Raw genomic sequence first — 60,948 nt, 5'->3', positions numbered from 1 at the left:
TGTGATGGACTGGTGAGAATTAGAAAAGTAAAAATGGGTTAAAATGAAGTGGCAAAAATGGCACAATGGACCAAGGTATGTAACAATAGAAGCCCTGAGAGGTTATATGGTGTGGGGGAGGTACAGGGAAAGGCAGTTGAAAACGAAAATTGTAATTATAATTAATTACATTATAAAGTAATTGTAATTGCGAAAAAAGTAAGTCATACTAAAATTCTGATAATCCTTGTTTTTCCTGCTATGGTGGCAAATATGTAAATACTGTATATGATGAAGTATGGCAACCCTTACTGGACAACCTACGTATTATACGAGAATCAGACGCGTCCACTTTTCATTGTTTGGTGGACTGAGACATATTTCATTGCTTCCTAGACCGTCATGCGGCAAAGTCGTCCTCTTGACTTTCTCTTGTAAAGGTAAGAAAGACATTGTATAATAATCTGTTCCCTGATGAATGATGATGACTGGTGATGATAGTCCATTGGATGATGTCATGATGAAATTATGTAATAGTGATTAGTGGTGATGGTGACCAGTGTCATAGTAATAGGCTAATTTGTTGGAAAGTTAATCGCTGTAGGTGTAGGCTTGTGCTGATAGGAAAGTAGTAGTCTAGTAGTACAGTAAAGTGGTAGTAATGATGGTGAAAGTAATAGCAAGATGGTAATGTTAAAAAAAATAATGATCACGACCATATAGCAGTAACAGGGAAATAATTATGAAAAAAATTGATGATGAATTGCTGATCTGGTGATGCTGGTGATAGTAATATTAATAATAATGGTGACAAGTATTATGACTGTGATAGTAGAAGGCATATTTTATTGATAGTAGTGAGTAGTCCTTATGATACTACCATCCTACTATCTTTCTTTGTCTATCTGCCCCTCTCTTTGTCTGTCTGTCTGTCATTCTGTCTCCTACCTACCCCCTCATTTCTTCGACGTTCTCTCTGTCTGTCTGTCTGTCTCTGTGTGTGTCATTATGTCTCTCCCTCTCTTCTCCTTTCTTCCTTCTTTCGACCCACACCCTCTCTTCATCCTTTGCCCTCACCCTATTCCCTCTCTCCATTTCCCTTCCCGCCCTTCCTGTTTATCTGTCTGTATGTATAGCACCACTCCCCCAGTCCCCATCACCTACTGTACCACCCCTTCTCCTTCCCCCTCTTCCTCCTACATCCACCTCTCTCTCTCTCTCTCTCTCTCTCTGATTACTGAGTAATTATAATTGTAATTATAATTGACTGTCTTGTAGATATTGTAATTGTAATTGAACTTCACATGAGTAATTGTAATTATAATTGCAATTTAAAGTTCTAATAATGTAATTGTAATTGTAATTAAGATTTTGAATTGTAATTACTCCAACCCAAATACAGGCGACGCGCTTTCGTAAACACTATCCCCTATTTTCAGGAGTAAAAAAAAGTCCTTGAATTGGATTTTCAAAGCGTTTCCATGACTGTTGAAGGTTTGTAGAAAAGATATATGGCAAAACTTAAGAATAACCTTTCCAAACCATATATCAAGCATATTAATGAATATTTGGAAGTGGTACGTACGTAGGAAGAAAAAAAAATCGTTGATTATTTTAGTATTTTTCACTATTCACTGTACGTGCAATAGTAAAATATACACAACACTCGATTCCTTAACTACCTATTTACACGCAAAAGGTCTAAATAATCTATAATGACGCTAAAATAGGGTTCATTATTCTCTATTCACCTTGGCGGTATTGTCGTGAGAACCAAAAATGTCTAATACCTTATATCCACTAAGTTTACTGCACATATAACATTCCTTCGTGTACATAAAGCAATAAGGCACCTTAAGCATTCTTAATTGAATATAAATAACCTTGCATACCTTCTCCATGATGTTGATTTTGGTCTCCAGATCACACCCCCATCCACTACAAAAAGTATCCTGAGTTAAGGCGGAGCCGTTGCAAAGACAGGTCCGCCGAGCATCACCAGCACCAGACCAAAATAAAAAAAGTAAACAAACAAAGCGTCCAAAGCAAGGCGCGGGAACTGGCGGAGCTACTCGAACACTGTGCTGCTGGGGCTATAGAGGCCGTGGTCCCATGGCCAAACCATCCCCCTAATATACTGAAGAAGGGAGAGTGGCCAGGCACCCTGCAGCCACGCCTGTGACCACCACGCAGCACGCCGCCAGGGTGAGTCGGGTGGGCTCTGCTGGGTATTATTTCGGATTGTTCCCCCGTCTCGCAGCGGTACTTTTCACACTTCTCATCTGTTATATATAATTATTCTATGCATTTTGAACCCCATATAGATGCGTTGCAAACTGCTAGAAACGCCGCTAGTGATTTTTAAATAGTTTGTGGGTTCTACTCCCTCCGCACCAACATCAAGGCATTCCTAACCAAACTCCACGTTCACAGGACAACCTTAGAGGACTTGCTGGGCAGTGACACCCTTAGCCCCAACATGGCCTTCCAAGCTCTCAAGTGTACACAAACCTTCCTGCAGAAGTCGGGGCAACTCGACAGGATCTAATCCCCACTTTGGTGACAGAACGACAAACTTAAAACACCTGATAGCAATTACCACTGACGGGGCCCTGGAAGTCGTGGTCCCACAGCCTAACTAGCCCCATAAAACACTCAAGAAGAAAGTAGTGGGTTTATTACGGGCTGGGAGGAATAGCTCCTCCCATTAGGGTGGTCGAGGCCCCCCCATTAGCAGGTTACATCAAATTAGGTTGGGGTAGTTTAAATGAATTTGACACGCAGTGTGGGGCGACGGAAACATGCAGTGGAGGATGGGACATGGCGGTTGCACGGGCCGGTGTTGTGAGAAATATCTCCGCAGAAATAAGGGTATGATTCCACATCATACCCACATCATACCTGTCCAAAAATTTACCCTCTACTGGACCCTCACAGCCATAGGAGTCTCCTTGGTCACAGCCTGTTACAGGGGAGGGATTTAAAACAAAGGAAGAAGCAGACAAAGTGAAGGACCTAATATATACATATTTTGGCGGAAAAGAAACAAAATTGAAAAAGGAATTATGGATTAGGAGTATAATGCGTAATGAAACAAGAAAAAAAACAGGAAGAAAAGAAACCCAAATATGCACACAGGCATGCTCACCTGGTTTACTCACCAAAATCAGTGAAATTTGAATCTGGTAACAAAATGTTCAGAATCTTTACTAACAAAATGTTCAGGACAAGTACAAGATGAGCTATTCATACTGACCCCTGACTCAACCTGTAACTTTCAACTTTTTTCTTGCAGCATGGACCCTGAACTTGAAAAAGCTCTATATGATGTTGAGGCCGCAGAACAATATGCAGGAAAAAAAATACAGGAGGTTGAAGAAGAATTGAGACTCTTTGATCTCGATGGTAATTATAATTATTATTATTATTATTATTATTATTATTATTATTATTATTATTATTATTATTATTATTATTATTTGTTATTATTATTGTTATAATTATTATTGTTATTAATACCTCCACTGACAAAATCATAAGATTATTTTCTTCCTTTTTTTTTTTCTTTTTTTCTTCTTTTTTTCATTTTAAAGCAATGTAAGCAGCTCATGGGCAACAAAAATAGCAAAAAAGGCTGCTCAGCAATTTCATCAAAATAAAGTCAGCACGACTGGCCCAAGGAAAGATCAATTTCAGATGTGGGAGTTCTTTGATACTCCCCATTAGAGGTTACCAGTGAAGAGAATGAAGGAATGAAGATGTTGGTTAGCTCTTGCACAAAGGATTTGGATAGAATAGGGATGAGTTAGAGTTGAAAGTTGTGTGCAGTGGGGCTGTATGTAGACGGGCTCCTGTAGTTTTCATGATCATGATGAAGTTAATAATGAATGAATATAATGATGAGGATGACTGAATGATGTTGATGATGATTTAGTGAGCCTAGTAGCTAGCCAGGGGTTCCAGCAGAAAATAGTGGTCAAAGAAAAAATGAAAAATAAAATGTTTGAAGGATAGGATGACTGGTGCTGTTAATTTAATTACATTTATGCAGTTACTATGTAGTATTTTTTTATTGTTTATTTATTTATTTATTTATTATTATTATTATTATTATTTTTCTTTTCTTTTCAGATATACACTCAACTCCTCAAGAAGATACAGAATCTGAGCATGGTGATATACCATTTTATCTGGCGCCGGATGGAATTGACATTTTTAAGAATGACATGTACAGTCTGTATACTGAAGGTATTGATTCATGCTGAGGTGTAGTGTTAACTTGATTGATGCATGAGTGGGTGTTTGGTAAAAAACTTGTTGATAACATTGGTGTTGGGAGAAGTCATGCAGTATAACATATGCAAGGAAGTAATGGAATCTAACTCACATCAACCTTAGTTGATGTGCACTGGTAACTCATAAAGCCTTGTGCATGTGTTGTGTCTCTTCATGGTGTTTCTCATTGTTTTCTACTCACTTTTAGCTTTTATTCCTTTATATTTAAGTACAACACCTTTCCCGTCACATTCTCTCCATACCAGTGAAGGAAAATTAATTGCAGAACTATTTCAGTAGATGAAGTGCCTTGCTTTCTGGCTCACACACACAAGAAAGTTTGTATTCTGCATTGTGCATTGTAGATGAAATGACTGTCATGATGCATGTTCTGGTTGTCCCCAGAGACCTCCCTGATGGCATTACTGTTGCATCTAAACCACAATGAAATGTTTTCCTCTACTGAGGCAAAGAAAGAAATACAATCTCTGAACCTTATATTGAAATAAAGTGATCATAAAATTCCCTTTCACATTTACCAGTCCCTTGTCAAAATATATTTGTGACTAAGAGTATCCAGAATTTGTGGGCTTCATCCCATGTAACTGTAACACGACTGTGTGAAGGGTTGTTTTCATGTCATTCATGTTTTGCATCATGGCATATAGCAAGTGCTGTATTTTTTTTTTTTTTTTTTTTTTTTTTTCCCTCCTCTCCAGCACACAGCAACTCAAGGGCAAAAAAAAGATGTAAAAAAAGCCCGCTAATTCTTGCTCTCATATAGTGATAAGCATAGAGTGGCCAAAAGAGAGGTCAATTTCAGATGGAGAGGTGTCTTGATACACTCTTCTTGAAAGAGGTCAAGTCATAGGCAGGAGGAAATACAGACAAAGGAAGACTGTTCCAGAGTTTACCAGTGAAGGGGATGAAATAATGGAGATGCTGGTTAACTCTCGCATAAGGGGTTTGGACAGTATAGGGATGAGCATGAGTAGAAAGTCATGTGCTGCGATGTCGCAGGAGGGGGGGGAGGCATGCAGTTAGCAAGTTCAGAAGAGCAGTCAGCATGAAAATATCGATAGAAGATAGAAAGAGATGCAACATGGCGGCAGAATTTAAGAGGTAGAAGGCTGTCAGTAAGAGGAGGAGAGCTGATGAGACGAAGAGCCTTAGACTCCACTCTGTCTAGAAGAGCTGTGTGAGTGGAGCCCCCCCACACGTGAGATGCATAGATACTCCATACGAGGGCGGACAAGGCCCCTATATATGGAAAGCATCTGTGCGGGGAGAAGAACTGGTGGAGACGATACAGAACGCCCAGCCTCAAGGAAGCTGATTTAGTAAGAGAGGAGATGTGAAGTTTTTAGTTGAGATTTTGAGCTAAGGATAGACTGAGGATATTTAGTGTTGAAGAAGGTGACAGCTGAGTGTTGTTATACAACACTCAGCAATATATTTATTCATTTGGTTTTCAATTCATTCAATTTAATTAATTAATTCATTTACTTTTAATTACATTTTCTGTTTATTTTACTTGTTTTTCCTTATGATATTTACAATGGAAAGTGTCTGTAATTGGAGCCTACCATAGTGTCTGTGAAGATAATGGGAAGATTCCATCCCGTCCTGATGTATAGATTAAGAGATCTTCTACTGTCACTGTGTGTTACTATTTCAGATGACCTTGTCTGGCCCTTCGAAGATGATACTGATACTTTCTTGTCCGTGATTGATGAAAGGGCCGTGAAAGAATTCATTAAGAGAGGCTACCTGATGGTAAGATTTTACATAAGTGTCAGCCTTTGGTTTAGCTTCTCCACACTATGAAAGTAACTCATTTACCACTTCAAAGCTCCTGGCACTTCATAATTGTATGCTTGAATCAAAGAAATTATGGCTCATTTGCATCATATTTTAATTATTGTTTTCCTTTTCGTGTTGAACTTTTGGTACCATTTTAATTAACAATCTATCTATTTTTTATCTATGTATCTATATACAACTATCTTCATATGCCAAGCTGTGTATGTTTGTCTTTGTTTATTCATCTTTCTAATAACCACTCAGTAATGTATGATCTTAAATTATATCTCTGGTGTGCTCAGCAGAATTATCTATACTGTATTTAAGTTTCACATGAATTATTATCTTTGTAGGTTGGAAATAGTGATTAAAAAAACAACAACATTAGTCTTGAATATAAAGTAAAAAATAAATATAAATAGAGCAAAAAACTTTAACGTGCAAAAGAAACATTATTAATAGCTCCATTGAAGCAATTATAATAGTCCCTTAAGTCCAAGTGACATACATAACATTGAGTAACACTTGAACTCTACTTGCCTTGCATGATGCAACTCACACCAACACTCAGATGTTCACTCAGCTCTCCGGTCACATGCACAGAGGCAATCACATCTTGGAAAACCACCTGATCCCTCCTACTTCATATAGACAAACAGTAAACAGATTCCTATCCTGCTTGAAGTTTAACTAAGATTTTCAATGCAAAAATTAATATCCACATTCTGTCCCTATCCTGAAATCCCCTTGTTTATTACCTACAATTTCATTAGTTATTTACATCATCCTCACATTTAGAACACCTCCATGTACCTTTCCTTGCACACCTGAGTAAGCTTATTCTCCTATAACTATTCCAGTCACCCCTACTTCCTTTCCTTTGGTACATCAGATTGCCTTTCTCCAGTCTTGTGGTATCTCACCTTGATCCCATGCTAGATTACCTACTGTCCACAGCATCCACATCTCCACATTTATCATTTTAACTGTCATGCCTCCAGTGCCAGGGACCTTTCTTATTTTTAACACTTCTTTATTGCTGCCTCTGTCTCATCCCTCTCTGCCTCCCTCCTTTAACCCGGTAGCAGACGGGATCATGTTTCTTAATGGTCCCTTTAAGCGAGAAAAACGAGAAAAAATCATCACTCACACAAACCATTTCAAAATATATATCAAAGCATTTGTGATCAGTTCATGCATCATCTATTTTTTTGGGTTTAAATCATGGCACAAATTTGGCCCGTCGCTGGTATCGGGTTAAATACGGCTACCATATATTAATCTCTACTCCTAAACTGGTCATTTCTGCTGTCCCTCTCCCTCTCATTCATCATGAGTTCAAATTTCTTCTTTCCAACCTCTCATCTTTCTTTATCACAAGCACCCTATTGCTCCCTTTTATCTTGCAAGTGTCACTCACTCTTTCTCTCATTTCTCTTTTAACTTCTTTCCTCTAGAACGGCTTTTTGTTCTCTAGATATTTTGCTACTCCAACAAAATATTCACAGCTATATACTATATCAAACTCCTCTCATTTCCTCTTGCCCAAGTAAACCTGTGACTTAACTTGTGCAGAATGGTGTTTGAAAGGATCAAATCCCTCTCAGCACAAACATACACTAGGCATTGTCCATTCTCATTCATTCCATTAGCTCCTCATTTTCCAACCACAACCCCAGTCTCCACACTTCTAACTTTTGCATTCATATCCCCTAACATCCTCATTCATTCCCAAAATTTTGCAAACACTGATATAAATCTTCCCATAATTTCTTCATTATAATCCTGCCTTACCTTCTCTTATCGTTCACTGGGTCATACACCCACACCCACACATACTACTTCACAATTCTTATTTTGCCTGTCATCCATACTATTCCAGAACCAAACAATCCATGTCCATCCACTCCTTATACTCATGGGAAGACTCCTTTGACTCCTCCTTTGCTCTTTCCTTTTCTGTCCCTGCCCAAACCACTTTCCAACATCACCTCCATGCTTGCCTATTCCACATTCTTTCAGTTGTGTTTCACCAACACCTAGCATGTTTATCTTTCCTCTCACAAATGTTTTTTATCACTTCTCATCTGTTCTTCAATCAGTCCGTTTATATTGATTGATACATACATGCAATCCTATTGAGCTGCTCCCTCCTTTCATCCCCAGGGAAAGGTGTAAACTCACCTCTACTGAGAGCCATTTTTTGTTCCCCCACCACCACCAGGCACTGCCATAGCTTATGAAATAATAAAAATGGATTACAAAAAAAATAAAACAGGCACCACTGTCACACTCCATACAAAATAAAAAAAAGTGTTTTAAGCAAAAAAAATAACAATATAAAAACAGTGCTATAGTCGGTTCCACCAGACCTGGTGGGCCTAAGCCTTCAAGAAGGGATCCACGGACGTGGCATCATTGCTTGGGTGACGGTACTGCACGCTCATTGGCCAATTCTAAACTTGTTCTAACTTGTTAAAAAAACTGACTTTGTATTCCCACCAAAACCCTTATTGAGCAGTAAGGTAACAGATTATACCGATAAAAACTAGTGCAATAATATCTTTATTGATAAATATGTGCCTTTTGAACAATTAAAAATAAATCTGAACATTCGTAACAAAACTAAGTCAGAACTGCACATAAACAGGCAATGTCCAGCAATTGAAGCAACTGTTAAGGCTAGACTTTTTCTTTACTACTTTTTACTGCTACAAAGTGATACGCTACAGTCTACACAATGTCATTCATTAATTAACTCATTTATTGTAAGATTTCTTGGTATATTTTTAGTCCTGACTTAGTCATAATGTGTAGTGATGCTATGTAGCCATAACATAATCACTGACCTTAGGCAAGAACCTTCTCATATCTTTCATCATCTGTCCAATCATTGATCCTGAAATATGTTTCTATTATTTGTGGGTAATAAACTATTAGATAGCCATATGGAAGAGCAATTATAAGAATAACTACATTTATAAACCAATAGTGTTGAATTTAAGAGGTAGCAGAGAACGAGACATAGTATAGGCTATGTCATGGCAAACAAAATCGCCGCAGCTTTGATCTAATAAACAACAGCCAATGAGCGGCACAGAAACCATCACTCAAGCAATGATGCCAGGTCCGCAAGTCCACCCATGAGGGAAAATCTCTCATGAAACCGACTATAGTAGTATCTGCCCTCCACTTTAGTTTCACATAGGATAAAATAAAACAAGGCAAGGCATAATAAGGATTATTAGAATAAATAGTGGTGTATTAATGTGGCCACCTCATGGAAGCTCTCCAAGTGCAGCCAACCTCCCATAAATCCAGTGCCTTACCCTAGCACATTGTAACAAGCCTCAGCAAACATTTGACCTCATTGGTTATGTTACTTCCCTGATAAATATATTTCTCTGCAGTATATATATTTATCAGAGTGATTTTTACACTCCTTTGTGCTGGTGCATAACTATACCTTATGCTTCCATTGTATATAGATAGATAGATTGTGCAGGTAAGTTCCCTTTCTATAATGAAATTTCCTTGTGCTTTTCAGAGGGAGTGTGGGTGGGTAGTTCCTACATTCATTTGTCCAGATAAGTTTCTTCTCTGTAATAATAGTTCTCTGTGCTTTTCAGAGGGAGTGTTCTTCCACGAATCTGCTTGTTGAGTATGTGTTCCACACGATGTGCTGCACCTCAGATGAAAAGCTGCGTTACTCCTCCTACAACACACTCATGTACCTGTTAAACACCTGCACGTCATTCTCCAGCATCAAGGCACAGCTGCATATGGCTTTAGTAAACTTAGGTATAATTGTTTTAATGAGCCACAGTTTGTACATGTAGTACAGTGAAACTTCTTTAACTCAGCATTCATGTCAGCTTGGTGGAAAAAATAAATGAGCAACTGCTGGATAAAAGTCAGAAAGGCTACTCTTAAGCCAGTAATGTTCCCTCTATGATAGATAAAAACTTGGTATTGTGGGATTCCATTATGGTTCACAAGAAAAAGGCAGAAAAGGTAGTCTTCAGTTGGTAATGTCTTTTCTATTGGAAACCCAAAGGCACCTTCCTATCGCATCATTTTATGACCATTCGCCAGGGACGGCACGTCATGCATCCCAGGGAGTGCTCTGCTCTGTTGTGAACATGACTTTTGCTTAACGACCTGAAGCCGTCTCCTGCCCTCAGTTGACTTTGGGTGGTGTATACAAAGTATGTTTACAATCATGTATCACTTGACATTCATGTCACATTCTGGGAAGTAATACACTGCTTGACCCAGATGCTTCATCTTTTGATTATGAGGTTCCAGAGTGATGAAGGAGAAAGTTTAGTGAATTGGAAAGGAAACTGGGAGGTGAGGCCCATACATCAGTAATTTGGATAAGCCAGTAAAGCCTCTGCCCCAGTTAGCTTGACTTTTAAGAAATTTTACTGTAATATTTTTTTTTAATAAAGAAATGTCCTTTGGTTTATATGTATGAATTGATGCAAAAATCAGTTTGGTATTTACTTGAGTAAGTCATACTATTTGATATAGTTTATCCATGAATTGAGACAGAGTAATATTCAAACCAAAGTGTGGTTAATGCTTTCTTGTAAGTATCTGAGGAAATATAGTTTTGTTAATCACTACTGATCTGACAGGCGCTGATCTCGACAACCTGAAGATGGATACATCAGAGTATGACTCGCCTGTGTTCCCTGACTCTTGTGATGCACCCCAAGGCAATGTGATGACCAGGACAGAGCTTCGGAAAGTGCTGGTGTTGGTGAGGTGATTTGTTATTGTGGCCGAGGAAATGCTCCTTCCTTTCCAACTAACGAAAGACTTGGGCATGTGCAAGGAAGGACTGATTGAACATAATATGAACATACTTTCTTTATGTACTCAGGCATGATGTGCCATAATTCACTCACTAATAAGCTCACTCTTCTGCCACAAGGTCCTCCAGTTCTTGAGTGTGTGCCTTGCCAGTCGTGAGAAACACACAGACCAAGATCCAGATGACTTCATCCTCCACCTCATTGCTCTTGGTCTAGATTCTAAAATCATAGACCTGGCTCTGGATGCACACATAGGCGTCTGCATCTCACACTGCCTCTGCTGGTATCCCTCTAATGAACATTTTAAACAGGTATGAGGAAATGGCTGGTTTTAGTATTTATATACCTATCTATAGCAAATGATTTTCCTTCCTGCTGTTAGTTTATTTATATCTATCTATATCAGTCTGTCTGTATCTGTTCATCTATCTACTACCAGTAAACATTCTCTCTCTCTCTCTCTCTCTCTCTTTTTTTTTTTCCGTCACTTTTTTTATTGTGCTCATTCTCGTAATGATAAATTTCTGCATCCTTCCACAGAAACTGAAATACTTGGTGGGGAGGATCCTGGAATACTGTGAGGGTGACATCCTGTCGGTGGTGCACTTGTGCCGGGCCTATGTAGTCCCCACGTACCGAGGTAACATTCTCAAGAGGGCACTCACCTTCCACCAACTGCAAACCCACCTCAGGTTACCAGATGAAGATTTTGTCTCTGATATTCAGGTGGGTAATTGTTTTCTCCATGTATACACACACACCTACGCCTAAGGCAACCGATCCCACTGATAATGTTCCAAGAGATTTTGTAGCTCAGTAGGGAAGGAAGAGGACCCCCTCCTTATGGTACAGTAAATGAGTTAGTTGAGTAGTAATGCTGTCCAGGATAAAGGAAATAATTGAAAATAGTTGGTCAAAGTGTGTAAATATTGTGCTGCTGGTGAATCTGTGTTATGATCACTGGGAAACATGTCTGTTGGAGGCAAGGGCCTGGTGTTAACATACATGGCATGGAGTGATTTTAAAGGGTTCAATGAGGAAGACCAACATGTATGATTGAGGCTATCACAAGTTCACAACCTACTGGCGCTCATCACATGGCTGAGAAAAACTCCCACGAACTGAGTCAGGTTCAGGCCTTAGTTAGGGAGTCAGAGAAGGAGATGAAAGATTTGAGAATTTATATGAGGTCCCCAACTGCAGAAAACACTGAACTCAAGAAGGCAATGGTGCTGAAAATGAACATGTCAAGAAGAAATATAAAAGGCTAGAAGAGCAGCAGAATGGTATGAAAAGACAGTTAGTGGAGTGGCATTAAATAAAAAATACAGGAGGAAAACCTGAACAAATTTGAGGTGGAGCTCCAGGGTTAAAAAAAACAAAATTGAGTCAACAGAAACTGTAAACCTAAGTGATATTCTAGAACAACAGAGGAAGGAGGATCAGGAAAAAGTGGCAAAGGAAGTTAGGAAGATATATGTTTGATAACAAGGGAATCACAAGTAAAAGACAGCTGATAAGAAGTGTGTTATAACTACAGGGCTGGTAGAAGAATGTATGGGACTAAGAACAGGAAGGGAGAGAGAAGAACTGCAACTGTTAACATTGGGAGAAAAAAGAGAGAAAGGTGGCCTTATTACAGTATATTAAACTTTTGAATGACTTGGAGGACTCGGATATAACAAAGACCTACTGTTGAGAAAGTTAAGTGAAGACAAAGATTAAGAATTCACAAGAAAGAATTGAGGAAGGGAGTGTGTCTTTATTACACAAAGCAGCACAGTTTTCCCCATAGAAATACAAATACTTGAAATGAATTAAAAGAAGTGATGGAGGCAAAGAGCAGGTTGAGATTTAAGGAAAACTGGATATGGAGACAGGACCAAACAAATGCAGCTCAGGCCCTGTATACTATAACTAGGTAAATAGTTCAAAAATGCGCACACACACTCATAAATCATGAATTTTTTAAAACTGAAACAGCTGTGTACAGATAGCCAAAGAAGCCCCTTTATGTTTCATGTTAATGGTCAACAGTGATTATGTTTTCCAGGCCAGACATGTGGTTCACCTGCTCTCAAAGTTCTATGAAAGACCCAAGAGGGACAAAACCAGCTGCCACTCCTACTACATCCTCACCCTGCTGGACCTCTGCATCAATGAGGAATTCTCGCTCCAGCCAGAAAACAGGGTAATGAAAGATAGAAAACTATATACATGTAAAACGCATAACTTAATTTTTGTCTCACTGGGCTTTTATATGTCCAAATTTTAATCCCCAAGTTTTGAGGCAGTTCTATTAATATTGTAAATCAAATTTTTCCTTTTCAGATTCCTTTTTTTTTTTAATAACCACTTTACTTAATTAATTACATTTTTGTCATTCATTCCTTCTTTTCTTCATCCCTTTCCCATTGTATTCCTTCCTTCTTTCCTTTCATCTTTAATTGTTTAGTTTTACCTTTTTTTTTGTTTTTTTTTTTTTTTTCCCAGTGACATCAAAAGTTTGAATTGATAAAGTAAGGAATGGGTCATATCCACTTCACTCCGTTGTTCCTTCCTTCTTTTCTTGTTTCCTTTTCCACTGTATTTCTACCTTTTTTCCTTTCATTCTTGATTGTTTAGTTTCATTACCTTTTTCCTTTCAGAGTGACATATAATGACATATGTATCGTCTCCGGTTCTATTCCCCCTCACAGATGCTCTCCATATATACAAGGGCATTTTCTGCCCTCGTATAGAGTATGCATCTCATGATTGGAAGGGCTTCACACACACACAGCCCTTTTCGACAGAGTAGAGTCAAAGGCTCTTTGTCTCATCAACTCCCCTTCTCTTACTGACAGTCTTTTATCTCTTAAATTCCAATGCCGTGTTGCCTCTATTTCTATCTTCTATCAATATTTCTGCGGTGACTGCTTTTCTGAACTTGCTAACTGCATGCCTCCTCCCCTTCCTTGGCCCTCCTGCACTGTACTTTCTACTCTAGCTCATTCCTATACTGTCCAAATCCCTTATGCAAGAGTGAACCAGAATATTAATTTTTTCATTCCTTTCACTGGTTAACTCTGAAACAGCTTTCCTTTGTAACAGGGTGCATTGAAAGGTGAGAGAAGACTTGATTGAGGTTTATAAATGGATGAAAGGCTTTGATAAGGGGGATATTAATAAGGTTCTGATGGTAAGAGAGCTGGCTAGGACACATAGTAATGGGTTAAATTTTGATTAATTCAAATTCAACAAGGATATTGGCAAGAATTGGTTTACGAACATAGCAGTGAATGAATGTAACAGGCTTGGCAGTCATGTTGTGAGTGCCAATATGATGGACACATTAAAAAAAAAAAAAAAAAAAAAGATAAATTCATGTAAGGTAGGGTAAGGTTCACAGGAGCTGCCTTGCATAGGCCTACTGGCCTCTTGCACACTCCTGATGTCCTTATGTTTCCTCCTGCCTACAATTTGACCTCTTTCAAGAGAGGAGCATCAAGACACCTCTCCACCTGAAATGCACTGCTCTTTTGGCCACTCTTCTATACTTCCTTTTATAGGAGCTGTGCTCAGCAGCCTTTTTTCTTCTCTTTTATTTTTTAGCTGCTTCCTTTACTTAAAAAAAAAGGTTGTGACCTGATAAAGCAAGGAATGGGTCGTGTGCAATTCACTGCTTTGTTCCTTCCTACCTTTCTTCTTTCCTTTCATTCTTGATTGTTTAGTTTCATTACTTTTTCCTTTCAGAGTGACATATTAAAAGTTTGTGACCTGGTAAAGCAAGAAATGGGTCATGTGCAATTCACTGCCGAGGACGTGTACTCAGCCATCATCACGTGGTATCTGTGTCATGTGACATTAAAGTGGAAGCGGCCTGCAAGCATAAGCATACAGAAGAGCGAGACAATTATGAAACCAAGTTGGGATGACACAGAACAAACTCAGGAGAGTGTTGAACCCCAAGTGAGTGACACAGAACAAACTCAGGAGAGTGTTGAACCCCAAGTGAGTGACACAGAACAAACTCAGGAGAGTGTTGAACCCCAAGTGAATGACATAGTACAAAATCAGGCGAGTGTTGAACCCCCAACGAATGACGCTGAACAAAGTCAGGAAAGTGTTGAACCCCACAAGAACGACACAGACCAGAAAGAAATAGAGCATATGAAGAGGAAACACAGTGACAACATGATCGACAATACCACTGAGGTATGTAGAGACACTAAGAGGTCTTGTGGGGACAGCACAGAAGAAGAGGTTAGAGAGACTTGAGAGATAATTAAGGAGCCATTAATTGAGTAGACAGGAGGGCATCACAACAGGAGCATGAGGGGCTATGTAAACAGGGGTATTTGTTGCCAGCTGCTCTCTGTATTCTGTTTTTGTACATTAGATGTTTTAAACATTCCCGTCATCTACTTGTCATTAACTTTTCACCAGTGACCATTCCTCCATTAGGAGTATTTCTTACTACCCATACTCAAACCATTTTATATCATCTCTTCTTTCCTTCCTTTGACACATTTTTAATTACCCATTTTCTTATACAGTTTCCTTCCAAAATTCCCTATTATCATTTTGGGTGGGGCACTAATATTTTGTCCCAATACCTACTTTCCACAAATTCCCTTATTTTGTATTTTAACTTATAGCATGAAAGACTGGAGGGAGAGGGAGGGGGAGAGAGCACTGAAAGACAGACAGCTATATAATTTGTGGTTTGGGGAGAGTTATGAAAGGGAGAAGTGTGAAATGTGGAATGTAGCACAGCAGTCACAATTATGTGGAGTGGAAATACACTATTATGTAAGAGGTGCTTGTGGTGTGTAAGGATGTGACAGAAATCTGAGAACTTTGGTATGGGTGTAACAGCATAGGGAGTGGATTGTGGAGTGACTGAATTGGAGAAGCCTGGTGCTCTGAGATGGCTTGGACATGTGATGGGAATGAATGAAAATGACAAGAGCAGAGTTGAGGGAGGAAGTGTCATTTTTTTCACAGTGAGTGAGGCAGCTCGAGGGGGGGAAAAAAAAGAGCCCGTTGAGCACTGTTCCAGCAAAAGATAAAGAACAAGAAAACAAAAGAGAAGTCAATTTCAGAGGGAAAGGTGTCATGATACTCTTCCCTTGAAAGAGTTCAAGTCGTATGCAGGAGAAAATACAGATGGAGGAAGGCTGTTCCAGAATTTTACCATTAGAAGGGATGAAAGAAAATGAAGATTATGGTTAACTCTTGCATATGGGATTTGGATAAAGTAGATATGACCAAGATTAGAAAGTCATGTGCAGTGGGACTGTGGGAGGGGGGGAGGCATGCAGTTAGTTTCAGAGTTTCAGAGACATGAAATATCAAAGAAGAAAGAGACAGAAAAAATGCAAAAACGCAAAATGCAAAAGTGGGAGACTGGTATGGTTGATGGGAGGAGATGATGGGACTTCCAGCAGGGCTATACTCTGTATATAGCATGGCCCATGAGATGCATACTCCATATGAGGGCAGACAAGGTCCTTGAATATGGATAGCATGTGGGAGGGGGAGAAAACTGGTGAAGACAGTGCAAAATGCCTAACCTCGAAGAAGCTGATTTAGTAAGGGATGAGATAAGTTTCCAGTGAATATTTTAAGATAAGGATGGACCAAGAATGTTTATTGTAAAATATGGGGACAGATGATTGTTACCAAAGAATAGGGGAAAAGTGTTTGGAAGATTGTGTCGAGTTGACAGGTGGAGAAATTGAGTTTTTGAGGCATTGAAGGACACCAAGTTCCTTCTGCCCCATTCGGAAATTATATCAAAGTCAGAATTCAAGCATTCTGTAGCATCAAGCCTTGAGTCCTGTACTTCTACTGAGAGGATCTTCTGTTAAAAATGTTGAGTAATGCAGAATTGTCATCAGTATAGGAGTGGATATAACAGATTGTTTTGAAAAGAAGATCGTTCATGAAAAATAGACAGTGGGAGATGTTACAGAGCCCTGGGAGACACCACTGTTGATAGGTTTAAAAGAACTGACTGTCTACCATAGCAGAGATATATCAACCACAAGGTAAACTGGAGTCAAAAGTACAGAGAAAGGGATAGAATCTGTAGTTTAGAATGCAAAGATTTTTGCCAGACTCTGTCAAAAGCTTTCATGATGTCTAAGGCAAACAAAAGTTTCACCAAAATGGTAAGAGAGGATGACCAAGAGTCAGTTTGAAAGGCAAGTGTTTTATAGTGACGTTAGCGACGAGCGGAAGAGGGGGGTGAATTCAGCCATAACTCTGTCATTTTTGCTTATTTCTTCATAATATTTTGCCACAAGCTAGCCGAGGCATGTACGAAGACACGCCACACAACATTTTTGTTGTTGCTCATGACTGAAGGATTTTGAAGCATTATTTTACATTTTTTATATTCTTTTAGTATTTTATAAAATGGACCACCACATGTCAATATCAAGCAGCTCTTGAGTGGTGAATGAGGCGCGGCAGTGACACACTCAGTGTCTTCTCAGACGCTTTAAGAGGAGGGAACGTTGACGCTTTGTTCAAATGCTGAACACCTTTTTCTTTTGTTTTACTTTTTTCCTGTTCCTGAGAAGAGTCTTTGGTTGTCAACTGAAGTTAAAGAAGGCAGAGAGAAAGAATGGAGATGATAAACAAGAGTACAAAGAGACCCACCACCCACTTGAACAACCAATAGATGCTGCTTCCTCAACACCCCATAAGAGGGGACCAGGTGCTAAATATGCCTGAATATTATTTATAATACACACTGGTTTACCTTCATTTGTTATTCTTACCTGAAAATGTGTAAAATATTACACTGCTTAAGCCTGAAAACATCATGATAGACATTCTTCAACATAAAACTGCTTATATCTCAAAAACAAAGTTATTGACTTTTGGTGTGCAATATCTCTGTTGTTTTTGAAGTGTCTGTAGATATAAAGGTATCATTGGAAAGATGAAAAAGAGGGAAAACTTTTCATCATGAGACATTTTTAACCCTTAGATTACGGCGATTGTATATATAAGTGCGCTACCACACGCCCCACCCGTACGGGGATCATATATATAATCATCACACTCTACGCTCCCTACGTTTCAAATGTACCGCCAGTTCTTGACTCAGAAGAATGGTGGAGGCATCTGGCATCCGTACACACTCTCATTCATCTCAGCGCGTGCCCTACCGAAGGCCACAGATCATTTTCCACTTTTGTTCGGAATACATCTGTCATGTCTCGTGACACGTCAAGCAGTTCCTCTGCTCCAGGCAGAAGTAGATCGCGGGTGAATCAAAGTGACAGTGACTCTGATGACTGCTATGGTAGTGACATTGACAGAGGAGGGAGGAGCAAGTAGAGAGAGAGAGAGAGAGAGAGAGAGAGAGAGAGAGAGAGAGAGAGGTGCTTCCACGCGACACGTCACGGCCACGACAAAATGCGCTATAATTTTGGCTGTCATAACTTCTTTATTATTAGTAGTAGAGGAGTTTTATTACATCACCATATATACTAGATAAATATACAATTATTGCAAAGAAGAAAGACACCATTTCCACCTCTTTTAAATGTCTAAATTTTCCCCGTGCACACCATCCAGAGAAATATATCGCCACCCGTACTCTAAGGGTTAAAAAGATAAAACCAGATCCCAGCAGATCTTTTTTCTAACAAAAAATGAAAGAAAAAATTGTCACCAAACTTTCTTATCTTATTTTTCGCATATGAAATGCAATAACTAAAGAAAGTCTGCCACAATGAAAAAAAAGCTATATGTATCTGTCAACTTAATTTTAAAAGAGTCAGTTGAAAAATAGTTCAGATTTTGTAAAGAATATAATGTCATTTCTTGGCATTTTCGGCGTGTATTATATTTTTATTCTCACTAAATACTAATCGTATCTCAATGAAGCTTGGGGATCTTAACCTTAAGTTACAAAGATGTTTACATATCAAAATTCATGATTAACTGAAAAGAATGAATGTCACCTCCTAAGTAACTTGCGTTGCCTCCCCTTAATTAAGGACAGATGTCACAGCAGTGTTTTCATCAGGACAAAAGAAATGTGGGAAGGATGAAGTAAAATTGTGGGAGATATTTTTGGCTAGATGCCAGAAGGCTCTGGAAGAATTAAAGAAAGCAAGGTTTGGGCATTTTCTGTTGATGAAAGAGTTTTTGGTGATTTGAAGAACAGATCTGGCACGATTCTGGGCAGAAACATAAAGACCATGATTAGCAGTTAGAAGGCTCAAGTGCCTCATGTGAGCTGCCTCCCTATCTTTAATGTCACATGAACAGTCATGATTGAACCAGGGCTTTTTAGCATGAGTGTGGAATGTGTGGCTCCATTCTGGAGACAATCACCTCTGTAATGCATTAGGCACACAGAGGGGTGGTGAACATTGAAATCTCCCAAGATGAAGATTTCAGTGAAGGGAGAGTGAGACAACATGTGCTCCACTTTAGAATGTAAATAGTCAAAGAATTTTACATAGTTTAGGTGAGACATATCTATGGTTTGTTACCAAAACTGGATTTTAATTTGAGGACATTTCTGGTCTCCCCCCAAATGGGAACTCTGAGGCAATGCTTAATCCCCATAAAGGATTTAAATAAATTCTGAGGAAATGGTGTGTTGCGTGTAGACAGTTTGGTGTGGAAAGTAAGTGAGTTTGTCTTTAGAGAGCATGCTGAAGTACTCTCTGGTGTTAATGAGACAATAGGGAAATGGAAAGTGAGGACATGGGAAGATCATCTGAATGACATTATTTTTCTTGCTTACGTCAACACCACAGTTTGGTTCATATAAATGGGCTACTAGTTTGCACACTCAGATAACTGTCATCCGGGGGTGAGCCGGGCCACAGCTCCAAGGCTTCAGGACATTCCTGGGCAAGAAGAGCAGAGGGGGAAAAGTTTCCTTCTTCAGCATTTTCTTACACATTATGAGCATAATTAGTTTGATTACTTGATCGCCACAGATGAACAGATTTGAAACTTTCATAATGGACCTGTAAACTCTGGTAATTCACAGTCATGTAGAGTAAGGTTTGCAATATTTTGTTAAAATACATTTTTGTCAGTGTGATTTTGGGTGCTTGGTTTAAATATTCATGGAGCTTGATTTTAAATCCTTTTTATATAATAGTAACAACAACAGTAAAAGTGAATATACTACTACTACCATTCTTACTCCTTCTCGTCCTCCTCTTACTACTACCACTACTGCTACCACTACTACTACTACTACTACTGTTACCACATAATGACAAGTTAGAAGGGAAAGAAAACACAGGTGTGAGGGGTAGAGTTTGCTCCTGTAGTTTCAGTGTTGTACTTCTCCCATCCCTTGAAGAGGCACAACACTGAACTAAGTGAGGATAACCGTGCCACCTCACCTGTGTCTCCTTGCACCTACCTTCAAACCATAATAATGATAACAATAATATTATTTTATTATTTTTGTGTTTGGTACTACATGTATTATTATTATTATTATTATTATTATTATTATTATTATTATTATTATTATTATTATTATTATTAACATCAGTAGTAGTGGTAGTAGTAGTAATCATAATATTAATAGTAATACATATGTAATAATAACTAATAGTGTATATTAATAAGCTCTGTCCATGCATTCTAGCAGGACTACAGTTTGAAAGTAAAGAAATATTGAGGATGTAAAGTATTCATGGGTAAATTAGCATAAGGGAAGCCACACTCTGAGTGTTCTAACACCCAAGAGCACTTTGGTCAGACAGAACCTTGTCAGTACAGCACGTCATAGTTAGACCGAGACTTGCCCCGGGGGACCTCATCAGGCATCTGGCTGTAATGGGTAGGGGCTGACGGGTAGCCTCTCTGGTCTTCATGCGGGTACTGAGGCACGTCATACTCGTACCCAAAGTCTCCGGGACCATTATTGTATACATATTCAGAGTTGTATGGAGGGTTGTCGTGATGAGGACCCGCGCCATAGAGATAAGGATCCGATGCAGCCTCATAGCCTTGCTCCTGGTAATAGTAGTCATCCTGATTTGCATCCTGGAATCTGGAGTTGTATGCATCGTAATCTTCATCAGAATAATCTGGGCTTGGTTCCTCATATACGGGTTGCCTCTCCTTATGGCTGCTTGTGGACTGCTGAGGTCTTGTGTGAGAGGCTCCGGCTGTGTATCCTTGCATCCTCTTGGGAGTGAGCACATCTGGTTGAGTGTGGTAGCTGTCATGTGTGGAGGGTCTGCTTTGGTGACTACTGTTGTGTGTCTCCAATTTGTGGCCTTTATCCAACCCAAAGTGAGGTGGCCTTTGATGCTTTTGGTGAGGTTTATCCTGTTCTCTGTAATGTGAGGGGTGTTTGGAGGGTTTCTTGGGGTAGTAGTCAGTGTTCAGAGCCCAGTCAACCATAGACCGAGTCACGTCATCTACCGTTAGAGGCATTGACACATCTCTGATTTTTGGGGGCGATTCGTGCCTCCTCACATTCTCATTCTTCTTGTGCATTGGTGGCTTCTTCTCCTTCACAGCTTTTTTATTTGAAGTGTCAGTGTCAGAATCAGAATCCAATGGAGGCCTGATCTTTATTTTCTGTGCTTCCTGCCGGGCCTCCTCCTCCCTCTGTGTACGGATGACATCGGCCACAGGAACCCATTCTGGCTCTGAGGGGAGCTCATCAAACCTCCTGGGGATGTCATCAGTCTTCTTCCAGGCCTTGTCATCACTCATTGGCACTGAAGAAAAAAAAATGCACTAAAATTAATAATAATTATAAAATAAAACTTACAAAATAATGTTAATGAGCCAGGACATGTGTGCACTATATTTTTTTAAAATTTTGATCTGAAACAGATGTTGGACAAGAACTATGCTTGTGAAAATTAGTACCATGGCAGTCTTGAGAATGTAGATATATATGTGGCTGATGGCCCAAGGGCTTGCAACAGGTGGTACTTGATGATAGCCAAATGCTCCGCCAAGTCGATGTTTGTGGGCGGGTCAGTTTGTAAACCAAGCGGACAAAGTAGGAATTAGTGTGGCAAGTGTCTGCCTCTGCTTACCCTCTTAGAATGTTTTGTTCAATTATGATGCTAGTTCTAGTAAAGGGTGGCCAATAAGGGCTGCTGAGGGAATATTGTGAGGGAGGTGTTATGTTGGATGCAATCAACTGATCTACTGTTCCCTTTGGTTCATCCCTCCATCCACGGATTAACTGAATGCAGGTGTGTGATGTTGCTCCTGTTGCCCCGCTCAGCCCGGTTTACCCTGAGGACTTTACTGGGTTTAATGATCGTGAACCGCCGCAAAACAAGAAGAGCAAGTTGCTGCGGGAGGCTGCTACCCATCTGGCTGCGCAGGAGGGTTGTCATTAGCGTTCTCACTTTCTTAGATGAAATTTCCAATATTTAGTGATTTTATTTCCCAAAGATTTCAAGGAAAATCCCATGAAAATTCCCACAAGATTAAAAAGGGAAAATTTTATTTTTAATACTGTTTTATTACTTCTGACAAAAGAAAAAAATGTGATTGTAAATGTTACAATTAGGAAAATTAGTGGAATTTCATATTTATTTTACATAAAAAAATATAGTTACATCATTCAGTCTCCAGAACAATAATGTTATTTTTCTCCTTGAGAGAGAGTTTTACTACTTCTCATAAAAGAAAAAAATAAATGTTACAAATTAGGAAAATTAATGGAATTTCATATTCATTATACATAAAAAACTACTGTTAAACCATGGTCTCCAGAGTAATAATGTTAATTTCTTCTTCATCTTCTTCAAAGCCTTTGGCATTGAAATTTCTGAGCATATCATCAGAAGGCTCAAAGTCTACACGAGTGAAAATAATGAGACAGTCCATATCTGGTTTGTAATAATGCCTCAGCTGATCTAACAGTGAGATGATTTCTCGGTTTTCAAGGTACAACGTTAATCTGAGAAAAGATTCTTTCTACTGAGGCATTAGACAACAGAAGTGATAGCAATGCCAGTGTGAGTGAGATCCTCTGTGATTTTTGTGACATCTGCATGCTGTGACTGGAAAATCCTATTGACTTTAATAATTTCTTTTAGAGTTTTTCCAACAAACAAAAAATACAGCTTATTTTGGTCATCTTTGTAGGTGTCACACAGAGTCCTAGATGTGTGACAGCATTCTTTGGAAGCACCCAATTTAAAGTGAAGTTTAAGAGCATCCCAGTGATCAATAATAATGTTACTGCTTCCAACTTTGCCACCCAGCGTGTAGGGGCCAATCCAGGCACCTTCTTTGGCTCACTATTTTCTAACACTGTATATAGCTTGATACTCATTCCTTCTCTTAGGGCTGTTAGAGGACCAAGAGTGATTTTCTTTAACCATATTATCCACATGTGTGAGAAGGCAATCAGAGGCTTTACAGGTAACAAGATGAAGGGAGCAACTGACACATCTAAACAGGGTTAACCCTATCCATCCGTGACGCAGACGTCGGTGTCACAGTATGGAAAGGGCCAAGAGGAAATGGAAGAGGATTAATCCTCTTCATGGACAACAACTACAGTCCTCCCAAGAGTTGGAGTAATTCCACAATGACGTGATTAGAGACTTTTCTCCCTCACACCTGTCCTCAGATAAGTCCATGAGAGCATTGCCATGGCACTGTAGCAGGAAAGGTTTTAGAGGGTCTTAAACTCATTATCGACCTATGGCAGTATGGAAATGTAAAAGGAGCTCGACTAGACATTGCATGATTGATTTATTAGACAATACTGAAAGACAGCATACACCCTAACAATCATTAAGGTCGATTTTGGAATGGCCTTTAACGTTATAAACCACACGTTAATAATCCATGAGCTCTTCCTCTTAGGTTGTCATCCATCACTGTCATAATGAGATTCCAACGACTACTACTACTAATGATAATAATAATAATAACAGCAAGTCCACTATTCTCAAAAAATATGCATCGGAGCTTGAAAAAAGTAGATAAACCTGAAAGACATCACTCATAATAATACATTCTATACGTGCCACCTTGCTCTTCTGTACGTGTTTTACCCCACGAATGAGCTGCTATTTTGTACTTCATTTATCAACATCCAGTAATCTTCGTGACTGGCGTGGGAGGCGGCGGCGCAGCTAGAGGGGGTTTCGCTGTTAAAGCTCAGGTGTAGCGTGGCGAGAAGACCGTTGGGATCGTGGACGTCATTGAGGCATTGCAGGAAGGTCGGAAGCAATACGAGAGAGGTATAATCTTACTCGCCGTTAGTGACTTCCATTGCTCTTCCAGTCGAGTCACTCAGAAACCAGTCCCACGAAGAAAATTTTGGGAATCCATGTAGAACCTTTCGATAAAGACAAAGGAAGGTATTTACATCATTAACGGTGATTAAAATGCCTGCTGCAAAGTTTGTTTACACTCGTGTGCATTCGCGAGGAGGCGGAGCAACAGCTGAAATAGGTCAAGACTCCGACAACGCCCACTCCAGCAGGACGGAATGGAAAATGAAAAAGAGACAAGGTGAAGGAGAAGGGAGGGGAAGAGCAGAAGAAGGAAGAGGGATTACGAAAAGGAGCATAAAGTTAGAGAGGCTGCAAATGGAGGAGAATGAAGGGGAAGAGCAGAAGCGAGAGGAGTGACGAGAAGGAGGAAGAAGAAACTGAAAAGAAGCTGAAGGTGCAGGAGAAGGAAGGTGAAGAGCAGAAGAAGGAAGAGGAATTACGAAAAGGAGGAATGAGAAACTAAAAAGAGGCTGAAGGTGGAGAAGGAAGGGGAAGAGCAGAAGATGGAAGAGGAATTACGAAAAGGAGGAAGAAGAAACTGAAAAGAGGCTGAAGGTGGAGGAGAAGGATGGGGAAGAGCAGGAGATGGAAGAGGAATTACGAAAAGGAGGAAGAAGAAACTGAAAAGAGGCTGAAGGTGGAGGAGAAGGAAGGGGAAGAACATCGGAGGATTGGAGCTCACGGTATGGAGGAAGTGAATTAAAAAACACAGTGGATGAGAAAAATAATAGAAAAGCAACGGAAATCTTCGAAGAAAAATCGAGTCGTGAGTTCCCAAAACTGAGCTAGTTTTATGCGTTTTGGTTATCTATCTTTGGTGGTGTCGCCATACCCGATAACTATAAGGAAAACAAGCCACACAAAAAAATCAAACTACGCACCCCAGAGGATTCTTATCGCCCGCCATAATATAGTGGCCAGCTATTATCGGCTTCTATCGACAAGGAACCGAACCGTCTCCCAAGTCCACTCTGGTTACCCACTATGCAGGTGCCGCGTGAAGTAAGCCTGTATTTTCACCGACAGGCTTTTTCACTTTGTAACCTATAGTTCACCTCACTGTTTTTAATGCTGGCATTAGGAAGGCGACTGTTCATAGAAAAAAAACTAGTAATTGATATAAACAGCAAAATATACATACAAGCCTTAGAAGAAATGGAGTTGTTACATCCACTTGATTCGTATGGCTTGAGCCACTGGTATAAACTTTCCAACCTTGAACTCGCAGAACATGCCAGCCCCTACCATCACCCCCGCAGAGCACCAGTCTGTGACGCCATGACAATACAGACTGAATGGGCAGCCAGATACACGTGTTGCAACATGACACAGGCAGCAAGTGTTGGGACGACAGACATGTTCCTACCACGCCAGAATTTTTTTAAGCGCCGCATTAGTCATCAACAAAAATGTGACTGATTTATCTTTTTTGACTTTTTTTTTTCAAGGCGTGGGTAGTTTGTATTGTTGAATTTTATTATGTAACTTTATACGACTGAGTTTACGGCTAATATGTCGACTTAATTTTGAAAATCCAACACATCTAACTAACTCCGTTACAAAAATGGAATCAGAAAGCCTAACTGGCCCCATAACTTTTAATAAATACTAATTCAACGTATAAGAAATCTGGCTTTAATTCGAACAACAATAAATTCCGCTGTAAGACTCCTCACCGTCGTGGTCTGAGGTCTGAGGGCAGCGAAGAGGTGGTCGTCTCGGCGCCGTGTGTTTGCGACTGGCGTGTGAGTGTTGCTCTGATAACTTAGATAGGACAGTCGATAAAGATATGATGCCACTTAATGGGGCTTGACGGCTTTGGTTGCATGCTGGATTCACAGGATTATAAAACACTAACTGACTGGCTTAGCGATTGCAGTAACCTTCAGTTCACATGCTTCGTTACCTGTCTCGTGTGAGTGAAGAAGACACTATATATAATTTTCGCTTTCCTCACGCCAGAAGTGCCAGTCATTTCGTGGGAACAGATAATTGTATAACGTGTGGTTTTGGGTAGATAAGGGTATTGGAAATTGAATTAGAACAAAAAAATGGCTATACTCCTATATGGCAAAATAATGCGGAAAGGGTAACTAACGAAGATGAGAAGGACGAGGAAAATAGTTGTGTAAGATGAGTCATTTGAGTTTAGTATTGGGGTGGAGAAGGGTGTGGGAAAAGTGGAAAAAAGATATATGTGGTAAAGTAATGTGATCAGGGTACTTGATGAAGGTAGATGAACCCATTAGAAGGATGACTCAAACAGATAGCTGAGTAGGGTGAGTCGTTTGGCCTCAGCAGGGGTAGATAAGAGTGAGGGAAAGTTAAAAAATAAGTTAAATGTAATAAAGTAATGTAAGTAGGGTAATTAATGAAGGTACAGCCGACTAAGAGGATGAGGAATAAAAATAGTTATGTAGAATAAATGGTTGAGCTTCAGAAGAGGTAGATAAGAGTGTGGGAAAGGTGAAATAGTTGCACGTAGGCTACTTGGCAGTCTGAGGTAGAAATTGAGACAAACAGGAAGTCGAGATAAGTGAAGAAGGCCGATAAAGACGTAAATGACAGCGAAGTAAGAGGAGTGTTAGGGAGGCAACAGCTGTCTGGGCTACGTGTCCAAGCATACCCTTCCATGGGCAGCCCTATACCATGGCCAACATCCTCTGGTTTATGTGGAAAAGGAAACCATGGCAGACACGCAGCAGATACTAGGTAGGGAGCTTGTGAGTGGCGGGTCTCTCGATGAATTTTTCGTCATCTCTGCTAGCAACGCCCCTTTTTTACTGTGATATGACACTTGAGAGATAGCGTCCACCTGCCTCAAGGCGGTAAATAGTGCATGTAAATACCTCTGGCGCACCACTAACCTACTAACTTGTGAATATTCTTTTCTTTTTTTTTTCTTTCTTTCTTTTTTTTTCTTTCTCTCTCTTTATTTTCTTACATTTAGTCAAGGTGGCAGTTCGAAGACAACAACACAACAGCAACAACAACAACAACAACAACAACAACAAAAAGATCCCTGCACTCACGAGTTGAAAAGAAAGATGGTTAATATTAGTTAGAGGTGCCTATAGACCCCCCCCCCCCCACCATTGAAGGCGTTCAAGTCGAAGGTAGGAGGAAATACATATGTAGAAAGGGTGTTGCAGAGTTTACAAGTGAAAAGGATGAAATGATGAAGACACTGATTCACTTTTTCAATGGGATGTTAGGATGAATAGAGATGAGTTCGAGCAGAAAGAAAAAACCTGTGCAGTGAGGCCCCTAGAGGTGTGAAGGCTACAGTTACCAAGTTCAAAAGAGCGATAAAAGATAGCAAGGGAAGCAACAAGGATACACAAGGATAAAGGAGACTACAAGAGGTCAAACGATCGACCTACATGACAGCTCCTGATATTGGATTATTCACCAACTTTCCTTCCCTTCTATAAATATGTCTTACCTCCATATAAACTTTTCAATCGTGTTTGTATCAACTACTTATCTATATCATTCATTCTACTCATCCACGGGCCTATTAGCAAATATATATTTTTTTCACTTTCCCTCCTGGACCTGAATTTATCGAAGTTTTCCCCGTTGTTACGTGATTATAGGTGTGATTGTCGACTATTACAGCTGTATTCACTATAAGCACGTTATCTTATATATACTATCAATCAATCAATCACCCTTCTTTTTCCCTGTAAAATATTTAAAACCTTCAGTCACCTCGCATTCTTATATTAAGTTAACATAAACCGGAAAGGGAAATATATACCTGTTAAAGCTTTTGTTGCAATAGTTATTACTAAGATTACTAAGATGCAGGAAGTTCATATATTAGTATATCTATTTTTTGACAAGAGTACTTTATTACCATTGTGTCCCTTAAGAAATCGTTTTCTTACATTATTTGGATGTTTGAACAGGGTAACAAAACGCTAATGTCAACCTCAAAAATAAGAAAATAGTAATAAATGATTCTTTATGTAGACATATGAGATAAAAAATATATTGGCAACTTATGATCAATTCCGTGTTTTGTTGCAAATGTACAGAATAAAGTAAAAACTGGCACCAGCACGGATTAGAGAAGCTCATGATTTCTGCATAACTAGCAGTGCAGGGTAAAAACAGACACCTGCATATATATCTAGTGCGTAGTTTTCGATGGGAGACAGCCTTAGAGTGGCTGTTTGATCCGTTATGAATAAAAATCAGCCGAAGCAGTTGGGAGCTACTTTGTTTACGAGGTTGCGCGGGGCAGCGCGGGGTGCTGCGCGGCTCCAGGTGAGGGACAACGTGAATTGGTGTACGATAACTATTGTACAAACACGATAAATTGATGCCTTGTGCGACAAACGATAACGTCATTACGATTAAATGCTTGTCCCCTTTCTCCTCACAGCTGTTCATCTTTCCCTCTCTCTTTAGATAATGCTGCATCACCAAATTTTACCCTCTCTTTTACCTTCGTCCTCTATCAATTTTCTTTAAATCAGCGGCATTTCAGCAACATCGTCGTCTTTAATGCATTTAACCATAATTTCTTGACAGCATTATAACATGTCAATAAGAGTTAAGACTGGTTATATCAACACGCCCATATCTCATATCCTACCTCGGAACTACTCCTGTGCTGTCATATGTCTCCTACTAACCTTCAAACCTCTCGTAAAACCGTATGAAAAAGTGTAAAGATAAACGTTAGTGTGAAAATGGCTGTGACATATGCTCCTACCACAAAGGGCAGCGTTTTTTTTTGTTTGTATTTGCTTATGACCGAGGTGCCTCGATCACTTGCTGTAGAAAAAAATTAAATACCCTATTGTTGCCTTATATGCATTCTAATAACCTTTAAAACTCTCGTTAAACCATTTGAAAGAGCGTAAAGATAAAAAATAGCTATGAATTAATCAACAATGCTGACCCAAAGTACGACAATTTCATCCCTTAAGCCTCTCCAAGAAACAAAGACAAGGGTACATAAATAAACCTAATGATGAAAACAGCTAAGATTCAACCATACCAATATGTCCATAACGCCAAAATACACTTTATAAAACTCAAATGCACCCAAAGTACGACAATTTGATGTAATGCGTACGATATTAGTCACTGGCATCAGGTGCGGGAGGTCGATGGTGCTGCTGCTCTCGAATATTGACTTATAATTGTGTCCAGGGCCGCCGAGCATCATTTCTTCCAACACTGATAACATAGGTGAGTACAGGAACCCTCCACGCGGCTCCTGGTCAGTGGTGGAGGCTTGTGTGTGTGGTAGTTAAGGAAGATTTGCGGGGTGACTTGTAGGGATTCCATGTCAGGCGAATTATTTTTATGGTTTGTTTTACCTGTTTCCCTGTTTTATTTTGGTGAGCGTTTCCTGTTTTCTGGTTTATCTGTTTCCCTGTGCTCTCTTTATCTGTCTCCCTGTTTGTTTTGTTTTCCTGTTTCTCTGTACCCTGTTTATGTTTCCCTGCATTCCGTTTCCCTGTTTTCTTGTCTCCCGTTTCCTTGTTTATCTGTGGGCGTATCCTGTTTTCTTGTTTATCTGTGTCTCTGCACCTTGTTTGTTTATTTCTCTGTACCTTGTTTATGTTTCTCTGTACCTTATTCATCCGTTTCCCTGCACCCCATTTCCCTGTTTCCCTGTACCCTGTTTTTGTTTCCCTGTATCCCATTTCCCTGTTTATGTTTCCTGTACCCCGTTTCCCTTTATTCATGTGGGCGTAACCTGTTGCAAGATTATTCATTTGACCTCCCTTGTGGGCATATGCTGTTCCTTTGACCGATGACCTCAGCTTAGGGGGAACATGAACCCCACAGATGGATGGGGGGTGGCAGTGTAGAAACAAACAAGTCCTTAAATCATGAGCAAATAATAAGATCAAAACATAGTAGCCGTAACTTGTCTGAAAATCGTAGAAATAACGTGATAAGTCAGATCATATTCCTATGATGTAAGTATTTGGTGGTGCTAACTAAAATCTGAATGTGGAAGCAATGACAGCAGAGTGTTGTGTGTGTACGATCATTGTTGGTGTCCTTAGTGTTCTGTTAAATGTAGGGGGGTGAGGCATAAGGGTGTAATGTTGTGACCAGTGTTTTGTTGATTGAGTTGTCAAGGAGGGAAGAGGGTTTCCCCACTTATAAACATCCCTCTGACTCATCCCCTTGGCCGTCCTCGAGGGGCTTAATGAATGGAGACATGGTTGGAGGGAAGTGGGGAGGCGAATAGATCTACAAATACATATGTTGTTTAGATAAGTAACTATGCTGTGCTAAATATGGAATGCATTAGGCTGGGTGCATTCTCAGGGAAGTCTTGCTTAGAATATAGAGTATCGTCAAAAACACATTTCAGTGAATCTGCAGTAGGTGGTATTACACCTTATATTTCACTGATGCAAGGGTTATGAAGTACCATGATGCTGAGTTACCTGCATTGTATGTGTGGGGTATCTTTACAACTTTAGCTATTAAATATGATAAATTTTCAGTAAAACATATTTCAAAACCATGCTTGGCAGAATTTTGCAAAAGCTTGCAAGGAATTATTAATGTAAAAACTAAAAAAAAAAAAAAGAAAAGCAGTAAAATGGATACCGTAACTAATAAAAATGATAATAGTTAAAAGCAAGGACATGCCTCTAGTTTTCAATACTTTACAGACTAAATGGTGTTGAGATATTCTGTATAAACAAGGTAGCTATGGCCACATAGCTCTGCTTGGGTTACAAGAGAATGTCATCGTCACTGCTGAGTATCATAAAAGTTGGACAACATTATTCGTAAATTTGGTGTTATAAAAAATGTTTGGACCACCTGTGAAGACATAGTTCCAAAACTGTAACAAAAGCTCCTTAACATTCCTTAGCTTCATAACCCAACACATGAATGTTCCAGTATATTAAAACTGTTGAGACTTTGAGAAAGAGTATGTCTCGCGACACTTTAATGTTGGTTTCAGACAGCTTTTATAAATCTTTGTGAATGTATGGTATGTCCTGTTTTTGATCAAAAGAAAATAATGTCAAATGAATTTGGATGTGGTGATCCGGAGATCTGCTCTCTAGTCCAGCACCAATCCTGGTCCCCTGCGCATTATCGAGCTGACTCAGAAAAACTGACAATTATGTCATTGCTAAGTGGCTGAAGACAACCCACCTGTTGTGCTGATGGATCTGGATTTCAATGAAAATCTCAAGATGATCAAGAGGAATTCTGGTAGCAGCAGGAGCCAAGCAAAAATGGGTCTACTATGATATACTTGCCTGTGCCTTAATAGGCTGGGAGCCGACCGCCAGGCCTGCTTCAAGAAAGTACCAGCAACATGGGCCCCACACAAAAAAAATGTTTTACGTAAAAATTTTGATATCTGTGGTGTTGCTCCACACTAGTAGTGAAGGTTTTGAAGTCCATTATTTCCACTACTCCTGCCTGCCATGAGACCAGCCATGTGCATTGAGCCACACTTGTGCAAGGACATCCACAACAAAAAAATTTTTCTTGCTGGATTTTGTTATAGGCATTAGACATGATTTTAAGAAATGCAGTTTCATCTTTTCACCAGTTACTCATTACTAGTGCGTATTGTTCACTTACCTCACGTCATTAAAATAAGGATTAGTTTTCTCCCACTTGTCATTCAGCGTTCATCAGAGACTGCAGTGAATGTTGCTTCTCAGCCTGTCGTCCTGTGAGGGCGGTGTGCAGTCATATTACAGTTTGTTAGCAAAAGTGCAAATTTAAATGGCAAACATTATTCTCATGTGAATGTTCAGCACTTAGATGGATTTTGCAATGCAGGAATAGTAATGGGTGGTTATACACAGCTAAGAGAGGGAAGTTCATTCACCTCATGATTTATCATCTAAATTCTTGCTCTTTATTTTGATACCTCGTACGTTTTCAGGGTTATTCATTTAGGTAATCACACACAATTCTTTGCTGAATGCCAGTTAATTTCATACATGATTTCCATTAAATTCATAATGTGTCCAGGAAAACTAGGCCACATTTTTTTTGAGTTTTGCTTTGTTGAAGCAATGACATTGTTGTCATTATTATTATTATTGTTGTTATTTCAGACGACTATTAGCTATTGAAATAGGCCTTCATCATTTTTTTGCTTGAACATATTCTAATACTAACACAGAGTTTAGACATGCTCTTCATATTGATTTAATTTTCTCAATTTGTTTCTCTGATTTGCTGGGCATATCTCTACAAATTACTTTATGTATTTGTATGAATTGCATATTTGCAAATTTGCGAATGTAAATGTACCTTCATGGTGCAGACGAGACGGAGCAGTTTGGCAGTGTGTTGACGAGCCTTTCAACATAAAACTGTTTAGCGGATACACAACTTATATGACTGTCAATAAGGAATAATGAGGTATGTCCTTGTCAGTGACTGGCATAATAATATTGTCACCCCTCTATACCTCTGGCTGGCAGGCTGTAGAAGATAAGAGTCTTCACTACTTCCTCCGTAACTGGTTGTCAGGGAGTGGGATGTGCGTGTTTGTCATGACTTTGTTAATGGCTGTAATTGATGGCTGGTGGAGGGTGTGACTTTCTGATGTTGTTAGGTTTTAATTTGGAGTTTGTGGTGTGATTCAAGTTATATTTAGAACTACTTTTGGCTTGCAGCAAATAGAGGCACTCAGTAATCCTTGTGAAAATTACTGTTCAAAAATGTTTCTGAGAATTTTTGATATTAATGTGCAAAGAGAGGCAGTGAAGCAGTACATAATTATAAGCCCTGAAATATGTATGGTAGAAGAGCCACTGTACGGAAACAGACACGTGACACTGGCCTATACTAGTGGAATGTTTCTAAGCCTTAACAGGTAACCTGATACAAAAGCAGTACAGTGGAATGCTGCTGATGCTTGTGAAAACAGGGTTTATGAAACACACTGCAGTGACCCTCAGGAAGACAAATGGAATGCTACAGTGACTGACACAGCAACACAGTGGAATGCTACAGTGACTGACACAGCAACACAGTGGAATGCTACAGTGACTGACACAGCAACACAGTGGAATGCTACAGTGATTGCTCCAAAGAATGTAGTGGAATGGTACAGTGAGTGACCAGCTCACAGACACACACCACCAGTGGAATGCCTCAGTGAATCAGAGAACCTTCATTGTAATGCTTCAGTGACTTGAGTGCTTGAGTGAACCACAGAGAGTAGATAACAGACGGAATGTTACTTGGGGTAAGCCACAGAAACTTAGTAACTAACAGAATTTCATTGGAATGTTACATACAGTGAACCTCAGTAATTCGAGTGGAAGGATCCTGAAGTTTACCACAGAATTTTAATAATACCTGTGGAATGCTGGGTGCAGTGAGCCAAAGATATACGTTAGTGGAATGCTGCAACCAGCCATCAGAAAAACGTAAATACTGATGGAATATTCTAGATTAATTAAAAGGAAACACAGATGGAATGATATTTATAAGCCTCAATGCGAAAGAAACGCTAAAAAGTAGTGGAATGTTACCCGGTGGCATGTTACCGTAAACCACAAAGAGGACGCGGGGAATGCTGCAGCCCACCTAGATACGGGGAGTCAGTGAATAACCATGTAGACAGAGGCACATGTGTAGCTGCAGGTGTGGAGTGAAGGTCGCGGGAGGGAGGGAGGACGAGGGGCACAAATTAAACACGCACTCGCATAGCACGCCGAGGGGTGGGGTGGGGGGCAGGGGGAGACACAAAAAAGGAAAACGATAAACGCATTGCACATCTGAAGAATCAACGAAGCTACACCATACAGGGATACACTTCTAACGTCTTTCATTTTCGCGCCTTTGTACACCTTCCCTACTAACCCACTTCCTCTTCCTGCCATACCTTTGATTTAGAAGAAAAGGCTGAAGGGGTTGATTAGTGGAAAGGTGAGATGGTAACTCCTTTTTCTCTTCCTCCCCCTCCTCTCCATGATAAAAAGGAAACGGGTGCGGGGTTGAGATGAGAGATACTAACCCATTTTCTCTTCTTCCCATACCCTCGATTAAAAATAAGCAAGGAGTTTGAGGTTAGGAGAGGTAATAATATACTTAACCCACTTCCTATTCTTGTGCCCTTGATAAAAGAAAACAATGTGAGGGGTTGAGATAAAGCGAGAAGAGACACTAACCCACTTGGCCACTAACTCTTCTTCCTATCCCCTTGATAAAAAAATAAATGAGGGGTTACGGAGGTGAGGTGATATACGAACCTCTGTCCTCTTCTAACTCTACCCTTGATAAAAAAAAAAAGGGATGAGGGGGTTGAAGTGAGGAGAAGTGAAATACTAACTCATTTCCCCTTTGTACTATACGCTTAAAAAAAAAATAAGGGAGTTGAAGAGAGAAGAGGTGATACAATATACTAACCCACCTCTTTTTTGCTATACCCCTAATTAAAAGTAAGTGAGGGGGATGAGGTGAGGAAAGGTGAGCCACTGGTGTTCTGTGCAGGTGTTTTGACACATGTCTCGCTTCCCTCGGGTGCCACATGCCGCCAACAGTGCCACACATCACATACTAGATCACCACACAATAAAACACACCACCAAGCACATATACATAATTACATACATACATGCCATCACCAAGCACCCCAGGTCATGTGTGTCGTCTGGAGTTGAGATGAAAATGAAAGGTCTCCAGTGTATGGTAAATGAGTGAGAGGAAGTGATGGTGGAGATAGTAGCGAGGGAGGCAGCGGTGGCACTCTGGGTAGACGGGAGGGCCACCAGTGTCAGCTGTAGAGTGGTGGCACGCGTTAGCCGGCCCGTGTGTGTATGTGTGTGTTGGTGTTTAGAGGAGTTGTTGGAGGGAGGTTGTTGTACTGTACCTCTTTCATGGACGGGTGTGATAGTGTGACCTGCCTCCTCCTTCTCCTCCTCCTCGAACTCGGTGTCACGTTGGGATTCAAGTTGTAGAGAAAGAAAACACAATGAAGACGCTCAAGAGACAGCTGAGTGGTGGGTTGTGTGTGTGTGTGTGTGTGTGTGTGTGTGTGTGTGTGTCGGTCATTATCCACTTGGAAAAATTGAGTGCTTGTAGCGAATGGAGAAAAAAAGGTTCTGATTTATTGTGTTGGTGAAGATTTGTATTTGTGTTAATGGAAGGTTTGGTTTAACTGGTGAACAAATGGACCTGTATTTAATTGACTGTTGGAGGAATGGAGTATTTGAAGCGAATGAAAGAAAAAAAATGTTCGTCGTTATTGATAGTGTTGGTGTAGACGTATTATACTTGTGCTGATGTAAGGTTTTGTTTAATGGGTGAAGAAGTGAACCCGTAGTACTGTTTGTGTTGATTGTGTTGACTTCGGTTCCTCACTTATATAACTACTTGAATCAGTGAAAAGATAAAAGGAATGTGAAAGAGTCAGACAGGAAATGAATTAGAAGAGGAAAATGCTAGAAAGGGATGATGATAAACACACACACACAGAGAGAGAGAGAGAGAGAGAGAGAGAGAGAGAGAGAGAGAGAGAGAGAGAGAGAGAGAGAGAGAGAGAGAGAGGGTAGTGAGCGATGCAGGTGTCAGTGGTGATACGCAAGATGAGATTAGGAGAGGTTACGTACTCTTAGAAGGGATATAGTGCACCCGAGAGAGAGAGAGAGAGAGAGAGAGAGAGAGAGAGAGAGAGAGAGAGAGAGAGAGAGAGAGAAAACAACAACAAAAAAAAGGGAAAACATGAGATATATAGAGGGAGGGAGAATATAGAGAGGGAGAAAGAGAGATTAGCACTAATACTTAACCACCTCTGTACATTAGAGAGAGACAAGACTGCACCAAGAAAAAAAAAGTTTCGTAAATTTTATCAACATTTTTTGAGGAGACGAAAATATTTTAGCGAAGGGCGAAGATGAGCATGCTACTATTCATACCTCGGAGACAGGTGGCAGCGATAGCAGAGATAGTACAGAGATAACAGGAGGGATAAGGAGAGCGAACTGAACGAATGAGGTGGATAGGAGAAGCGACGGGAGATTACAAGATGAGTAGGCAAGAGCAGGCATTTTTATTTTTTCATTTTCCCCCTTGAGCTGCTAACTTTACTGTAAAAAAGACATATTCAGGTGGGTGGCTGGTCATATTCCTCCCTGGACATTTACAGCTCCCGACATTTTTCCCCCTGACAAATTCCCCCTTGGACATTTTCCCCTCCAGACATCCCTTCCCCTCTCCTCCACTTATCTCTATGTGTGCGAATACGACTGAAGGGCAAATAAGACGAAGCTAGTGATGGGGAATGGATCAAAGAAGAGGTGTAGTCGTGTATGGGCAGGTGTGGAAGGATTTAAAGTGTGTAGGTAAGAGCAAACAGGTAAACAGGTGTGTGAATAGGACTGGATGGAAAAGAAAACGAAGAAAGGGTTAGGTAAAGCATTGAAGAAGAGGTATAATACTGAACGTAGATTAGGTATAGGGCATGCGTAGGTGAGGGGGGGTCAGGCTAATGATGAACAGGTAAAAAAACACAGGTATACAAATATGTGAACAGGACTGGATGGAAGAGAAGACGAGAAAAGAAAGGGATAGTAAAGCATTGAAAAGAGGTGTAATACTGAACGTAGATTAGGCATAGGGCATTATTAGGTGTGTGTGTGTGGGGGGGGGCAGATTAATAATAAACAGGTAAAAGAACACAGGTATACAAATATGTGAACAGGACTGGATGGTAAATAATACAGAGAAAGGGGTAGGTAAAGCATTGAAGAAGAGGTGTGATACTGAACGTTGATTAGGTATAGGACATGAGTAGGTGCATGAGTGTCAGACTAATGATGAACAGGTAATATAACACAGGTATACAAGGGTGAGAACAGGACTGGATGCCAAAGAAAACAAATCAAGGAATAGGTAAATGATTGAAGAGATATTGTATAGCGCATAGATTGGATACAGGTTATAGACAGGTGTGGGAGACAGCTCTAACTGACTAGGTAAAATCAGACAGGTATGCGGGTGTATGAACAGGATTAGAGGAAAATGAATACAAAGAAAGAGAAAGGATTTAAGAAGACGTATATTAATGAGCATGGATTAGGTACAGCTCTTAAAAAAAGGTGTGTGGAAGACATATTAAAGCGACTAGGTAAAATCGGATAGGTATACAGGTGAAGGAAAAGGAATAGAGGGAAAAGAAGACAAAGCAAATGATAGGTAAAGAGTTAAATAAAAAGGAGAAGTAGTAGTGAGCTTTGATTACATAATAAGTAAGGACTGGTTGGGGGTAAAGGGAGGAGGTAGAGGTAGAGAAAGGTAAAGGTCGATAAAAGGTTAAAGGAAAGGAATAGTAGTAGTAGTAGTAGAAGGCACGGGTTACGCTTAAGGTACAGCCATATCTCATAGGTAGAAAGATAGACAGACAGACAGACACAGCCGTTACGTAAGAAAAATATAGTGGCAAGAGTTTCAACATGGCAGGAAAACTATAGTGATAAAAAGTGTTTCAGGTGTCTGCCGAGAGAGAGAGAGAGAGAGCATTATTTTACTTGATTTGATTATTTTATTAGTCAGACTCCGCTTGAAGTTAGGATAAAGAAAAGAAAATAGTATTGAAACGCTATTCTGTAATGTTTTATGCTTATATTCATATTTTTTCTCGTACACTAATAACAAATGGAGCAACAGTAAGTCACTACTACTACTACTGCTACTGCTACTGCTACTACTACTACTACTACTACTACTACTACTACTACTACTACTACTACTACTACTACTACTTTTTTTTTCTACTACATAAATGATACCTCCACCCATTACTACTACTACTACTACTACTACTACTACTACTACTACTATATCCCCCCCCCCGATGTTATCACCACTACCATCCAGTACAGCAACATGACACACACACACACACACACACACACACACACACACACACACACACATTACCATACATCACAGTCACGTTTCCGCTGCCATATAATAATTACATAATCTTTCGAAGCACACACACACACACACACACACACACACACACACACACACACACACACACACACACACACACACACACACACACACGGGGGGGGGTGAAGGGAGAGGGTGCGATAAGAGACGTTATCGCCACCACCACCACCACCGCTGTCTCAACATCAGCGTACTTAGTCTTGCCGTTGAAGAGACACTAAGACGGCGGTGGTGGAAGTGGTGGTGATGGTGGTGATGTATTGCTTTAGTCAGTGGTGTATAGGAGTGGTGATGAAGTGGTCGTGATGAAGTGGTGATGAGGAAAATTTCATACCATTCACTACCATAGACTTTTATACTGTGCCCTACCCCACCCCCCACTACCACTTCTACTACTACTACTACTACTACTACTACTACTGCTGTTACTGTGTTTCCCTCACCCGAGTGACTAACCGGACGTGTCATCGGAGGAGTTAACTAACCTCGCTGGTGGTGGTGGTGGTGGTGGTGGTGGTGTTTGTTGTACATCCTCCTGCTCCTCCTCCTGCTCCTCCTCCCGCCCACTTCAGTCTGGCTAGTGAAGTGGTGGAGTGGGCTGGCCTGCTGGGGCTTGTCCGTGAGTGCTCCGTCCCTGCTGGTGATGGTGGTGAAGGAGGTGGTGATGTGAGAGGGTGCGATTGTGAGGGCCGGTGACAGTGGAGTGGGTTGTGAGGGTGGTAGAGGATGAAAATGGTGGTGAAGTGGTGGTGATGATGGTAGTGGTGGTGTATGTGTGTTGTTATAGTGGTGGTGGTGATGGTGGGTGTGATGTTAGTGATGGTGGAGGTGATGGAATGAGTGTGAGTGGGGTGTTGTGAGGGTGGTGGATGAAAGTGGTGGTGACGTGAGTGAGTGGAGATTGGGATGGTTTTGTAGTGAGAGTGGAAGGAAGTGGATTAACTGAAAGTGGTGATGTGGTGTTATGGTGATGAAGTGAGTGGATGGCTTTGAAGTGAGAGAGTGGAAGGGAGTGGAGTAATCATGATAGTGGTGATGAGTGTAGTGGTGATGAATATAGTGGAGGTGGTGGTAGTAGTGGTGTGTAGTCATGGTGGAGCGACTTAGCCTTAGTAGGTTGGGTGGTGCTGATAGTGGTGATAACATGTGGAAGATGATGGTGGTGCTTGTGGTGGCGCAATGAAGTGATGGTGCTGATTGTGGTGTTGGTGGTGGAGGAATATTTCACGCGGTGGTAGTGATAGTGATGATAGTGTGGTGATGTGGATGGTGAGGAATAGAATAAGAGAGTGTGGAAGTGGTGATGTATTTGGTGGAAGAGAAAAAAAGTGATGATATTGGTGATGATGGTGATGGTGAATGAATGTCAACAAGTCTCTCACACCTTTTGTCACTATTAATTATGTTGAAGCGCCAGTGTTGGTATTCAGGCGGAAGGAAAAAAAAATGATAGTGATGACGATGATGAAAATAATGGTGGTGATAATAATAATAATAATAATAATAATAATAATAATAATAATAATAATAATAATAATGATAAGATTGATAATGGTAATAGTGATCCGTTGTTTATATCAATTCACACGTAAGAGAGAGAGAGAGAGAGAGAGAGAGAGAGAGAGAGAGAGAGAGAGAGAGAGAGAGAGAGAGAGAGAGAGAGAGAGAGAGAGAGAGAGAGTACTCTGGTTTTGGGTCATATATTTTGATTTACAACTTTATGTATGAGTCGAGGAAAAAATTGTTCTGAATGAATAAAATTGTCAGAGAGAGAGAGAGAGAGAGAGAGAGAGAGAGAGAGAGAGAGAGAGAGAGAGAGAGAGAGAGAGAGAGAGAGAGAGAGAGAGAGAGAGAGAGAGAGAGAGAGAGAGAATGGATCAGGATCATACAACACAAGTCAAAGATATGATAGTCACAAATTGTTTACACTGGATCTCACAACAACAATTAAAAGGTCTCATTTGTATGTATTAAGTTGCCTGCAGTCGATCACATGCACTTAAGGGGTGGGTGGGAGGGGGGAATATCCATCCTCCATATCATGAACTTGTCCCAAACGTTTCAAGCCTTACTGCACCCACATATGATAAGGCTTTCGTTGAGGTTGTTGAGGGCCATGGGTGGTTTTATGATCGTAGGGATAATATGACAAGGCTTCTGCACCATGAACGTAAAATACACTCTTGAGAACCCGACTAAACTCCTTTGTAGCCCTTGTGAAAATATTTGTTGTCTGAGAATACGAGTCTTAGCATATGTTTTTCCTGTCGTGTCCCTTTTTATGAGCTTTTAATGATGGCTCAGTTTTCTATTTTAACGGAACAAACCATATGGAGAAGGAGAGTGGATGGTGAGGAAGGGATCGAGGGGAGTGTTCGATCGGAGAGACAAGAGGCTCTATACTCTATAGTCACAGTAAGTTCAGACTAAGGTGGATCGATACATTTGTTCACAACTATACATTGGAAGCAAAAAAATGAGACTGCGTGCGTGCGTGCGTATGATTTGTTAATAGTCGCCCATTCTATATCCGCGGATACCTCAATAATTCATGAACACGGGCTAAAGAAAAGGCTACCGGTGAATTATAAATGTTCGAGTCTAATCATTTGTGGACGTTAAGCAAAGGAAACCATCAGTAAATGTTCTTGTCTTAACGTTTTGCGAGTCCAGGGATGGAGTATTCGTATTCGAATACATTCGAATACCGTATTTTGGTACATTCGTATTCGTATTCGCATTGAGTGTTGCATATCTCAAGTTGTATGTTTTTGTTTTTTCGAAAGCTATTCAGTCCATGCGTCGGTACGTTTTGGAGCTAGTGTACATTAAAGTAAAAAGTACTATCGGCTCCATTGATGAACACCAGATACCGTCGCCCATATGTGAATGTTCACACCGGAGAGGAGAGAGGGAAGGGGGGGGGAGAGCTATGTGAGAGAGAGAGCTATGTGCGCAAACCATTTCATGATTTGCAGAAAAAAACGAAACTCACACTTAACTCACTTATACAAGGAAGAACGCTTACACTTTCTACCTAGGCATAAAATAAACAGTTACAAAATGCTTACATAACCTATAAATAACGTAGAGACTGATAGGTATTTTTAGAGCGGAGTGAAGAAAGCTGATAGCGGGAAACCAAGACAAACCAGACACCGACTTAGAATATATACTGAGGGACTTGGACCGTTTAAATAAACCATAAACATAAGCTGCGTATTGGTCATGCGGTGATGAGAGTGGTGTATAGAATGGTGGTGATGGGTAGTGGTGATGGTGATGGCACGTGGTAGTGATGAGGTTCATGCATATAGTGGTAATGATAGTGATGGTGGTGGTGGTGGGTAGGTATGGAGGTGATGGTGGTCTTGTGTGGTGATGGTGGGTGTTGTTGATGGTGGTTAGTAGTAGTGATACTTATTCTAGTTCTCAGTGATGGTAGTGATTATGGTCAGTAGCAATGGTGATGGTGGTGGTGATGGTAGATTAGACAGGCGTGGTGACGATGCTGAAGTTGATGGTGAAGATGATTTTAGGAATGGTGATGGATGGTGATGATTGGTAGTAGTAGTTATATTAGGTGGTGGTGATGGTATAAGGAAGTGGTGGAGGTGGTGGTGGTAGATTAGACGGGTGTGGTGACGATGGTGAAGTTGATGGTGAAGATGATTTTAGGAATGGTGATGAATGATGATTGGTGGTAGTGATTATATAAGGTGGTGGTGATGGTATAAGGAAGTGGTGGTTGACGATGGTGAAGTTGATAGTGAAGATGATGTTGGAAATGGTGATGAATGATGATGATTGGTAGTAGTGATTATATAAGGTGGTGTTGGTGGAGGTGGTGTATCATTATCGAAGTTTTATAATTGGACCGTTTTTATCCATCATTAAACTGGCGATAATTGTTCCTCGTTCAAGGCTCACGGAAACTGTCATTATCTTATTATTGTTATTAATTTTTTTCCTTATTTATTTATCCTCATTCCTTTGTGCAAGTTGAATATATTACTTTGTGCTTACGTAAGAAAATTATGTTTTGGTGAAGAGTAAAAAGGAGGAGGAAAGTGAAAAAGAGGAGGAGGAGGGGAATGAAAAGAATGGGAATGATTGTGATGAGGTCGATGATGATGGTGATGATGATGATGATGATGAAGAGGAGAAGGATGGTAGCAAAAGGGGTAAAGGAAGAATAGGAAAAAAAGAAGTATGATAGAGGGGGAATACGGAGATAAAAGGATGGAATTATGAAGGAGGAGGAGGAGGAGGAGGAGGAGGAGGAGGAGGAGTTAAAAGTATACACGGATGGAAGGAGGAACTAGAAGATAAAGAGGAGGATGGGAGGAATGAGGGTGGAGGAATTCTTGGTTAGTGGTTAGAAGGAGAGGATAAATGGAGGAGGAGGAGGAGGAGGAGGAGGAAGACCAGCAGCAACAACTGACGGAGGGATTTGCATGCGGCAGAAGGAAGAAGGAAAGTTGAACATATAGGAGGAGGAGGAAGAGGAGGAGGAGGAATAGGCGAGATTTTCATGCGGTAGGAAGGAGGAAGAGAGAAAGAGATGGACATTTAGAAGGAAGGAGAAGTCGAAGGAGAAAGATGAGGAGGAGGAGGAAGAAGAGGAGGAAGACGAAGAGAGAGAAGGAGAGAGGGGAGAAGGGAGTTAAATCCATGCGGTAAAAGGAAGAAGGAAGAAGAGAAGAAGCAGCTCGGTGAAGGAGGAGGAGGAGGAGGAGATAGAGGAGTAGGTAGTTGGTGGTTTTAGCGGTGGTGGGCGGAGAAGACGGAGGAGGAGGCGGCGGCAGTGCAGTGTGTGGGGGTGATGGGAGCAACGGAGGAGGAGGAGGAGGAGGAGGGCAGCAGCAGGAAGTGGATAGCAGTGTTCCCGCACGCACCTGTCGTCGTCAGTAGGAGGAAGTCGTTCTTGGGCTGACGACGTGACTTGAAGCGTGAGCCGACGGGAGAGAGAGAGAGAGAGAGAGAGAGAGAGAGAGAGAGAGAGAGAGAGAGAGAGAGAGAGAGAGAGAGAGAGAGAGAGAGAGAGAGAGAGAGTAACAGTCAACCTCATAGCAACCATATCATCTCATAACCAGAAAACAACAAACGAAGGAAAAAAAAACATTAACTCTCACCAATTAGAAAAAAACGGAAAAAATCAAACAGGAACGTAAACAAGAAAAACAAAACAAAAAGAAAAAAAACAACCGATTAACAGAACCAAAGTAAGAGAAAAAAAGTGCAACTCGATATCAAAGTGGATGAGAAAATAGAAGTGTGTGTACGTGTGTGTTAACGGAACGACGTAAACAAACAAACAAACAAACAACAGCGCCACTACCTGTATTTACCTGTGTGCACCGGTCGTAGCCCTCGCCCATACCTTTACCTGTCTATGAAGTGACTGACAGACTCGTTCGTTAACCAAAGACTCGGAATATAGCAAACACCGCGCGCTGCTTAGGCTATAGCTGTTGTTGTCGTTATTGTTTGTTGTTATCTTGTTCGTATACAGAGATTGTCATAAGAGAGTGTAAAACGTCATACTGAAGCTGAATAGAAAAAAAAAGAAGGTAGCTAAGTGTCTCTTCGTGTTCTTTTTCTTGTTGTTTGTTGTTGCTGTGTTCGTATTAAAAAAGATTACCACAACGAGAAAAGATTAAGAAAAGGTATATCGTTGTTATATTGAAGGAAAACAAACAAACAAAAATAAGGTAGCTATCGTTTATATTTCCTGTCATTAGTGTTGCTGTCGTTGTTTGTTGTTACCTCATTTGTACGGAGATAATAAAATGGAAAAGTGAAAAAAAATATAAAACGTCACATTGAAGGGAAATAGAAAAAGGTAACTCTCGCTTCTACCTGTTGTTGTTATTGTTGTCATTGTTGTTACCGTACCTTATCCGAACAGAGACTATCACAGCAACGATCAAATAAGTATAAATGCGTGTAACCGTTGTCATATGGAAGCTAAATTAAACTTAAGGCAACTATCGCACGTATCTATTGTTATTTACACCGTTTTCCGTTACCTTGTTCGTACAGAGACTATCACAGCAACGATCAAATAAGTATAAATGCGTGTAACCGTTGTCATATGGAAGCTAAATTAAACTTAAGGCAACTATCGCACGTATCTATTGTTATTTACACCGTTTTCCGTTACCTTGTTCGTACAGAGACTATCACAACAACACCGAAAAAAAAAAAAAAGTGTTATCCGGTGACGTACTGAAGCAGCTAGAAAGAAATAAGTTGTTACATTGGTGCTAAATAGAAATAAGTTAACTAAAGTGTTGGTGGCGCGGAAAGAAAGTGAAGGTGGACTCGTGCATAGCCTAGTGAAAAAGGGAGTTGTTGTTAGCGACGGCAGCGGAAAAGAAAGTGATGGTGGTGGCGGCGGTGATGGTGGTGATGGAAGGAAGTGTTTAGCCCTGCAGGGAAGAACATAAAGGCTGAAAGTTGAGGGTAGTGGAGACGTGATGGAAGTGATGTGAGTATTGTGTGGGGAAATCAGACAAAAAGGAAAGCGAAGAGACTAGAGTACGAGAAAGAAAGTTGAGGGTAATTGAGACGTGATGAAAGTGATGTGAGTATTGTACGGGGAAACGGAACAGAAAATAAAGCGAATAAAGAAGCTCGAATACCAGAAAGAAATAGGAAAAAGAGAGAAACAAAGACTGAGTTAAAGAAAGACGTAGATATATGAAGGAAGTGTCGAGAGGCTTGATAAAAAGGGAGGAAAACATTAAACATCACGGAAGAAAGAATGGGTTAGGATAATATTGGTAAAGGATACAAGTGGCTATTTGCTCAGTCATAAAAAAACTGATAAAAAATGCGTTAAAGAGGTAAACGGAGAAAAGGCAAAGGAAAACGAAAACTAAAGCAAAAAACTAAATAGATAAATAAAAGGAATTAGACACGTTGAACCCAAAATAGATTATGTTGGAACGAAAGAACAAGAAAATTAAAACACCAACAAAAAATGGCTTTCAGTAATCATTAGTTTAGTGGATAAAGAATAGAAAAAAAAGTAAACGAGGGAACAGTCGTCATCGGTGCATATATATAGTGGTGACGATGATGACAGCGATGATGACGATGATGATGCCTGAGCGTGCCAAAAAGATGCCACTAGCCCTGTTCGGGAGGGAGAATGCCACCACCACCACCACCACCACGACAACAACAACAACAACAACAAACACTACCAACAACAACAACAACAACACAAACAACAACAAGAACGCGAGGAAGTGGAATTTCTGGCCCCCGTTCACCAGGAAGAAAAAGAGGCGTGCCCAGCATAAATGTGGTGAGTGAATGAGAGAATGGGAAGAAGGTGAAATATTATGAATGAAAATAAAAAATAACATTACCACCACCACCACCACCACTAGGTATACCACCATCCACTTTCTCCTCATTCCACCTCATCTCTCTAAACTACCACCACCAGTACATCACATTATTATTATTATTATTATTATTATTATTATTATTATTATTATTATTGTTATTATTAGTCATGGGCCTTTGCTTTTTCCTGTTTTATTATTGTTTGTTTGTGAGTGTGTACGTGTTTGTTATTGGATAGCTTCGTGGGGTCCTTGCTTTTTCCCACGTTTTTTTATTTATTATATTGATTCTCTGGAGGATTGTTCAAGAATAGGTATTGTAAAAGTGCGTTACTCACCTGTCTATTCTTTCATCTATTGTTTATCTATTTGTTTATCTTTTGGGTGTGCAGCGAGTTTTTTTTATAATTTTAACTCCCTTGTCCACTTCAGTAATTTCTTTGTCTGTTATGAGGCAGGTGTAGTGTGTGTGTGTGTGTGTGTGTGTGTGTGTGTGTGTGTGTGTGTGTGTGTGTGTGTGTGTGTGTGTGTGTCATTCGCTGTGCTTCATAAATTCATACTTGTACAAATCGTTTTTTTGTTTTTTTTTCGTTTAATAATGTCCTTGCTGATATTTGTCATTGTTGTAATCGTTATAGTTTTCACCCTCATCGTCGTTGTCTTCGTTCAGGTCCCATACATACTAAAGTTAATGATGATGATGATGATAGGGATGGTAGAGATGGTGAAAGAAGTATAAGTAGTAGTAGTTCATATCAGGGCGGTAGAGGGCGTTAGGTAAGGGGGGTTGGGGTAAATGCATCAGTCCGAACACTTATTAAAAACTATTAATAAAATTGCCTATTGGTTCCTATTTCAGAGCTCACTTTTTAATATGATGATGCTGTATAGTACGTAGTTCATATCAGGGCGGTAGAGGGCGTTAGGGGGGGGGGGGGGTTGGGGTAAATGCATCAGTCCAAACACTTATTAATAGCTACACCAAGAAAAATGTCCGTTGGCCGTTGGTTCCAATTTCACCGTGCTCACTTTTAATACGTTCCCGCCGGGCCGCATATTTCCCAAGTCTGTACGGGTATGTGGTGCCTGGCTTCCCACAGCCAATCGTCGTTGTTCCAGCTCGTGACGTCTCATGTGGGCGGAACTTAGGAGACAGCTGGAGAATAAGATATTTTGTCTTCTAAAACAAGACTGTCGTAATATGTATGCATATATTAGGGAAGCACAAATAATACTATTAAATTTGGCCCTGATTACACCTACTTACCAGTATTATTACGCAAAAAATAATCTCAATGTAACTATTATTAATAAATAATATTAAATTCGGCCCTGATTACACCTAGTTACCAGTATTATTACGCAAAAATTAATCTTAATTAACTTCTTTCTCCTTCTCCTCCTCCTCCTCCACTTCCTGTTCTGACTTATCGTGGAAGGAAGCGAGATAGTTCCCAGATGTGTGTTATCTGACTTTAGCCTTTGAGGACAGAGGTTCTTATGACGCTACGCAGGAGAGATGAATTTCCTAAGTCATTTTATTAATGGAAATTCACATTCGTCGGGAATCTGCACATATGAGCTGAATTTAATATTATTATTTGTGCTTCCCTAATATATGCATATATATTACGACAGTCTTGTTTTGGAATACAATATATTTTATTCTCCAGTGGTCTCCTAAGCTCCGCCCACATGAGACGTCACGAGCTGGAACAGCGATGATTGGCTGTGGGAAGCCAGGCGCCACATACCCGTACAGTCTTGTGAAATATGCCGCCGGGCCGCCTGCCGAAAGCGTTTCTCATCTAACGATCAGCGCGGCCGGCACGTGGTATGCAATAAAGGTCCCGGTGTGGCGCGTATCCCGGCTTTACGATCGCCCGTACCGCCAGCAAAGGTCAGCGGGTAAGGGGGGAATTAAACATTTTTACGATAGCCTACTGCCCGGATATTGCTGTTGAAATGATGAAGTAGGAGTAGGAGGAGGATGAAGAATAGGAAGAAGAAATAGATGATGATGATTAGGATGATAATGTTGATGATGATGATGATGATGATGAGAAGGAGGAGGAGGAGGAGGAGGAAATAAGAGCATAAAATGAAATTGAACATTTTTACTATAGCCTAATGCCCTGATATTGCTGTTGAAACGATGTAGTGGAGGAAGGAGGAGGAGGAGGAGGAGGGATAGGAGGAGAAGAAGAAGAAAAAGAAGAAAAGTAATAGCGGAAAAAAAACGAAAACATGTCCTAAAGTGGAATTAGTTATTTTAAGCTGGCCTACTGCCCTAGTATTGCTGATTTTGAACGGAGTAATAGAGGAAGGAGAAATCACCGCATGAAGGGGAATTAAACACTTTATGGCGGCCTGATATTGCTGTTTAAACGAAGAAGTGGTAGTAAAGGAGGATCAGGAAGAAGAACGAAGAGAAAATATAATGATGTTTTTTAAATGCTTCATCGTTTCTTACTTTTTTTTTTTTGCAGTAACAGAAGCTCAAGGAAAAAAAAGAAAAAGAAAAAAAAAACGCTCTAGCTCTACTCCTACAAGGATAATGGCTGAAGTCTTTTGATTTTGTTATTTTACATTGTTTTATATAATTGAGCGACTTTCATCTAGTCCGTAAGAAAAAAAAAGATGAGTGCGTTTTAAACCTGTTTTTATTCAATTTCATCATGGTCCGTGATTTTGCGTGTTATTGAATTACCCAAAGAGCAGATGTGGGATATCTAGTAGTAGTAGTAGTAGTAGTAGTAGTAGTAGTATGAGTATTATTATTATTATTATTATTATTATTATTATTATTATTATTATTATTATTATTATTATTAAGAGTAATATCTAACCTAATCAAAGTAAAAAGAAATAATAATCGGCTCTTTCTTATGTGTATCCAACTTTTATTACATCGTTACTTAAATTTCATTCTTTGCGTTATCAGCCTAAATAAAAATCCATATCGTCAGCCTTCCCATAAATTACCGTAGTCCCTCATTCGGCGTGTGTATATTGAGCGTCACTATCTTAATCCCTACCCATACAACCCTTGACTTTCTCTTATCTAAGCCTTACGAACGCTATAATCTTACGAAACACTACAACATGCTAGGCCTAAGCGTCACATTACGGAAGAATACAGCATATAACATCAACTAAAACATAGCAACATCAGCATAACACATCCTGCATTTTTTTCTTTTTCTTCTTCTTCTTCTTCTTCTTCTTATTCTTCTTATTATTATTATTATCATCATCATTACTGAGATTCGTGAAAGGGCGTCAAGTAAAAAGAACATTAATATAGATCAAAACAACGTCCCCTCGAAGAGCAAACACGTATATGAAATTAAAAATGGCAGTGAAGTAAAAATAATAATAAAAGGGATGAAGGGACAACAACAAGGTCTGGTGAGTTAACAGGTGGGTGTTGACTTTTGGTTTGCACGTCATACTGTTACGATATCGCTCCACAAGACTAGGAACCCATATGCATGCACTTGAACAGAACTTTAGTGGTGTTTATTTTTAGGGGCGGGTGAATGGAGAGTGCCATGGGCCAGTTAAACAGTTCATTTTTTTTGTGGGGGAGGGTGAATGGGGGGTGTCATGAGCCAGTTATACAGTTCAAGAGAGCGCCGTTGGAAGAGCCCAAACCATATCAACTGTGTGTGCTTCAGTTGGACATTCTCAGACGCTTTCGGCTATCACAACAAATATTCCAAAGGTCACAAAGGAGATGAGTCAGTTTCTCATGAGTGTTTCTTCACGTTCACGGTGCAGAAGCCTTGTCAGACTATCACTAGGCACATAAAACTACTCATGGAAATACCCACAATAACCTCTACGAAAACCTCATCAAATGTATGTGTGTAAGCTCCGAAGTGTTTGAGAATATGGCTCTTTGTCTCCATAATGGTTAGGTTTTCTACTCGATATTCGAAACTAAGAGATTTCCTGTATAGTTTCTTCAAATTTCTTCTACAGGGTATATTTTATCACTTTCTTTACACTGTGCCCTTTATTTTATCGTCCAAACCAAGGTATACTTTCCATAATGGTCAAGAATTTTAGTCGATACCCGATACTTTTAAGAGGTTCTGATACAGTTCCCTCATATTTCTAACCCTCTACATAAACACCAAACACTATACAAGAACCGTTTGTAATTTTTCATATTTGGTTGAACTTACAAACAACTCTCTGGACTGTTCAACTCTGGCTATTTTAGTCTTCGTAACTGCGTAGCTCCCGCCTGCATTGAGAGATTCTGTGCATGAGTGAGTGAGAGTGGGTGAGTGAGTGAGTGAGTCATCGTTGCGTGGCCAGGGCAGCGATGACTGACAGAAGCGACAGTGAAATCAGCATGAAGTTCAAGGGTCCTCGATTCACTTACTTTTGTTTTTCCTCCTGCCATCTGTTGCTGATCATTTATGTTGATGTTCGGCTGTTACCACGTTACTACTACTACTACTACTACTACTACTACTACTACTACTACTACTACAACTACTACTATTTAATTTTTCCTTCTTTCCAGCCTTCCTTCTATTTTTCCTTCCTTTCTTATTTTTCTCCTTATGGTATTTTCCTTTCTTTTTTCTTTTGGTATTTTCTACTACTACTACTACTACTACTACTACTACTACTACTACTGCCACAACATCCCCACTTCATGTTATTATACACGACTTTCCCCGCTTGTCTTCCATCTGTCGATTCAGTAACATCACATTAAAGGAATTGAAAGTTATTTACAAGGTATGATTAGAGTCGCGTTTTCTCTCTGTAGTTGCTGTTTGGCTGAATAACTGAATCTTTTACTTTACTTTTTACATTAATGAAACAACTTAAGGGCATAACAAACATAAAACTAAAATCCAGACGGAGTGAAGAATGAGAGATCAGTTTGAGTTGGAGAAGTGTCTTACGGCTCACTTGAGTTATATTTGTTGGTCTTATCTGTTTAAAAATTGATTCAGACACTTATTGAACCATTGCATGACCAGCTCTCCTTGCTCAGGTAATCTTGGTAAGTGTGTCATGAGAAAAGAAAGTTATGTATTAATCAAGTAATTTTGTTGTCATTCAAATTACTCCAGATGTCAGTGCTCAAGTTATAGTCTTGTTTGTTTAGATTCAAGGCTGAAGAATTTGCTATACTACATTTACACTATTTATCTACTATCTACTGTTTATCTACTACAGGAGCAGCGAGTAGTGGGCTTTTTTTATTGTTTCCTTTTTTTTGTTCCCTTGTGCTGTCTCCTTTGCTGTAAAAAAACAACAACATTCATACTGTTTATCACAAAGACTGAAAGAGATGCCCATTTTCTGTAACGTAGTAGCTGTGTTGAAGAAAATGGGAGTGTATTGGAAATTAGTGTCGATGCTGTTGCTAAGTTGATATGTTCTTTGTGGGAATGATCCATGACTGAAGAGTTTACTATATTACAAGTATCACGAGAAATTCAAAACCCTTCGCCATCCGATATTGAGCCTCTCTTTTTTGTCCTCCTATTTTGTGTTCTTTATAGGAGCAGTACTTAGCGGGCTTTTTTGTTCTTTTTTTTCAGCAAAGGAAACAGCTTAAGGGCAAAAAAAAAGGAGGAAACGGTAATGAAAAAAAGCCCGCTACTCACTGCTCCTATAAAAAAAAAAGTTCAGAGGAGTGACCGAAAGACAGGTCAATTTTGGGAGGAGAGGTGTTTTGATGCTCTCCTATGTTTTTGTTATTGCCCTTGAGCCGCTTCCTTCACCGTACAAAAAGTCACAAAGGCTTAAAAAAATGACCATACTATCAAAGCTAATGTACGTACCAGGTGTGTTGAAAACTAGGGGAATGAACTCCAAATTCTGTTAATATATTCTTCGGAGGAATGACCCAAGACTGAAGGATTTGACTATATTAAATGTATTAGAAAGGCTTAAAAAGATGACCACACTAACTAATGTAGAGGTTGTGTTGAAGAAGAGGGGAATGAACTCCAAATTCAGTTAATATATTCTTCTTAGGAATGACCCAAGACTGAAAAATTTTACTATATTAAGTGTATTACAAAGGCTTAAAAAGATGACCACACTAACTAATGTAGAGGTTGTGTTGAAGAAGAGGGGAATGAACTCCAAATTCAGTTGATATATTCTTCTTAGGAATGACCCAAGACGGAAGAATTTTACTATATTAAGTGTATTTCAAAGGCTTAAAAAGATGACCACACTAACTAATGTAGAGGTTGTGTTGAAGAAGAGGGGAATGAACTCCAAATTCAGTTAATATATTCTTCTTAGGAATGACCCAAGACTGAAGAATTTTACTATATCTAGTGTATTACAAAGGCTTAAAAAGATGACCACACTAACTAATGTAGAGGTTGTTTTGAAGTTAATATATTCTTCGGAGGAATGACCCCAAACTGAAGAATTTTACTATATTAAGTGTATTACAAAGGCTTAAAAAGATGACCACACTAACTGATATAGAAGCTGTGTTGAAGAGGGGAATGTGCTCCAGATTACCGCAGATGTCATTGCTTTGCTAAGATATGTTTGTGGAAGCTTTGATAAGAGACTGAGCCATACTACATTTATTCCTAAAAAAAAGAAAAAGAAATGTACCATAGTGTTGTATTATTTGCCAGCTGTGTTGAAGCAGAGGGGAATGTACTCCTGTTGCATATGTTGATGGTACTTAATGCTCCTGCTTTTACCATGTTTTTATGTTTATTCCAAAAGTTAGAAAAAAAAAAAAACAGGTGTGTAAGAAAATGAAGATACTTTTCGTGTTAGTAACGGTACTGATTGCTATTATCTTTATCGTGTTTTCTTTCTTATTTTTACTTCTATCCCCAAAGTAAAAAAAAAGACCAGGTGTGTTGAAAAGGGTAATGAACTTGCTGTTGCACCTGTGAACGGTTTTTAAGACTGTTTTCATCGAGTTTTTACCATTCACCAAAACGCTAAGATAAGAGACAACATCGCTATTGAAGGAGAGGGGAATTTCCTGTTACCTCAGTTGACGGTAATCCTTGTTGCTACTTTCATCAAGTTTTTACCATTCACCAAAACGCTAAGATAAGAGACAACATCGCTATTGAAGGAGAGGGGAATGTCCAACTGTTACCTCTGTTGGCGTTACTCTATTTTACTGTTTTCATCGAGTTTTTACCATTCACCAAAACGCTAAGATAAGAGACAACATCGCTATCGAAGGAGAGGGGAATGTCCTGTTACCTCAGTTGACGGTACTCTGTGTTACTGCTTTCATCGATTTTTTACCATTCACCAAAACGCTAAGATAAGAGACAACATCGCTATTGACGGAGAGGGGAATGTCCTGTTACCTCGGTTGACGGTAATCCATGTTGCTGTTATCATCGAGTTTTTACCATTCACCAAAACGCTAAAATAAGAGACAACATCGCTATTGACGGAGAGGGGAATGTCCTGTTACCTCAGTTGACGGTAATCCTTGTTGCTACTTTCATCGAGTTTTTACCATTCACCAAAACGCTAAAATAAGAGGCAACATCGCTATTGACGGAGAGGGGAATGTCCTGTTACCTCGGTTGACGGTACTATGTGTTGCTGTTTTTATCGAGTTTTTCCCTTTACCCCCAAAAATAAGATAAAAGACCGCAGCTGTATTGACGATAAGGTGAATGTCCTCTTGTTGCCCGTGTTGACAATACCGCTTGATACTGTTTTACTTTTATCCCCCAAAACACTAAGATAAGAGACCACAACTGTATTAAAGAAAAGGGGAATATCCTCCTATTGCCTCTGTGACTAGTTTGTTTATGTTCGTGTTGTGTTTACCGTTTCTGTCACTCGGATGAGCCAAGCCACGTCTGCCATCTGTCGAAGGACACTCACGGCTCCTATGGTTAAGATGGCTTATGGGGGTGGGTAGGGGGGTTCTATGGTCTCTCTGGAGGGGCCGGGCAGCATATTCCTGAAGTGTGTGTGTGATGGGCAGTTCCCTGAGCCGTTGAGCCGTGGGTGACGTGTGGGTCGTTGCTCATAAACCAACCACGTAATCATCCTAACTATTCTCAGTGTAGTTCCCGGTAAAAAAAGTGCTGAATGTATAAGTCAAGCAGGGTTCAGACGCCATAGCTGTGCGTGGATTCATGACTTCTAAATCAACCTAACCTAATCTAACCTAACCTAACCTAACCCATCCTTAATTAACCTAAACCAAGTCAGGACCGTATACCTGTTTATTTCTCCGTCCTTTTGACAGCTCATGGGCATTTGATCTATTATTTCACTGTCCATTGAGTTACATGATCGTTTTATATACGTAATCTGATGTGCAGTGAGGGATGGATGTGTGTACTTGTCTGTGTGTTGGTGGTGTGTTTAGGCTGTGCTGCGTACCATAGTGTGCAGTGACAATTCAAGGGCATTTTATCTATTATTTCACTGTCCATTGAGTTACATGATCGTTTTGTATGTTCCCTGACGTGTGAGTGATGGTTACGTGGTTGTGATGATGGGTTCAGACTGTGTTGTGATTCTTGGTGTGCAGTGACTGAGGGAGTGCTCGTCTCATTTCACTGTTCATCGAGTACTGTGGGTTGTTTTCGTGTTCCCTGGTGTGCGGTGAGGGATGAGTCCAACACAGAGTCATTGTAAGCGCCGAAACCAAACTATGTTCACCACAATTATCCGTTATCTCTACTTAATACTAGACACTAAAGATATTTCCTGTGTGGTATTCTAGTTTCCTTCATTTTGTATCAACGCCAAACATTATACGAGGAATGTTCATAGTATTTTGTCTTTGGTTGGTGAGCTCACAAACTTGCTGTAATGGACTGTAAAACTGGTCCTATGTGTGTGTGTACTTGTCTGTTTGTGGTGGTGTTCGTTAGGCTGTGTTGTGTACCTTGACGTGGGGTGTGTGGCAGGCGTGTTTGTGTGTATGATTTCACTGGCCATTGACTTACATGAGAGAGGGTTGTATGTACATTCTTGGGGGTGGAGAGCAGTGAGGTGTGTGTGTGCGTGTGTGTGTGCGTGTGTGTGTGTGTGTGTAATTCTATCTCATTTGTTTTCAGTGATGTATGTAAGTTTGTATTCTAGTTTCTGTATCCTGCTGTTTTATAGTTTCAAATATCTCTCTATCTATCTGTCTATCTCTTTATCTGCCTATTCTCCATTTTATATTCCTTCTGAGAGACTATCATACGAAAATCGAACGGGGGATATATTAGAAAATGCATTAATTTCATGTATCTTATTCTATTGTATGTATTTATTATCAGTGAGTTTGAAGCGTTGACTGAAATAGAACTTGTGAAGAAAATATCCAAGACTCCTGGAATATAATAAAGTTAAGTTTTCCCACGCGTTGCTCAAAGGAGAAAAAAAGTGCATCAAAGGATATAAAGTAAACGAATAAATTAGACTCTTAAATTAATGGTATGCAGTAAAAGTCTCTCTCTCTCTCTCTCTCTCTCTCTCTCTCTCTCTCTCTCTCTCTCTCTCTCTCTCTCTCTCTCTCTCTCTCTCTCTCTCTCTCTCTCTCTCTCTCCCCCCCCTCCCGCATTATCGTGTTCAGTCATGTGTCACTCGAAACCCTAGAGACCACTTAACAGACTCGTATGTGTGTGTGTGTGTGTGTGTGTGTGTGTGTGTGTGTGTAGTAGTAGTAGTAGTAGTAGTATTTATTGTTTTGGTGACTGGTGAAGTTAGGTGGCACACACACACACACACACACACACACACACACACACACACACACACACACACATTTATACAGGATGGGAAAGGTGGGTGCATGTTTAGTGTACGTGACAGGCAGGTACTGTGTAGGTAGGTAGGTAAGCAGGTAGGAAGGCGGACAGGTAAGTAGATAGGTAGAAAAGTAGGCAGGTAGGTAAGTGGGTATGTGGGCAGGTTTGTAGTTAGGTAGATAGATAGCAAGTTGGGTAGGCAGGTATGTAGATAGATTGATAGAAAAGTAAACAGGTAGGAAGGTAAGTAGATAAATAGCAATGTAAGGAAGGGAGGTCAGCAAGCAAAGATACCAGGGAAAGAAAAAAATGGTATGATATGTGTGTGTGTAAGAATGTGTGTAAGGTTAAAACACACACACACACACACACACACACACACACACACACACACACACACATGCGGGCTGCCCTCTTTGTAATAATACCGCCGTGATGCTTCAACAATTGCCGTTCCTCGGGTTGTGTTGTGTTGTGGTGACTTCCCTAAGCCCTGAGGTGACCCCGGGCATGTCTCCTGCGATGCTACCCTTCTCTCTCTCTCTCTCTCTCTCTCTCTCTCTCTCTCTCTCTCTCTCTCTCTCTCTCTCTCTCTCTCTCTCTCTTGTATATATATTTTTGTTTATTTTTCTACTTTTGTTTTTGTTTTCTTTACTTTTTTTCTCTTCTCTCCTTTTATACTTTTATACGTATGGGCTTCTTAGTATGAATGGATGGATGGATGGACGCATATGTATTTTTATTTTCTTTCTCATTCTTTTTTGTATGGTAATATATTGATTGCATTGTACATACATATTTGATAACCCATGCACTTGTTTTTTGCTACGTTGAATATCCTTTTTGAAAATTACCTCCTTATTTATACGGAATGTTCTTTTTTTTTGTGTGTGGTGTATTATCGATTTCTTCATCTTTATTTCCCCCTGGCTTTTTTTTTCAACAACATTCCTCCTCCTTTTTGAAGTTTTCCTCTCTTGTTAATACGAAATGTATCAGCGAATTCGTTTTGTGACTGTCAGCTCATGGGTCAGTCTGTCAGTTAATCAGTTAGTTAGCCAGCCGACCGAAGAGGCGTCTCGTTAGTCTGTCTGTCTGTTTGCCTCCCGTTACCACTCATGACACAGCGAACTGGAAAAGGAAAGATGTTTGATTCTGTTATGTAAAGAGTGAGCCGTCCAGTCGAGTTACTATTATTACTATTATTATTATTATTATTATTATTATTATTATTATTATTATTATTATTATTATTATTGCATTATTATTATTATTATTGTTATTATTATTGTTACTACTACTACTGCTACTACTACTACTACTACCGATACTGCTACAACTACTACTACTACTACTACTGCAACTACTACTATTACTACGACGATGACCGACCATTATATTCTTGCTGTTCCTATTAACACCTGTTTTATCTCGTCTTTGCAGGTAAGTTGTTGTGTAATTCAACAACAACCGCCGACAGCAATGATAGCTTGGACGGGCCAGAGCCAGACGGTGAGTACATTATTATTATTATTATTATTATTATTATTATTATTATTATTATTATTATTATTATTATTATTATTATTATTATTATTATTATTTATTTATTTATTTATTTACTTTTTATCTTATTATCCCCGAGAGAGTATCATAAGAAAACCGAACGACTTTAGAATTTTCCCTATTAACACACACACACACACACACACACGAGTAAACTTTGTCGTGTGTATTGAGTTTGCATTTATTATTTTTTTTGTTCCTTTTGTTTTCACTTGACATTTTTTCTCATATTGAAGAAAGATATACCTATTCACATTTTCTCTCTCTCTCTCTCTCTCTCTCTCTCTCTCTCTCTCTCTCTCTCTCTCTCTCTCTCTCTCTCTCTCTCTCTCTCTCTCTCTCTCTCTCTCTCTCTCTCTCTCTCTTTGTGCTTGCTTGTGAAATGTTATTGGAGCTTTTGATGGAGGTGCGGGTTGGGGGAGGAGGAGGAGGAGGTGGGAGATGATGATGATGATGATGATTAGGAGGAGTTGTTGATCGTGGAGGTAATTGGTGTTTGAAGGAAGACTTTGGAAAATGCTCTAATGATGCTTTTTCTCCTTCTTCTTTTCCTCCTCCTCCTCCTCCTCCTCCTCCTTGTAACATCCGCTTTATAGTTTTTTTCCCTCTCCAGTCCCTTACACTTTCCCTTTTTTCATTATCTTCATCTTATCCTTCGTCTCTCTCTCTCTCTCTCTCTCTCTCTCTCTCTCTCTCTCTCTCTCTCTCTCTCTCTCTCTCTCTCTCTCTCTCTCTCTCTCTCTCTCACCTGTGGAAAGAGTCAAGGTGAACTCAGGTGCTGTCTAATTAATGATGGAATGCAGTTGACAGGTGGGAAAAAGGTGTTTCATGCGATTTTATTTTGCTTTATTTTACTTTTTTTAATTCCTGTGTTTTTGTGCGTTCATGTGTCTGTGTTTGTTTTCCTTCACCTCTTTCCTCCATTTCCTGTGATCACTTTTCCTTGTCTTTTTCCTCCATTAGATTTAGTTACTAGCACTCTCTCTCTCTCTCTCTCTCTCTCTCTCTCTCTCTCTCTCTCTCTCTCTCTCTCTCTCTCTCTCTCTCTCTCTCTCTCTCTCTCTCTCTCTCTCTCTCTCTCTCTCTCTCTCTCTCTCTCTCTCTCTCTCTCTCTCTCTCTCTCTCTCTCTCTCTCTCTCTCTCTCTCCCCCCCCCCTCTCAGTTGCGTCAAGGCAGAAACTGTTTGGGCTGAGTCGTTTCTTTTTTGGGAGTCGTCTTGATGTAAACACAGACCACCACCACCACCACCACCACCACCACTCTCCACCATCACCATTTATCAGTTTGAAGATCCACCCACTAGTTCCACCATCACCATCACTCACTATCACCACCACCAGCAATACCACTACCATCACCTCCATAATAATCTTTTACCACCAACCCCAGTCACCACCACTATCACCATCACTACAACCACCACCATCACTACCATCACCATCCTGACTGTCACTGCACTTGCTTTCGTCTATCATATATCTATTTTTTTTCTTTTTCTTTTTCCTTTTCTTGTCTTCTAATTTATTCATTTTATTTTTTCTTTCGATTTTTCTCTATCAAAATTTCCTCATTTTTCCTCTTCCTTTACTCCTTTCCTTTTCTTCCTTTCTTCCTTCCTTCCTTCATTCATTCATATATTCATTCATTCATTTACCCTCCCTCCTTCCGTCCTTCCTCCTCCTCCTCCTCCTCCGCAGCCCCATTCATAACACAGGTCGCCTCTGTTTCTGTCTGTCTGTCTGGCAAGTGTCTCTTCCTGGCTGCCTGCGCGTAATGGTAGCAGGCGCTGGAGGAGGAGGAGGAGGAGGAGGAGAAAGAGGGGTGAGAAAGGAAATGTACGAGGCAGAGGAGGAGGAAAGCAAATGGGAAGAGGAAAAAGAAAATTGGAAAAATGAATGGAGGAGGAGGAAGAGAGAATACGTAGAAAGGATAAAAAAAGGTAAAGATAGGAGACAGAGGAGGAGAAAAATAAACGGGAGGAGGAGGAGGAGGGTGAGAAGTGGAGAAATGGATAGTGGTAGAGGAGGAGGAGGAGGAGGAGGAGCAGCGGCAGCCGTGTATGTGATAAGGTAATGGTTGAGGAAGGAAGGGAGGCGAGGCTGCTCTCTCTCTCTCTCTCTCTCTCTCTCTCTCTCTCTCTCTCTCTCTCTCTCTCTCTCTCTCTCTCTCTCCGGCCGGGTGAATGAGTTGTGTTTGCTTCATTTCAGCTATTCATGTTTTCCTTTTTGCTTGTTTCTTTTTATATTCCTCTCTCTCTCTCTCTCTCTCTCTCTCTCTCTCTCTCTCTCTCTCTCTCTCTCTCTCTCTCTCTCTCACACACACACACACACACACACACACACACACACACACACACACACATGACTCCTCCCTTTCCTCAAACCTTTACGCCTATAATATTTCCTTCCCCTTTTTCCTCTATATTTCTTCCTCCGTTATCTTTCTCTCCCCTTTCTCCTTTCTCCCCTATGCTATCTCGCCTTCTTTATCCTTCCTTCACTTTGTATATTCCCTTTCTTCCCCTTACTTCTCTTTATTAACTTTTTTTTCTTTTTGTATATTCTTTGGTTTGTTTTCCGTTTCTATTCTTTTCTTTTTAGTTTTTTTTTCTCTGCATGCTTTCTAAAATTCTGCAGTCTTCCTCTTTCTCTTTAATATCTTTTTTTCTCTCCTCCGCAAGCCATAGCCTATATATAAGTCTCCTCGGCCAATATCAACACCTCCTCCTCCTCCTCCTCCTCCTCCACACACGCCCAGCCTTCCATCCTTTCCCTCCTCCTTCTCCCCCTCCTCCTCCCCCTCCTTTCCCTCCATTACCCAAGGTTACATTAATAAGTTGAGACGCTCTCCCTCTCACCACTATATCATTCTCCTCTTCCTCTCCTTCCTCTCTTTTCTCCCTCCCACTCCTCCTCCTACTCTCCTCCTTTCACTCTTCCCTCCCTCTCTCTCTTCTTCCTTCGTTCCACCTTCTCGTCATCTCGCCAACGCCTTTCTCTCTGCCTCTTTCCTCCTTACTTTCTATCTCCATTTATTTTCATTTTTATTTTGTTTCATGCCTTTCTCCTTACCTCCCTCCTTCCCTTCCTTTCTTCCTATTTCTCCGCCTGCCTCCTTCCTTTCCCTCCCTCTCCCCATTCCTGCCCCCTTTCTCTCCCTTTCTCTCTGTCTATCTCTTCTTCCCTCCCTCCCTCCCTCTCTTTACTCTCCTTCAGTTACTTAATTTCTTCTCTTCTTCTTGATGGTGAAGTGGTTTATATATTTTTTTCTTGATACTTAATTTCTCCTTCATAAGTTAATTTCCCGGGCGCGTGCACACACACACACACACACACACACACGGAGAGAGAGAGAGAGAGAGAGAGAGAGAGAGAGAGAGAGAGAGAGAGAGAGAGAGAGAGAGACTTTGATAATTACGTTTATTGAGAAGTTTTGGGAACCACATCACTTTTGTACGCTTGTGTGTGTGTGTGTGTGTGTGTGTGTGTGTGTGTGTGCCTTTAGTTTACTCGGCCAATAACGGAAATAACCAAAGAAGATATTAATGATGCAAAGGATAAGATTAAATATTGATAAAGCAGATAAGGGAACGGGGAGACACCACCGCCATTATCATCACTCATCAGCACTACCACCACCACCACCACCACCACATTTATTGTCATCATTTTCATCCCCACCATAATCATCACCATTATCATCACCACCATATTTACTAGTACCACCACCACTATCATCATCACCATCATCATCACCACCATTTTCATCACCATCATCATTACTTACCAATGATTCTCTACTATTATCAACACCATTTTTACTACAACAGAACTTTACTACTACTACTCCTACTCCTACTGCTACTACTACTACTACTACTACTACTACTACTTCAGTCCTTCTCTGGAGTGCACTGTTTGGTCATGTCTTAGAAAAAAAAACTTATCAGATAGCACTCCGTCCTATCTCTTGATCTACATAAGTTTGCATTCAGGCGGTGTTGTTGTTGATGTAGTAGTAGAAGTAGTAGTAGTAGTAGTAGTGGTAGTGGTGGTAGTAGTAGTAGTAGTAGTAGCGGAGGGCACTTAGATAGATGAGAATTATGTAAAACCTTTCATATCGTAATAACATGATTGAATAAGGCAACCCTACCTTACCTTACCTCACCTTACTCTACCTTACCTTGCCTTACCTTACCTTATCTTACGTT

The 60,948-nt window shown here is 40.2% G+C and overlaps 2 protein-coding genes and 1 long non-coding RNA gene across 10 annotated transcripts in view; 2 read left to right on the top strand and 1 right to left on the bottom strand.

Moving 5' to 3' along the window:
- Positions 1-260: 260 nt before the first annotated feature.
- On the top strand, positions 261-22,559 carry LOC127009017 (uncharacterized). 2 transcript variants are annotated; one of them, XM_050881601.1, is made up of 13 exons: positions 261-419; positions 1,902-2,184; positions 2,413-3,164; positions 3,275-3,384; positions 4,111-4,227; positions 5,933-6,030; positions 9,687-9,858; positions 10,701-10,825; positions 11,000-11,191; positions 11,421-11,606; positions 12,934-13,071; positions 14,616-15,077; positions 22,085-22,559. In XM_050881601.1, the coding sequence occupies exons 4-13, from the start codon at positions 3,276-3,278 to the stop codon at positions 22,232-22,234; spliced, it is 1,749 nt and encodes a 582-aa protein (XP_050737558.1). In that variant the 5' UTR covers positions 261-419; positions 1,902-2,184; positions 2,413-3,164; position 3,275; the 3' UTR covers positions 22,235-22,559. The 2 variants fall into 2 exon arrangements, with proteins under 2 accessions (XP_050737558.1, XP_050737557.1); XM_050881600.1 differs by lacking the exon at positions 2,413-3,164.
- On the bottom strand, positions 16,597-25,965 carry LOC127009019 (uncharacterized). Of its 4 annotated transcripts, XM_050881608.1 has the most exons (3): positions 25,810-25,883; positions 24,110-24,195; positions 16,597-21,595 (listed from the first exon to the last, which is right to left on the bottom strand). In XM_050881608.1, coding segments are annotated over exons 2-3 (963 nt in total). In that variant the 5' UTR covers positions 24,111-24,195; positions 25,810-25,883; the 3' UTR covers positions 16,597-20,633. The 4 variants fall into 4 exon arrangements, with proteins under 4 accessions (XP_050737565.1, XP_050737567.1, XP_050737568.1 ...); XM_050881610.1 differs by lacking the exon at positions 24,110-24,195 and having other exon boundaries at positions 25,810-25,965; XM_050881611.1 differs by lacking the exons at positions 24,110-24,195; positions 25,810-25,883 and adding an exon at positions 25,275-25,295.
- An 8,853-nt stretch (positions 25,966-34,818) lies between these two features.
- LOC127009013 (uncharacterized) overlaps positions 34,819-60,948 on the top strand; it is a 58,899-nt gene continuing 32,769 nt past the window's right edge. The window contains exons 1-4 of one of the 4 annotated variants that reach the window (XR_007761506.1): positions 38,213-38,687; positions 43,165-43,293; positions 44,248-45,386; positions 56,616-56,684. This is a non-coding gene — a long non-coding RNA (uncharacterized LOC127009013). Of the gene's footprint in view, positions 35,113-38,191; positions 38,688-43,164; positions 43,294-44,247; positions 45,387-56,615; positions 56,685-60,948 lie in introns of those variants that run through there. The other 3 variants (XR_007761507.1, XR_007761509.1, XR_007761508.1) reach the window with 3 other exon arrangements.

The sequence above is a fragment of the Eriocheir sinensis genome, chromosome 39, assembly GCF_024679095.1.
Source record: "Eriocheir sinensis breed Jianghai 21 chromosome 39, ASM2467909v1, whole genome shotgun sequence".
Classification (NCBI taxonomy): Eukaryota; Metazoa; Arthropoda; class Malacostraca; order Decapoda; family Varunidae; genus Eriocheir; species Eriocheir sinensis.
Note: the sequence above shows the minus strand (reverse complement) of the source record. Positions and strands in the feature narration are given on the sequence as shown.

Coding starts and splice junctions, on each gene's coding strand:
- LOC127009017 (XM_050881600.1), top strand. CDS start 3,276: ATGGACCCTGAACTTGAAAAAGCTCTATATGATGTTGAGGCCGCAGAA. Junction 9,859..10,700: donor TATGGCTTTAGTAAACTTAG/GTATAATTGTTT, acceptor CTGATCTGACAG/GCGCTGATCTCGACAACCTG. Junction 15,078..22,084: donor TGATCGACAATACCACTGAG/GTATGTAGAGAC, acceptor AACTGAATGCAG/GTGTGTGATGTTGCTCCTGT.